Source organism: Drosophila miranda, chromosome XR (genome assembly GCF_003369915.1).
Source record: "Drosophila miranda strain MSH22 chromosome XR, D.miranda_PacBio2.1, whole genome shotgun sequence".
NCBI classification, from domain to species: domain Eukaryota; kingdom Metazoa; phylum Arthropoda; class Insecta; order Diptera; family Drosophilidae; genus Drosophila; species Drosophila miranda.
The window spans coordinates 17,424,002-17,496,090 of record NC_046674.1 but is presented as its reverse complement, the minus strand read 5'-3'; the positions used below and the strand labels follow the sequence as shown (position 1 = coordinate 17,496,090).

General features: G+C 43.6%; 1 protein-coding gene across 1 annotated transcript; it reads left to right on the top strand.

Annotated features, from left to right (window-relative positions):
• The first annotated feature begins 30,291 nt into the window (after positions 1–30,291).
• On the top strand, positions 30,292–49,794 carry LOC108165600 (lachesin). The gene is made up of 12 exons (XM_017301674.2): positions 30,292–30,664; positions 36,890–37,244; positions 39,169–39,275; positions 40,538–40,742; positions 40,807–40,968; positions 41,112–41,240; positions 43,292–43,382; positions 44,235–44,318; positions 44,611–44,720; positions 47,115–47,177; positions 48,289–48,585; positions 48,691–49,794. The coding sequence occupies exons 2-12, from the start codon at positions 37,130–37,132 to the stop codon at positions 48,765–48,767; spliced, it is 1,440 nt and encodes a 479-aa protein (XP_017157163.1). The 5' UTR covers positions 30,292–30,664; positions 36,890–37,129; the 3' UTR covers positions 48,768–49,794.
• Positions 49,795–72,089: the final 22,295 nt, after the last annotated feature.

Sequence of the window (72,089 nt, the reverse complement as noted above, 5' to 3'; positions counted from 1 at the left end):
TCCTGCGGGCAGGGCGAGAGGAAAGGGGCTACTGGTGGCAGCCTGCCATGCCACGTGGCTAATTTCGAGTGTCACCAAACAGATTCTCTTCTCTGCTTCTTTTATGAGGTGGGTAGTGTTTGGCTTCTGGGGGTGGTTCTACTTGAATTGAATTGATTGTTTTTATTCCCTTCAACAAGTAGAGAGAGAGAGAGAGAGTGCATGGAGGAGAATTGAATTCATTTTTTGAATATGAATTTTCTACAGGTACAACAAAGGATTCCCCCTGATTCTTACCTTTCTCCACTTAATCGCACATACACACAATGAGAACCCCCCAAGACCCACACACAGATAGTCGTGAACATAGTTTGGGATACCATAGTTCAGTCAACAGCAATTACGTGGCAGCTTAATTAATAGATGTATGTATGTGAATGTCCAATGGATAAATTATTCAGGCAGCTCAATGGCTCCTCCTATAATTGAGGTCTATTCATAGTTCGCTTGTTATTTAATGTTTCTGCAACTGTTCTTTTTGTGTTTTTTATTTATCCGCCAACCAATTCCCCGAACAAGTTGTAAACTTTAATGGCATTTGGTTTTGTTGTATGTTATATGTATTTTTTGTGCCCTCATAATAGTTGACAACTATAATTTATGATTATTTTTTTTGTTTTTTGTTTATTTTTGTGCTGTGCTGGCGGTTTGGCCAGTTGCCCAACTATCTTTTTATATATGTATCTTCACATTTTTTTTTTTCCGTATGCAGTTTATGTAAGTACGGTTGTTTTTGTTGCAGGTATACCTGCAAATACCTGCAATGGCAGGTGGAAAAAAGTTAGTTATGGAATTGTTAACTAATGTACAAATGCATTAGGATGAAAAACCATTGCACACAATTTAAGTGATAATAAATATAGTGCCATGGAGCGGGCATATTTTCAATGAAAATTGTATTTTAAATTTCATGGAAATTTAAGAGGGGAAACAGAACAAAATGTTTTAGTCAATGGTCAACTTTCAGACAGAAGTCAGAGAGGATGCTGCTCCCAGGGAATAGAGACAGAAACAGAGACAGGGACAGCAGGGAACATCATTAATACGCATTATTTGCATTTCCTCAGAACTTCTGAATCGATCAATTGTCGTTTATTCGCTTTCAAGTTGCGCTCTTTTCATCTGTGCAAAGTTTATCCGCCCCCTGCCTGCACCTCCCCTCCGTCGCCCATCCACGCCAAGTCGAATTTTCTTCTCTGTCTAGCCGATGGCACCGGAAGTTTCCCAAGGAGCAGCAGGAGCAGCAGAAGCGGCAGCAAACCGGCTGCTAAGAGAAAAAACTAAAAGAAAAGAAAATGGAAAGTTTTGATTTATAATCGTACAAGTTTATAGCTCCTCCAGTCGATGTCGATGTCGATGTCGATGTCCATTCAGTTCTGTGTTGCATTTTCTTGAGTTGTCTATCGACTCGGAAAGGGGGATTTGTCAGGCGCTCAAGAATGGAATTCGATTTACCTTCATAGAATATTTAATTTATTTGCCATATCCGCTCTCTCCTCCCTTCGGTTGTCAGGTGTTGAATGGACATTCCATTCCGAATGAATGCCCAACAATAAGCTGCTTTAAGACCAATAAATTTCAATTAAAATGTCAACGTTTAGGGATGGGGGGGCTTGAGAGCTACCACTTACAATGTAATCCATGAATATATTTCGTATCTATTTTGTCAAAGGAGGAGACCGAGAAGGAGGACGAGGTGGAGGAGGAGAGTAGGAGGATTTATCGCTGCCATTTGCTTATTGACAGCCAGGAAAGTGAGCGTGACATGATGGAAAGTAATCTAATGGAGACCGGATAGACCAGCTGACTCAGGTAATTCATCATAAATACGGAATATGGAGAGCACTCACACTTACACTCACACCTGTGGCTCGTCCTCCTCCTCCTCCTCCCTCCTCGCTCCTGGAAGTCATCAATCTTCTAAAAGGGAAGTTGACTTCCCCATATTCCTTCCCCTCGCCCCTTCATCCATTGCTGGGGGAAACTTAAATAAATTGTATGGCATATGGCATATGACTCGAAATTTACCATAAATATTTTAAAAATTTTGTTTCCTGAAAAACCATTGCCAAAAAATGGAGGTCAAGGCAATGGGAAAATTTAATGGAAAACTACTTTCAAAATATTAATCCCCTTCACCCTTATCAGGCAACAAAAAATCTTCGTCTCAAGCGGATAAATTTCGAGTTCTTTTTTCTGAGCCGCCGCCGTCGCCGCCGGGAAAACGTTTTAGGGCTTAAACGTTCTCTTTACTGGCTCAAAAAAAAGAAAAAAAGGAGAAAAAGAATTTGTGTGTTTTGGCCTTTTGCGCATAAAATAACAGCAAAAGAAGCTGCTGCTGCCTCTGCGAGTGACGACTGTGACGACCGAGCACTTTTGATAAGCCGCACAAAGGCAGAAAGGGGTTTACGAGCGTACTAGCTATGCGGGAAGGGGGGGTAACAAAAAAAAAAAAAAAATAAATAGAAACGGAGAAACCCCACTGCCGTAAAATGTTCGAAATTGAAAAGGGCTTTGGGGAAAGGGTTACTGGAGGACGGAGGGGCCAATGGAGTGGATAGTTTGCGTCCTTTGGCTGCTGATGAATGCGTTCACTTGATTGCCGGCTACCCATTTCCACATTTCTACATTTACCCATTCCCCCATTTTCGATATTCCCCTCTCCATCCTTCACGCAAAAAGGTTTCCAACTTGAAACGAGACTTAATGACACAAAGCGCACTAATTCAGTGCGCCACTCAATCCACACTCCACACTCAACATTGCTGGCTGCACTCAGACAGCGACTCCTACTCTCTGAATGGATTCCCCTCCTCCCCCACCACCTCCTCCTCCCCCTCAACCCATCATCCCACCATCCCACCATCGACAAGCGAATTATTGTAATCCACTTTGAAATTCAATTGCTACTGGAAAAAAATGAGACACAAATTGGTGCAAAAACGCACTGAGTGCAATTATCGGATATTTCCTGATTCCTGAAAAAGAGTGCTTCCTGGAGGATGGTGGTTGTAAGTCACAAAGGAGGCAAAAGCCTGCAAAAGGCCACAACTAGCGGTTACCTAGGGATAACTTTGGAAATATAAAAAAAAAGAGGTTTGGAAAAAGATGTGTGCTCCTCCACATTTGAAAAACAATCTTTGAATTTACTACCCTTTAGAGACAGTGATGCCTCAATGGGGCGGATGGGTTCTGTTCGCCATATTCCCATTTCTATTAATCGAATTAAATCAAGACTAGTGCCCATCGATGGTCCTCTTTTTAAGTAAATATATTTCTCACAGAATGCAGAATTTTGTAGACAAATTTCCGTTTTGTCGAAATTAGTTTGAAAATAAATATTTGTCGTTATTTCAAAAATTATTAATGTTGAAAAATTTATACCTTTTAATGTTTCGAGTGGAATTCAATAAAAAAAAAAAAAAAAAAATGCTGTTTAGCTCAATTTTTAGACCAAAATGCATTTTTTTGGTTGTCCTTTAAATCCCTAAAATTTCAACATCTAAAAATCTAGAAAAAATCGTATAAAATCCTGTAATAATATCTATCACAAACAAATCTACGATAACTGGCTATAATCTTTAAAAATCTGAATAATTTAAAGGTGTCTTTCGCTATTATTTTGGAATTTTTAGAAGGGAAAATCCCTAAAAATGTACATAAACGAACTGCAAAAGAGGATCAACATGTTTGCCCTTATCGCAAAGCACTCTCTAAGCTTTAAACTACTCTTTTTGGCGTATCGTGCTGACCAAGACAGGCACAGTTTTCTTGGTAAATGCCCAGAAAAAAAAGAGAAAAGGTTTATGTTTGCATTAAGTTATACAATATTCAAATGAACCGAAAGCAGGGCACAAACTTTTCCCAGCCCAACAACTCAAATGCGACTCGTGGGCATTAAAAAGATACAGATACACAGATACAAAGATACAGATGGGGCACGGCAGGGCACTCACAGCTCAGTTCGGCTTCTTGGATGACCACCAATGGGAATACGAAATGAAGGAACAAAAGCTGCAAATCTGTAATGATAATTCCACGATTATGTTTTTGTGCTGTGCCCCTGCCTCTGCCACTGCCACTGTATCTGCCACTGCCACTGCTTATGGCAAAGTTTTTTGCTGTGTCCCTGCTGCTGCTGTGCGTCGGCCATCGGAGATTGTTTGGGTGGGAGAGATGAGTGGCAGGCAGAGCAAATATTGTTGAAGGGAAAATATTTATCTTGTGCCTACGCTTAACACGTACCATACTCGTACGCCCCCATGGTAATTGCTGCATAATAAACAAGACTCTCTCTCTCTTTCAGAATCCTGCCTCCTGCCGCTTCTGGCAGTGCCATTCTTTTGTTATTTGCATTGTCATTTGTTGAACAAAAGCGCTTTGTACTTTGCCTGTGGGTTTAACTAATAAATACAACAGGAAACAAAGGATATTAGCGGGAACGAAGCATTTGATACCCTAGCAGATTGAAGACAGAAATGACATCTTTCTCTGCATGGCCAACATCTGTTCAAAATCATAATACCCTTCTACCCAGAGAGCCATTGAGAGAGAGAGAGAATGCTCATTGTCAGAGGACAGCAGGACAGGCGAATGGTCCATGTTAAGTCAACAATAAACCAAACGAAACCAAACGAAACCAGTCGCCGGGCCAAATGTAATTTCGATACCAGATTAAATGCATTTGGGTGCTATTTTTCCGAGGAAAAGAGGAGGAGAAGGAGCCTCATCCGAGCAGAGGTTTTCGTGCCATAATTAACTGCAGGGGTTTCCAGGCAAGTGGCGCCTCCTCCTCCTACACCTCCGCCCTGCCCTCGCATTGATTTGCAGCAGAACAACCTTTTCGGTGCAGTCTTTCAAAAATTGCACAAAATTACTCGCACGTAAAACAATAAATTTTCATAATATCCCTTTTGGAGAGCGAGAGAGAGAGAGTGGCTCTAACCCTGCACGGCTCTGCCCACACGTGATGGCCCGCAGAGCGACCTCCTGCCAGGCATTCGGGCCACGTGTAAAGTGCAAAACTGCAGCATCAGCGAAAAATGGACAAAGTCGGGACCTCGTCAGTGGCAGAGCCCAAAGCCCAGAGCCCAGTGGCAGGGAAAGAGAGATATAGGAGTAAGGATGAGCATGGATATGGTACTGGCACTGGCACTGGTACTGGCACTGGGTGTAGGGTGGAACCCAGTGACATGGCTAGCTAAAGATTACCGTTATTTGTATGCAAAGCAGCAGGCCAAAACCAAAAACCGACAACAACAATGTAACAGGGGGGAGGGGGGGGGGGGGGGGGGGCGTGCAGAACTGCCATTCAATGTCAGGCCAAGAGCAGGAGATGCAGCAGGAACAGCAGGATCCGCTGGCGCAGAATGAGGAAACGGGGAGGAACAGTACGAGGAACGTGTTTCAATTTTTATGACATTTCAATGCAGTTTATGTCAGCGAAATGGCCACTGGAAAGGGTTGCCGTTGCCGTTCCACCCGAGACTGAATGGGGCACTGGAAACGCTTCTACAGAAAAGCTCGTTACAATTTTGGACAATTCAAATTTGCCCGAGGCGGAGGGTGAAAAAAAATAGTTACATCTACCCCGAAACATGTTTCTGGACAGTTTGCCACAATTCAATTGAATTGTAAAAATGTTTCAAAAAATAAACAAACAAAAAACAGCAAAAAACAAATCGAGAAAAAGAACGAGAGAGCATGAGGGCAGGTTGGAAGATGGACAACAAATTGTGAACATATGTGGCACATTGCTCATACGCCATGTTCCCATTTCTCCATTTTCCCATCACATTTCTCCCCCTTGTGCTCCCACAGATAAGCATTATTTTTTGTTTTTGTTTTTTGGATTGTGGATTTGCATATGAAACGCATTAGACAGTGCCGTACCAGAGGTGGCCATTAGTCTGGTCCGGGGCTACCCACTGCCACCTGCATTGGCCCGCCACCCCCCCCTGCCAGAAATTACCTGAAGCTCATTTCGAAATGTTTGGCACGCAGCAGCCAGCCACTTGATGTTCATTTTATACAATTTTTATACATACATATATGCTTGAAGCCACTCGAAGGCATTATTTATGGCCAAAACGTTTCGCTTCTTGGTGGCAAGGTGGCACACGCATCCACCTCCTGCTCTCCATAATGATCGAAATATTACTGTGGTGTTCTCATTAGGCGAGTCTTAGACGAGATGTTTATGGGAATGTTTTTGAGAAATACTTTTCAATGGAAATATGAACCTTTTATGTCTTGTTCGATGTGTGGCATATATATACCTTTACTCCTACTCCTTTATGTTTTTTTACAGACGAGTGCCGACTGTTAACCTTTTTTTTTTCATTGGACGTGGGTTGGGGTAGAGAGAGAGAGAGAGAGAGATAGGAGAGGCATGCAACATCATCAACAGCAACTTAAGTAGCTCAATAAATCTTGAGCTTAACATTTGTTGAAGCTTTTGCCAGTTGGCAAACGTGACTTGAGTGCGACACAACCAACACACACTTCTGTCTGTCTGTAGTCCTATCTGGCGGCGGCTCTTCCACTCTTCCACTCTCCCACTCTCCCTCTCTGGCTCTATCTCGCTCTATCTCATGTGGAGGGGCCCCTCAAAGTATGCAGTAATATTTTACAAATGCTTTCATTGAAATGCAAAAGCTTCTTTCTGCCCTTGGTTACGTGGCCGCTCTGTCTCTGGCACCTGGATTTTCCACCCGAGCTGTGTTTTGAGTGCGTGTGCGTATGGGGGGGATGAGTGTGATAAATTAATGCATTAGCTGAAAGTGCTGCTGCTGAGGACTCTACTCAACTGTGGTAATCGCACATTGTACACCCTCCCCTCCTGCTCATAGAATTTCCACTTAAACTGCTTCCAACATATCAATTTGGGCGGAGGGGGGGTGGATGTTAGCCGCCTTCGAGTTGACTTGATCAAAAAAAAAAAAAAAAAAAAAAACTCTCGCAGTTTTTCCAACTTCTTTTGGGTTCTGGCATTTGGCAATTAAATTTAATTAAAAGGTTGGCGCTACGCTGCTCCTCATCTATACAGGTCCATCATTCCGACAGTTCACTTAACAATTCAGATATTCAAATTAAGATGAAAAGAGGTAGAGGAACGTACAGAACCAGCCGGCCAGAGAATGCGAGAGGCCACTGAGAAAGAGAGAGAAAGACAGAGAGAGAGAGAGTTGGTAAAAAATATTTTATCAAGACCAGTAGACGACGACGACGACTGGCCGCGGATTAAATTTAATTTTATTCATTGTGCACACAGAGATAAAAGGTGAAAAGTCTAAATGAATTTTAAATGCTCATTAAGCATACGACCCGTTGTATAATTTTTAGGTCCCAACCTTTTCCATTCCCCTTCTTTTTTTCTTCTTAATATTTGGAGTTTGGTTTTGAGGCTCAAAAAATAATGGTTTAAAATAATATTCCAAAAGGCAATTTCACTCAAAAGTTTAGACAAAGAATCAAGCAAAAAGTAAGGAAAAATATCTATGAAATCCTAATAAATACATGTATAAATAAATATAAATTAATAAATTCCACATTAAGTGGAAAAATGCACTCCAAAATTAAGGACAAAAATCAAGCAAAAGTAGGGTAAAATATCTATAAAATCTATACAAAATATAGCTATAAATTTATATAAACTAAACCGACTAAATACTTAATCTATTGGAGAAAGTTTTACATTAAGAAGTTTTCCAGCCATCCTCTTAGGTCTAGGCTTAATTTGATTACCCAATCCGCATACCAAATCCAGACCCAAATCTCCATCAGATACGAGTATATTCCAGTGAAAATTAATTGATAAAACATGGCCCAAAGTGTGGGCATGTGGGGGTGTGCGGGTGTGGGCCAGTGCCCGGAACAGGCCATGACTTATGGGCTAGTTAAATAAATTTATGCTCTGTGATTTTCGCATAAAATTGATTTATCACATTAACCACAGAATGAATTGGGCAAAGGGAGGGGGAATGGGGGAATGAGTGGCAAAGTGGAGTTGGACTTCATTTCATGCTTGTTGGCTTTGTGGCTCATCAATTGGCCAGAAGCTCTGCCAGATACATAGATGGGAGAGAGCAAGAGAGATAGACGGGCGGAGAAAGTAGTGGCAAATGTTGGCCATATATGAAAGTGGCATTAGATGACCCAAAGGGGGAAAGGCCATAAATCCCACTGGCTGACTGGAAAGGTCAAGCGGAAAAAAAATTGTACAACATTTCATGTCCACTGTACGAGCATGTCTCTATGTCTGCGTCGGTGTCCCTTTTTTAAGCCACCACAAAGAAGGGGTTAATGGTGCGGTTGTACCATTTCTTTTTTGTGTGTGTTTTTGTTAGTTCTCCTCTTGATGGAGAATATTTATCACATTTCTAATGGAAATCTTTTGGCCGAAAGGCGAAAGCAAGCCGTAAGCGCATTTATTTCAATTCATATTCCTTGGGAGATCCCCCGCCGCTTGGGATAATCAACATAATGAGTGAGCGCATTCTGTCCCGAGCTCTGTCCCAATGGACTCCCACCTACCCCCTGCAACCCTGCAGCCTTTGTAGGACATAAACTAACCTAGAGATGGAGCCACAACCAGTAAGAGATAGAGATAGAGAGGAGGAGGGAGAGGCCACAGGCGAAGACGAGTTGTGTCAGAAACAAATGCTTTTCATTTCAAATGCAGCTGTTGCTTGGTTACCATCTCAGTCTCTGCCCAAGGGACACCCCAAGTCCCAGGACCAAGCCCTAGCTCAAGCTCCAGCTTCAGCCGAAGCATATTCCTTATCCTGCTCAGAGCAATAGTTCGCTCCTTGAAGGACAACAGATGTTTACTGTATCTTTTTGTACCACTTACGTTTGGAGTCCATAGTTTTGTGTGTTCGTATGTCCACTACCCCAGGATGGACTCGGGATGTACTTAATTGTTTCTAAGTTTCAGACCATACCCATAAAAGAATATGTATATCTCCAATTGGCACCCTTTCCACTTAGTGGATATCCCCATAGTCGCCTATCATTCTCACTTGAATTTTTCATCCTTCTGTGCATAGATTCATCTTCGAGCTGTGCTTATAAGGAGGCTAAAATGGGAGCTGGCTAAAACATGTTGTGCGGTTGGGATTTCTTCTCCATCTCTCTCCCACTGAGCTTGTAATTGTGTCAGCTTGTGATTTTGGCCTGTAATTGGAATTGACATGAACACGGACATGGAAATCGTTTATTTGTAGGCTCGTTGGAGAGGTTTCTACCACTTTCAACCACTTTTAAATATATTTTCAGGACAGATTTGGGCAGCACAAGGTTCGAAGGTTTCCTTTTCCCTTTCCTGTGCTTTTTTTCTCCTTTTTTTTTTGTTATATTTTTGCGTAACACACTTTGGGGATAGGTTTCCTTTCCCAGTGTTTGATTTGTGCCTGGGAAAACGAAAGAAAAATGAGAATCGAATGCGTACGCATACGCATGGCGGCATTAGTAGGATTTTCCCGACACACAACACACACACCCACTCACGCACACATGAACCATAAAATGGCATCAATTGTATGTGGCATAAGGGCAGAATGAGAGAGACCCAGGAGTAGCAGCAGCAGCAGCAGCAGCAGCTTGCCTCAAGGCGTTTATCGTTTGTAAAATTCTAGATTTGCATGTATTTGCTTGTCATAAAAAAGAGCATCAACGACAGCAAGAACGAAAGAATGAAAGCTTGGGTGAAAGCAGGGCCAAGCAACAACAAAAAATATAACAAAATGTTTTTACATCTTTATGGGACAGAGAGAGCGGTTTCTAGGATCCCAGCAAGTGCAAGATTACGCATACGCAATGTGGCCCTCCCCCCACCCAGCCACTTTGTGCCACAATATGTGCCCTGGGAAAAAGTGTGTGTTTCCCTTGGACTCCATCCTCTACCCGCCGCATAAATCATTTCGATTTCAACGTTAAAGATACTTAAAGGTTTCCCGTTTGCCCTTTTGCGTGCTGGCAAACAATTAAGGCTGAACGCCACATAAAACTTGTTGACATTGGGGTCTTTCAAGGGGCGCCGCCAAACAACATCTAATAATCTTTTAAATAATTATATCCATAATGTGCACGAAACATGCCAACTTGAATGCCAGTTGAACTTTGCTTTTGGCATAGTTTTTTTTAGATAGACCAGAAGCTAAAGGCCAGATAAATATTTTAGAGCCAACAAAACAAAAACTTTCCATCGAAAAGAAAAACTTTGTCACACAAAACATTATTCATGCGCAAATGTTTTGGTGTTTTGAGAGTTTTCCCAAAGATATTCAGCATTGGACTTCATTCAACTGCAATTGCGATTATCTACGAGTTATTTTCTACTCCTTTTTCTCTTTAACTCATGTTTCTCTTTGTGTTGTTTTTTTATTCTTTGAAGAAGTTGTCGCGGAAATGCCAGTTAATTGAGTCGTCCTGTTTAATGTTACTGACAGGACTAGACGGAGTTTATTGTACCCTGAGTCGCATGGGGTATGATGAGCTATGAGACGTTGTTCCTACATTGGGAGAGAGCTGTCCCGCCCCGTTCTGTATTAAAACCTTGAATATTTTCGTACACAATATCTTTTGAAGGGCATCAAACGTTTCGGCCTCGCAGTCGCACTTTCTTTTTTTGTTCCGAGTCTGCTTTCTGTTTCTGTTTGGCTCTATCTTTTCGCCTTTTTGGTTTGTTGTTATTTTAGCCTTAGCATTTGCATGCTTATCTCATTAGCCACCAAACAAGTTCATTTGCCAGGCCATGGGCACGTAGCAGTCCGTTGGCTGCCGTTTGACATTCGGCTGGGCGCCCTTCCGCAGCATCCTTTTCCGCCCACTGGATCGCCCATTTGCATGCAAATGTTGTTGTCCCTTTTAACTCTTGACTGCTCACAAAGGCGTGGTCCTGCTCGCTCTGGACCACTTTGCCAGGTCCCTGCTGCTGCACTTGACACAATTTTTTGTTTTTTTTTGTTTTTGCAGTCTGCTGCCTTCTGGCATTGCGTACACACGCCAGGCATCTTTCAATTTCTAAGCAATTATAGTTTTAGTTTGCTGATTGTTTTCAATAGCCAACAGCTGTTCTGCTCTGCTCTGCTCTGTTTCTATATAAATATATATGTCTGTTTGTAGATAGCAAACAACTGCAGCCACTTTCACTTGAATGAACCGCCCAAACGAAAAGGGCCAAAAGCTAGGTGGAAATCCGCCCCAGGCTCCTTCATCGCCAGTGATGTGGACTGGAAATTATGTAAATTTAAGTGTTTTTTTCTTCCACTGCATTTTTCTGCATTTTCCTATCCAATCCGCTGGTTGTTTGTTCATGGCACTGGAAAACATGATGAGCACAGCAGCCACCACCCTCGAGGGTAATGATGGGTCGGATCGGGTCCGGGTCCGTGTCCGGGTCCGGGTCCGTGTCCGGGTCCGTGTCCGGTTCGGTTCCGTTCTGGCTAAAGTAAAGACTTGAACAAATAAGCCATAACTTTGGCCTTCCCTTCTCTGGGTAATTGTTTTTTTTTTTTGTGTGTGTAAAAAATGTCTATTATATATTTTTAAAATAGAGAATTTCAAGTGGCCCTAAGCTGTGCCATAAAGGGTGCAGGCGAAAACCGATTGAGCTTATCCCCAAAACGACCTGAACGTGACCCAAAATGCAATGGCGAGGAGCAGCTTCGAGCAGCCTCCAAATAACGGCTATTATCATCTGGTCTTGGCCAGAATGTAATTTCTAGAACTTACAATTCATCCCAGCAATCCTGCCAAATGCCATCGCAGTAAATAAATGTTTGGAAATTTCTCAAAAATATAGAAATTAAACTGCAATTTGTATGTGGAAAAGGTTGCCTTCGGTTGGCATTGGCCACACCCACAGAAGGTGGTTTTTGGGGGTAAATTGAAATTCCATTCATATTGATGAAGATTCCATTTTTCCTTTCTTCGTTCTTTGCTCTTACTTATTTCATTTGTGGTTTGTATGTTTGCCTTGGGGTTACCTTTTGATCGGTCTTCTTTTCTCTGTTTTTTGCATTGTTTTTCTAAACGGAATTTCATTTGGGATGATTCTCTGGGTTCTGCTTTAAGTTGCAAGAAAAATGCTTGAAAAATGCATTCCACTTACAGGCTGGATGCTGGCTGGCTGGCTGCCTTCTTCAATCTTTCTGCTACTTTGCACCTGAAAGAGGCAGCAAAGTGAAGAGCATTTTGTCAGCTCCGATGACACACGAGTGTCGGAGGCAAAAGTAAACTAATGATGACAGCCAGCCAGCCAGGACACACAGCAGAGCAGAGCACACTGCACAGCACGCACTCGTAGTATGCATAAATGTCACACTTTCAGTTGAGTTATGTCTAAGAGATCGGTTGACATAATAACCCCATCCAAGATTCCCCAACATCAAACACATCTTTAAATGCCATAAATATCATTTGTCAAATGTGTTTGTGTTTGTGTTTGCGTCTTGTGCCTTGGGTTTGTGTTCAGGTTTAAGCTCCACATGCTCGTTTATTTATTCATCCCTTAGGCGCAGGTCTTTCCTGGAGGACTCAACCAGATACTCATCTCTGACTGTGAAAACTCAATTTGGTTACGCAAATAAACAGCACAGGCGATGGGATGTGTGGGCCATGACTGCTTGACTTCTTCAAGAGTTATTCAATAAAAAGTTAAGGTAATTGTGAAATAACCCCAGGCCATAAATGTATTTGAAATTGTTTTTTCTTTGCATTCTGTTGGATTTTGTTATAATTTCGAATACATTCCCAATACATTTCTGACGAAATGCAATAACACCGATACCATTCTGCACTTCGCATTATCATTTATGCACATTGTTATAAACTTTGAACTCTCATATGGTCTGGCACTCACGGAACACTCCTCCTCACCGCCTTTTCGGACCAAAAACCATTGTCAAAATTGTCACTCATAAAAGTTTGATTCTGACAATTACGTATACGCTGCGTGGACGCTGATTGTCATTTATTTTGCTTTCCCATTTTATCTTTTTGTCGCTCGCCGTCACTGTCGCTGTCTCTCTCCAAATATTGTTGCATTGTCCATTTGTGAGTGCCATCGAGGAAAGTTTTTGTTGCCGTGGCAGCTCTCATAACAACTGACAACTGTGGAAATTCATTTTGCCACGAATCACCCTGCCCCTCCCACCTCCCACTCAACCCCCCCCCCCCCCACTCGTACTCCACCCTTAAGTTTTGTGCTTGAACTTATTTGCTGGCTTTTACCTGCAATTAGACGCAATTAAAATCGCAAAATGTAATTTATTTTAATTGCTGTTTCGAAACAACTTTTTGGCCAAAAGCCTCAAAATTGTAGAACGGGTTGCAGAAGGGGTGCAGAAGGGGTGTTCCTGCATGTTTAGATAAAGTTCGTTGGAGTGCTTTCAAAATAATAAAATTATGCACGCAATTTTGGTTGTGAATTTGATGAAATTAGAAAGTTTCCGCCCAGAGAGTGTCCAGAGATAGAGAGAGAGTGCGAGCAAGAGACTTTGGAATTTGAAGTGCGAACAAAAACTTATGCGCAAAACCCCTCTGAAAATCGAAATCTTCGAGGAGCCCTATGCTGGATATTCGCGAGAGAACAAATGCCCCCGAAAGACCAGCTAATTGATTCAGTTGAGGGCTAAGTAGTCGGCTTTTGGGGCTCAACGCTGGGGCTAGCTATACAAATTAACGCCCTTATTGCCGCTGGCTTTGGTCGGGATATCGTGTGAAAAGGTCCTTGTCAGCAGGATCTTATCTTGAGGCCAACTTGTTGCGTAATTAAAGCTTGAGGGATTGAGGGGACTCAGCACTCAATTCGAGTGCTATCTTGTGCCGCCCTTTTGCGTCTTTCCCGCCTTTCCCCAGCGTAAATTTAACATTATTGGCAAACAATTTGAGTCAATTGCTGGAAGGGAAATGATTTGCTTCCTCACACACATAACTCACATCCGTTTCGCATTTCTTTTCACACTTTCTCCCCTTCTCGCATTCTCCACTGAAAGGAAGCGGCTGGCTGGCATCTAAGGGACGGGTGGAGGGTGGTGGCTGTTATATGATGCCAACGAAAATCCGTTTAGCTGACACGGCACCAAGTGTTTGTGTGTGTGTGTGTGTGTTTGTGAATCAGAGAGATAGAGAGAGGAAGACTCCAGGCAAATTGCTTTACTTTGCCGCAGATTTGTCGAGGGATCCATCCCAAGACCCAAATTCACATTAGACCCCTCCTCGCACACCCACAGCAGCTCCACAAAATCTTGTCAACATTTAAGCGATGGAAATCATCAAGCCATCATTTGGGGGAACATCAAGTTGATTGCTTTGGTTTTGGTTATCGCCAGCAATTAAAATTTCCCCCCCGCCGCCCGCCCTCCCACGGAGCTGAACAATTGATAAATGATTTACAATTTATCAATTTCAGAGCAACACAAAAGTTTCGCTGTGGATACCACATCAATTACCTTAATGTTCCAATACATATGTTTACCCCAAAGGCAAATAAAAAAAAAAAAATATCTAAAAATGAGAACATAATTGATGGGGATAGAAAAAATATCAAACATTTCTGGGAGTAGATCTATTTAATTTTAAAAAGCGCTTACCCATGTACCTTCTTTTGTTATTTAAGCAAAAATAATTTAAATACAATTTTGTGTTCGCCCACTTTTGGCCCGAATTTATGTGTTTGTGGGTCAGTGCAGCGAAGATAAACCCCGAAAGTTAAGGCGGCTCGGGCACAACAAACCTTAGAACAACAGCATGGAAACCCCCCGCCCCCCATTCCTGTAAGCCAGATAACCGGCAAACAACAGCAAGAACAACGATATACAAATACCCTGCTCAGTGTTCCAACTTTTTAGCAGGAAGACAAAACACCTTCGGGGTGAAAAGTTCAACGGGCGGGCAGGACAGGACAGACCAGGCAAAAATAACAATAAAAATCAGAACCCAATGGCTTTGGGTTGAGGTTGAGTCGAAAAACAACAGCCAAAAACAAACAAAAAACATTTTTGGGGGTAAGCCAAAAAGTGAGAATTTAATGTTTTCAATTAGCTGCCAGACGATTCGCTTCGGTTTTTGTTGTGTTTTGTGGCTTCGGGCGTTTATCACAGGATCCGAATTTTATTTGCAGCCTTAACTGTTTTTTCTACCAAAGATATTTCGGATCAATCTTCTATATCTGGATCTGGTTGTGCTTAAGGACATTCCACTGTGCCCATTCCTGCCGGCCACCTCCCAGTACAATTGTCTATTGGTTGATTTAATGGGTTTCGCTTGAAAATTATGTGCAACATTTTGTGGCGGCCAGAACATAACTTCCAGTGCGGAAGTGCCTGGCATGCCACGCCTATTTATGTGCTTTTAACATGGGCGTGAATATTAATGCTTCATATTTCTAGCGCTTTCACGTTGCTGCTGCTGTTGTTGGTGTTTTTTTTTTGGGGGGGTGGGTAGGGGAGGGGAGGGGCGTTCTGCTTGTTGATTTAATTTGTGGCCGCTGCTGCTGTTTCCTCCACCCCCCCAGCCATCCGGTATTTGGTCTTTGGTCTTAGGCGTATAATTATTTTGCAAATGGGCGTGTTCTAGAATGTTTCTTTGGCAATTTATGTCCCACGCGACTCGCGTGCTCGCCCGGCATAGCTCTCCTTCTATCAACAGTTCCCTAAACATACGATAGATACATACAGCTCTCTCTCTCTCTCTCTCTCTCCTGTGCCTCCCGTGCCTCTCCCAGTCTTTTTCTTGTCCGTACCACTCCCTGTCTTCGACCCCCCTCCCACTTCCTGTTTTGGGGTTTTTATGTCCTTTCTGGTTTGTTTTATTTTTCAATTGGCAAGTTTTTGCCGTTCTCAAAAACTGTTTAGCATGCAGCGCACAAAAGTCCGTGAGTGTTTCGGTCGGAGGATATTATATAAGTTTGCTATCTTTATGACCAAACCCACACACACAAACAGCAGGAGAAAAAGAGCAATAGAGACAGAGACAGAGGGAGAGAGAGAGGGAGAGGTAGGGAGAGGGAGGGAGACGGATACACACACACACCCATCGAGTAGATTAAATTGTTAATATTTAATGCGCGCGTCGCTTTGAATTATTTCTTCCGTCTCTCTCTCTCTCTCTTTCTCTCTATATTTATCTCCTTTGCTCTTTTTGTCCATTATTCGATTTTCTTTTTAAAGCCGCCCCGTGTTAAATGCCTGTCAAATATTGATCTGCCCTTAGGCAGGCCACAGCCTAACAAGGAACTTTTGGCAGCGTCGGCCAAGGTCGGCTAGCGGTGGTGGCGGGTAAACCGCGGAATGCCATGATGGCTTTAACACTTTAAACTTAGTTTTCTGAGAGCAGCAGGTTCGATGCAGAAGCTCCAGCTAAATGGTTGCTTACAAATGCTTAGAGCCCACCAGAAGGCACTGTAGCTGTTGCACATTTTCTCTACACATAGCTTGTGGAGCAGTCAAGCTGCAACATCAACTTATGTTCGATCTTTGACTACAGCCAACTTATCCGCATCGAACTTAATGCTTGAGCGGACACAAAAAACAAAGCTCTAGCCTGTTCGATCAGACAAGGCTCTGCTCTCGCAGACTGCTTCATTGCCCTAACTTCTTGGCTGATGTTTCCAAAGCCATTCGCTTGGTTAGGGTATTACCACTTCCCAAAAACAGCTCCAATCTGTTGGCCGTTGCTTACAGCTTGTTTCGTGTAGAGCTCCCCCTCTTGTTGCAGCTGTTGCTCAAAACTTTTATCCGCCTGTTTCGCCCCCTCTCTCTCGTTGCAGTTGCAGACAGTGCTCCTCAAACATTAACAAGTGCATCAAGCAGATAAAGTTTTCGCCCAACCGAACCGAAAGTTTTCTGTTGGCCGCATAAAAAGAGCCTAACTGCCGCTATTTGGAAAATCAATTACCGCACAAATAGCACGGGATATATATTCTGCCCCACAACTTCCTGTCTGTCTGTCCGTCTGTCCTCCTGTCCGTCTGTTTGTCTGTCTGGAGTGCAGGCACACATCTTGTCTGACGACAATTGACCGACATTTTATTTAATGTCGCCGTTCATTAGGCAGCCGCAGGCAGGCAGGCAGGCAGGCAGGCAGGCATCGGAGAGTGCTTCAAACCGCACAAGCATTTAGTTCGAACCAATCCACGTAAACATCCCAAGGAGTTGGAGCAGGAGCAGGAGCCGGAGCACCAGCCAGAAGCAGGAGCGTCGCGGTCAGACCCCAGTTTGAGTTGCAACCGCAGCATTAGAAGCTACTCTCCTGCTAGTCTGCTGCGTCTGCCGTCCCCCCTGCCCCTTCCGCTCACTCGATCATGTGTTTGTATCTTAATCTGATAAATACGTGGCCTGCCTTCTCGCCCCCCCTGCAGTGGGTTATTGATGTTCTCTGACCCCCTTGCTGTTGCTGTTGTTGGGGATTTCCGTTGGCAGTCAAGTGCAGGGATTTTCCGCTTTAGAGCAAGTGAGGGAGATACGAGCTTCCAACACGAACTAGATGCTTTTCCTGCGCTTTAAGCAACAACAAATTGCATCTACTTTGCTTTGCCGCTTTGTTTATAGTGGAATCGAGACTCCACAATCGATTTTGGGGGTTTAAAACAATTAAATTTACAAATTGTCCAATTTTCCAGCTCAATATTTGTTCAATAAACATCATCTAGTGGTGCTGCGTTACATAAATCCCTTTAATTGTTCGCTAAGTGCACTGCTCACTGTAGAAATTGTCGTTTCGTTTGGTTTCATTTCTACAAGGTGATCCGCTAACTCTCTTTCGGGTCTTATTTTACGCTCATCACCAGTGAGAGCGCTCTGACGCCATGTTTGATGCGAGAGAGAAGAACGAAGTTAGCCGTTGTACTGAGAAAAATAAGACCCGAAAAGAGAGTGCGTTGCGGAAGCGGACCACCTCTCCAAAAAGAACGAACGCTAAAGTTTATGGCCGATATGCACTGGTAACCGTCTTGTGCCGATCGTAATACAACCAACATGTGTAAACACTTTCGCTTTCGCTTACTAATAAATGTATAAGTATGTATGCTCGACTTTTTGTTCAATCTCAAGAGCTATTTAAAGAGCTCAATAGCTTTACCCAAATATTATATTAATACTCTGCAAAGCCCACAGGTCATGGAGATAGTTTCTATCTACCAAATATCATCCTGATAATTCTCGATAATTATTAGTTTAATGTTTTTAGTTTCCCGTTCCATTAGAGTTAATCATTATATTATAATTAAAAGAAAAAATCCCTTCAAAGCGTCAACAAACAACAGCCAAAAAAAACCATAATTTTCATATAATTACACATCAATCGATAAATATCAATCGACTTGGGACATAGCTTTGAGTGCACTTTAAATCATATCAACAAAAGGGAAAAGGCCTCGGCATCAATAATATTAAATTAAAATATTTTGCGGTGACAGAAGGGAAATGAAACCGCAGCTCGTTAAAAAATATCCATATACAAAAAAGAAAAAAAAAAGCAAAAAAAAAGGGAGGAAAACAAACAGGAAATATTTATACCGCTATTGGAATTAAACATTTAAATAACCTTTTTTTATTGTATTCAATCATTAAAGGGTTAAATAAGGCGCAGCTGATCTGCCGGTCTGTGTGTGTGTGTGTGTGTGTGTGTGTGTGCAGAATCAGTGACATTATCTGCCAGCGAACAATTTATTCAGCCCCAAAAATGCACACACGAGACATGAGAAACTGTGTTGACTTGACCCACAAAAAAGAGATTTTCATTTAATTAACTTTCACATATATAAATACATACACTATCGTACATGTATATGGCATGTGTGTGTGTGTGGGAAAAATTTCCAAAGCTTTTCCAACAGTGATTTATGAGCTGCAGTCCAGTCCACCCCACACACAGAGAGATCTCAGATGTCCTGCGGCACCCAAAAGTCTGTCCAAGAATATGCGGAGACAGTTTTTCGGTTTCTGGTTTCACATTTGAATGTCACTTACATTTTGCTGGCGAATCCAACCAAAAACTTAATTTAATATTTGCCTGCAGGATTTAAATTTCAGAAATTGATTTATTATCTTCCATCTACACATATACTTATGTGTGTGTGTGTGTGTGTGTGTTTTTTTTTGGGGGGTTTATTTGTTTTGAACCCCTTTATAAAGTTGATTGCCCTTTGGCAGTGTTGATTGTGAGTACTCCGTCACCTTGTCAGTTTTAATGGTAAAACTTTTTCACTTAACCTTCACTCATGAATTGATTTCTTTTGCTGCTTCTAACGACTTTTCACACGTCGTCCCCTCTCCTTGAGCAATCACTTTACATGCGTATCCAAGATGTGTGTAAGGATGGATACCCTTCCCTGACAGGCTAAGCTCTGGGTGTCACAAACTTCTCATAAGTTTGTCTGTCTCCACCCTTCGAGAAACGAGTCTCTGCTGATGCTGCTCTCTCCTCGCAAATTATGTAATATGTTTGTCGCATTAAAGTTAAACAAAGTTTGCTCGTAAAACGGAAATTAAGTAAACTATAAAGTTGCCACAGAATTTCTGGTTTGGGGGCGGGGGAGTGTGTGTATAATACTTTTGAAGTTATTGCTGTGTTAATCTGATTTATGTGTGTTATTTATCATTTTTTTTACCACCGCTCAAGCAAGTATTTACAGAGTTACATGAGGTTCGATGACATTTATCGATAACAAAATATCATTTGAGCAATGTTTTACATTATTTGTGTATAGAATATAGAATAAATGCTGACCATTCGCTCTGCTCTGGGTTCTTTCCACTTGCATATACAATCGATTAAAGGCCATTAAGCTCGTAAATCATGAGAAAATTCCATGAAAAGCTGCGAGAATATCAAGTTGCCAGCGCAGTAATCGATATCTATGTACCCATCGGGCAATTAATTATCAGCTCTTTGCCAAATGCAGAATATCCCCGGGCTCCGGGCGTAAGCCGCCCGTCTTCATCTCAAACCGAAAGAGATTGAAAAATGAAAATTTCCCGCCATCACGATGGGGGGGTTGGCAGGCAGGTGAGTAAATGGTACGGTGCGGTACGCGAAAGTGTAAGGAAGTGTAAGCTTGTGCTGTATTCTGATCCTGTTCCTGCTTTTGCTCCTGCTCCTGCTCCTGTTGTTCCTTGAGTACTTCTTTCGTAGCTGCCGCTGCTCCTGCCTCCTTTGCATACATCAATAAACAATAACAGCAAGAACATCAATTTACATGTGCATGTCAGTACAATACAGGGAGCAGCAGAGGGTGGGGCATGCCCGGTGCTTCGGCAATCATTCATTTTGTTAATGAATTGCCTCAACTCCAGCCCAAGAAAAGCGAGGAAGAAGCAGTGAATGGTGGGGGGGGCGGGAGAGTATTGGAAAGTTCAGGGGTTCAAAGTAAGCAGAACGTTCAAGGCGAACACAATATTTCACTGCAAAATGCATGCCATAATAATAATAATAATACAGGATAAAAGCATAGCGAAGAACAGGTTAACTTTGGTGGCCGAAGCATTGGATACACTTGCAGATTGCTCTGCAAGCCAAAAGATAAAAGATACACATGTGCATTGCGCCAAAAAAAAACAGCTATGGAGAATCATCATTCCCTCTGAAAACACACAAAACATGAGAGAGAAAGGGGAAGGAAGAAACGACAGTGGAATTCATAATTAATATTGCTCATACGCAGTGTATGACCCACGGCTATGGCCCCATGACACACACACACACACACACACACACACACACTACGAATAACTTAAGCTGTTCGTTTCCTTTGTTTGTATTTTTTTTTGGAGGGGGAGTGGACATCTGTTCTATATGGCCGGACGTGCGATAAATCTTCCGCGCGCTGATTTCACATGTGCGAACCTTTTGGGCAAATTTAGATTTATTTGAAATGCGAATGTGAATGCAAATACATTCGAACCGTGAATGCCGCCCGCCGCTCGTCGCCCGTCGCCATTGCCGCAAAACTTTTGACATATTTCACTCTCGGCCGCAAGACAAATGCCTTTTTAATGTCCATAAATTATGCATTCGATGTTATCGATGCCGCCCCCCCCCTAACCTTCCATCCGCCACCGACCATCCGATATGAGAGCTCTAAAAATTAACCCCAAAACTCCAGCATAAAGTACAAGTTTCAATGGTTTTCCTTGTGGGCGGGCTATGGAAATAGTTTTCCACACAGCACTTTATGTGTGGGAATAGCTGCAGCCTGCACTCTGCCACATTTGTCCGGCATTTTCATGTGGCTCATCAGAGAGGGATACACAGGACACACGGAGAGTCGCCCGCGCCCCTCGTGCCGTCATAAATCTCATTCTTTAGCTTCAGTCTGATTCCAGACAAACAATGAAATTAAAAACATATTTCCTGCTCATCCTTGTCGGGCACCACGCTCAGGATTTAGATTCAATTAAAGTGTCAACGGGATTGGGACCAGGACTCCGACTTGGACTCGGGTTGCAGGGGGGGGCAGGGACTGGTGAGCCACAGACATGCCCATGCCCATGCCCATGCCCCACCCTGCCTCACTTGTCCTTGGCCTGTCGCCACTCACCTGCCAGCAGCCTGCCACAGGAGAGACAGACAGGAACAGGACACTTGCAATGTTTTTCATGTCGAGCGGCGGGCATTAAATTCGAATTAGCAGGTGGAACAGAGAGCAATCTTTCGCTCCCTGCCAGACCGCAGCCACGATTATGCTAAACACTTGATGAAAAATTCGATTTTAACACCGCACAGGATTTATTGATGCCCAAAGGAGGAGCAAGGACAGGGTAAACTGAGGGCGAACTGTCGGCCGAAAACCGCAAAGGCCATCGACTTTGGGCCATCGAAAGGCAACAAAGTGAAAATTAGGCCGCGAGGAAGTGGCAGATGGCGACCGCAATGTCTGTCAAGGGGAAGGACAGCCAAGGACAGCCGCGGACAGCGTTGGGACATGGAACAAGGACACCTGTGGCTTTTCGCCTGGCAATAAATCAATTTACCCTGACGTCTTGACACCGTGTCTAATGGCAGGGGAGGAGCAGGACTACTCCTCGTCCGTGATGTTTGTCGAGGGACTTGGCTCTTGTTTGACTCTTCTGTGTGTTTGCTCGACATTTGCATTGTTCCGAGTGGCATTTCCCCTGGAAAAACATCGAGCTCCAGGCAGGGAGAGGAAATGGTGCCAAAACTGGTTTCATTTGCACCATCAGATGGGGCAATCTTCAAGTGAACAAATCCTTAAAGTTTCCCCCAGCCAAAGGGGTGTCTCCCACTCATCCTCTGCTGCTGCCACATCCCTTTAAGGTCAGCGGATGGTGACCCACAACAGAGCCACTGAAGTGGAGACCTCTCCCTGCGAAAACCTGTCAATTTCAATGAACTTTCACCCTCTCACACTCCTCTGTCTGTCTGTCGGTCGCTGTATCGGATTCTGGCTGCTGTGGCCCGAAAATCTTTAGCTTGAATCAGGGCCAACAGAGCGAATCGTTTGCTCCGCTCAAAGTCAGACAAAGTGCGAAAAAGATTCGTGGGGAGAGTGGAATGAGACACCTTTCTCTCTCACTCTCTCTCTGGCTCTCCAATTGGCCCCTGTCTGACCCTTTCCCGCCGATTAAAAACGGAGTTTAAAGCCGTCCCCCACTCTCCCGCTCTGAACGATTTGCAATTTGAATTTGAATTTGGAATTCGGATGCCTCCACTCCCGCGGGACAGATACTGGACACAGGATCCACTGCCAATGAATGCCAGCAGCAGGCGGCAGGCGGAATGAAGCACTCGCCTCGGCATTAGCCAGCCTCGATTTATGGCCCCCACTTGGCCATCCTAAACATCCTGCATACCCACTGCCCAGTCCCCACTCCCCTGAAATCCCTCGAATTGTCCGAGTTTCCAACGCATCCTTTGTCCGGGAATCCCCCGCTGAATCATCCTCCACGCGTACTCCTGGCGGGTAGGAGTGCTTTTTGGGGCAAGTAATGAGCCGCTGAGAGTCTTGAGCTTTGAATAGCCCCCACTCCGCCCCGTCCCATTCCAATCTCTCATCGCAGTCCATCCTGCAGCCGTCCGTCCGCCTGCCGTTCCGCAGTCAATGCAGATTCATGGCGAGGCTCTGCTCTTCTGCAATTGACATTTATCGCCGTTGCCTGAGCAGCAGACAATGCTCTGAAGGGTTGGATAATGCCACATGCCTCATGCCCCATGCCACAGGGGTGGGCACGTGGGGCAGGGGTGGGAACGGACTCTTTCGGGGAACTTAACAACTCATTAACACACTCCCCGACAACAATTGCTGTCACGGCCATCGGCCAATGGATCGGCCCTTAAAATGCGGTAATTCACGTGTATCGCACAATTATTCGCTCATTTATCGAATAACAAATAACGAATAACGAATAAAGCCACGACCCATGTCAAGTCTAATTGAATCGGAGATAGAACATCCATTAGAAGGGGGAGGCATTCAATGCCCTGGAAGGAGATCCGACGGAGGAGTACAGCACCAGGGATAATCTCTCCATTGTCTTGGCCATTCAATTGATTGTGGGAATGTGTGAGAGAGAGAGAGAGAGAGAGGAGTAAGATTCATTAGAGAGCCACAATCTACACTAAGTCTCCTCAATCTTCCTCCTGCTGCTGCTGGAACTCTTTAAATTCTCCCATTATGGTCGCAAATTATGCAAAATGAGAACAGAATCCCCCACTGAAGGTGTGCCTCTCCATCAGTCGTCAAGCCTGACCCTCTGGGCCGCACATGTGGCCTGCCGCCTGGCCGAAGACAACCCAATCCGTTCTGACACGATTCCAGTGGTGCTCCATCTCAGAATCATTCCCTGAATTCTCCTCTGTCCCTGCCCTGTGCCTGACTCGACCTCGACAATTTTTGAATAACTAATGAAGGTGCCTGTTAAACGGGAAAACAGCACTAACAGCAACATCAGCAGCATCAGAATCAGCATCAGCATCCTCCGAGAGGCGGCAGCAACAATAAAACAATAACTGGGGAAACATGAGGAATGGAATGCTTCTGTCTCTCTGTCCCTCCGTCCCTCCGTCCGTCCGTCCGTCCGTCCGTCCCGTGTGCTGCTGGCTGGACGGGATGGCCTGCCTGAGTGCCTCGGAGGGAGTCCTGGCCTGAATATGAAATTCGGATTCAACGCAACATCCAACTGTCGACATTCATCTTGCCAACTGTCTGTCTGGCATTAGAAGGAGTCGGCTCTGTCCCTCAGTCCGTCTTTCCGTCTGGCCCTCTGCCCGGAGTCCTCTCCGTCCGGGACTTATGCATCATTGTCAAAATATTAACAGCTGGCACATTCCAAGTCCGATCTCCCCCCAGTCCCCCTGCTTCCCTCCTCGTGCTCACATGAGCACTTAAGCCCCATCCGAAGCGAAGGCCGAGTCCAAGGCTGGTGCTGATTCGGATTCAGATTCCGATGAAAAATAGAAATAGAAATTTAAGTATTTTGAGATACATTTTGTTTGGCCAACAGATGGATTTGCGACTGGCCGGGAGATGGACAAACGGGTCAAATCCTTTCTGATTCGGACTCGCTTTCGTCTGAGCACTGAAAAGTGTCAAGAAGTTGGCCTCCCTCTGACCAATGACCACTGACCACTTACCCCTGACCCGATCTTGGAGTACATAAATCCTTGGGGAGGATGGACTCTGACTGGACTCTGACGGGAGAGGATGTTTACGCAGTTGCAGAGATCCAGAGATGGCATAAATAATGCCAGAAACTTATAAATCCACACGAATGCGAGGGGTGGTGGGAGGAGGGCCTTGCCATTCTCCGGGGAAACTCATTAGAGCGGGAGAGCAGGAGGCAGGAGGCAGGGCAAAGACAATGCAACGATGTCCCTCCTGGAGAGTGCAGTGTCATGGAATATCGATTTCCGTCGATGCTGCAACAGACAGAAGTCGGCGGGGGGATATGGAAAGGGGAGGAGGGGAGAGGAGGGAGGCTACTGTGAATGACTTTTGTCTGGTGTTTGGTGTTTTTCGGAGGGTGCATGCATCAGAGGGGGAATATCTGGATAAATTTGCCTTCGGAGTAGATTAAAATCAAATATTAATACTCTTCGACGTGATTCAATCGGATCGGATCGGATCGGGGGTATATATGTATGCATATACAGGCTAAATGGATGGGAAGGGGACTCTGTTGACTTTTCCGAGAGCAAATAGGGAAATTTAGACAGGGAAAATCATTCAGTTTGTCCTCCGTCTCAGTCTGTGAGTGAGACGGGGTGGAGGGGGGAATCACAGCGAAAAAAAGTGTCAGTTAGTCGCTCGCAAATGAAGATACATTCCCCCTCCATCGTTCCACTACCCTCCCCAGTGGACAGCATGCCCCAAATAGCTGCCTGCCTCCAAATAGAGTCGTCTCCGTTGCCACTTCCATTCCATTCCATCCCATCCTTCAGCCTCTCCCCTGCCGTGCCATGCCATTCCCCTCCGCTTCCTCGTTAGTCTGCGTCGAGGCGGGAAATAAAAACCTTTTTTGGTATTCAAATGTTATTTTTGGCGCAACATTTGTGGAATGCCGGCACCCCCCGTCCCACCGTCCCCGCCAGCGGGGGTAAGGAAGAAAAACGTGTGAAAGGCGGAAGTGTTTTCCTCGTTGTCACTGAGTTTGGGAATGGAAAACGCTTTGAGCGGCGACCGCAGGAATGAACTTTTGTTTCCTTCTGCAGGAAGGGGATTCCTTTGCGGAAAGCACTTGGGTTGATTTTCCCCCAGGATATTGTATGTCCGTGTATACGTGTGTATCCTGGCAGGCCAGTTGAGTGCCTCTCTGATTGATGGAAATCCCTCGGAGGAAGAGGAAGTGGGGAATGGGGAACGGGGACTGCTCCCTCGGTTGCAGCTCCTAATTTCATTGTTCATTGATGACCCAACGTGCACCTGCGGATCCCCACTCTGCCTCCTTCCTGTCCGCCCACACACACACACACATCCTGGAGGATACATGTGTGTGTGGCATCCAGCATTATGCGACGATTCCTGGCACTGGGGCGAGCCCCAACAATAATTTCGATTACAGAATTCGAGAGCCGAAATTCGAGGCGGCCGCAGATGCAATTCAATATTAATCGATTGTGTTTGGGTAATCGGCGAGGCCTGTGTGCTGCCACGCCCACACACCTGCATGCGAGAGTGAGATAATCAACAGCGTGGGAAGCAGGGTGAAGCAGGGGGAAGCAGGGGGGCCGCGTCTCAAATGCGCCCCCCAGGAGGGGGAGGAGCAGCAGGGGACGGGTGTTGTTTTCGTGTCACTTGCGTAATTAATTGTAAATAATTGTGCAAATGTCACTCGCCATTTATTTATTTGCCAAAGTCATCTCGGATGACCCCCCAGCGATGAGGAAGGATCTCCACTCCCACTCCCAGTCCCACTCCCTGTCCAACCCTTAAGTTTCCAACTCATTTGTATGCGGCACAGCCTCGGGAATGGTCAATATTGGAGATACTATCTAGGGGATATCGGACCCTCCGCTACGCTGGGGCTACTCCCGGGCAGAAAGAAGAGCTATTAGGATGCCTTCCGTTGGCCGCTTCCGTTGCAGCATTCCGCATACGCCGCGTGGTCCGTCTCCGTCTCCGACTCCGTCTCCGTCCCATCTATAATTGCTGCGGTTCGACAGCCAGGAGCTGTGTGTCTCAGCGTCTTTTCCCCGATATTTGCATGTCAAACGCGTGCTAATTTCAAATTACTGCGACACTCCGGCACTGTCGCGCACCTTCCCTCCTATGTATCTGCTCCCTGCTCCCTTCTCCCTCTGCTCCACCTCCCTCCCCTCCCTGAACGCATTATTTATGACTTGTACGCTTTCTGCGTCATTTTATAAACATTTTCGAAACATGTTGGCCAGAAGGAAAGTTCCCTCTCGCTCTCCCTCGCGCTCTCCCTCTCGCTGGAGAAGGCGGAGCAGGAGGCTGCTGCATAAAGTGTATAAAAATAAAGAAGGGACTTTATGTTTTATTTATGAGAGCCACGCACACAAAAAGTTTACATGGGACTCTACAATGCGTGTCGCCTTTTAATGTGACCAAAGCGAAGGCGGAAGGCATCTTCAGAGAGAAAGAGTGCGGCTGCCGCTGCGGAAGAGTGTGGCAAGATGATGATTACCTCTGGAGGGGAGCACTATTAGGGCTGATCGAATCGATACTCTGGCATGCAGATACGCCTGAAATGCCTCATTATACCCGCAGGCGGATGCCATGAGTCCGTGAAAGGGTCAAGGGTCGAGTGCAGGCGCCTCCAGTCAAGTCAAGATCCCCGAGCAGCTTAAGCAAACCACAAGCCGCAAATCGCCGTTTAAATATTAATACATCAATCCACTTAATATGCGAGTTTCAACCATCGAATGATGTAATAAATATAAAAAGGAAAGGAAAGCGGCCAAGAGGCCAGACACTGGGGGAACAGGCAGCAGGGAAAAGGATATAAAGATGATGCCCATATGCTGATGTTATAAATCCTTCCTTGACTCCTGAGCTGCTCCATCGCTGCAGCTGCCAATACTCGTATCCGTATCTGTGTCCTGGGGGGGAACGGATGCCAGAGCGAGTCCTCTCTCATCCACTCTTCAGTTTATGATGAGTTTTCTGTTGATGGATGCACGGGGGCGCACACACACAAACACACCATAAAGGGACCACAAAGAGCAGGCTCCATTAAAGTTACAGCCGAACTTCAATGGATATTCATATTTTTTTGGTTTTTGGTGGGGCAGGGGGCAGCTTCTACCTCCTGTCTCTTCCGCCTTCGCCTCCTCCCACTTGCCCTCTGTTGGCCTCTGTCTGGCTGGCAAAAGTCAACCGCAATATGCCAGAAAGGCAAACAAGATTGTAATACTCGAAAGACAAAACAAATTCTTGGCATAAGCGCGCACTTCCTGGAATCGCAGTGGCGGGAGGGGTCCTGGGCACAAAGGAAGTGCGCTCCTTGTTTACTTGAGCAACTTATAAAGAAAACATCAACTTAGATTTCCGACATGAAGGCAATGGGCATGCTCTCTCCGGACTGGCTCTCCCACAAGGAGCAACAGCAGCCACAGCAACAGGATCCAAAACCAAACCAGAACAAGCCTTGATATCAAAGTACAATTTTGCATTAAAACTTAGAAAATCATCGGACGCTGGTGCTGTTTTTGGGTTTGGCGTTGGGTTTGGGGGAAATAGAATATTTCCCTGGGCCAAAGATTGTGTAACGATTTTCCCCAAGTGTCTGTCTATCTGTCTGTCTGTCTGTCTGGCTTTGTGTGTGGGACTGTGTGCGTATGCGTGTGTGTGAGTGTGCGCTTGTGCGTTATGATTGCACAAGCATAGCCAAAAAGATCCGACTATGACAGGCAGTCAGAGGGCGTGCCAGCGCCCACAGCTTCTGCAAATGACATTCTTACGCAAGCCGAATTTAAGGATATGAAAAACTAAAGCGAAAAAAGATTTATGTTTGAAAGTATGGAGTTAAGCTGGAAAAATATTCAACAATATATTTTATTCTTAAAAAAAAATTGTCAAGGTTTTCTTATGTTTTCTGTTAACTACATAATTTATATAATATAGTGATTCAATCTTCTGATAGTCAAAAGATGGATGGATAATAGGCCATTCCTGTTGGTCTTCTTACTGGAGCTCCTTCAGAAAGGTAGTGTCCGATATATATACTTAGTAAAGGTCGGTAATTGTTAGAGAAGAGATTGAAGAGATAGCGAAAGGTTCGAGTTTGGTGCAAGACGAGGGCACGACGAATCAATTTAAGAGTCAACTCGATTCATGACGGTGCTGGTTTGAAGACGGGGCTCGATTCAAGACTCGATTCGGATGGAAGAACTATTCCAAGTCGGGTCCTAAAACAAACGAAGCTTCGACCGAAGCTCGACAGATCGAGAGAGCGAAAGCGAATGGAAGAAAGAAAGCAAGCCGAGAGATGAAGACGCGAACGAGCGGTTGAATAGACTGCTGACGAGCGTGAGAACATATCTCGGGGGTATGGGGGTGTAGGAAGCCACAGAGAGCAATAGAGTCTGTAGAGATAACAGAGCAAGTAACAGAGAGAGGGACTAGTAGGGACGGCCGTCGCATAAAGAGCGGAGAGAACCCAGCCTCAACGATCGATGCCAAAGTCTCACTCAAGCCATAATCATAACGAATCTTACATAATATTCATAAATACAGACTGATTGTAATAAAACCTGGCGTCCTGGAAAACCTTGGGCCGCATTAATGCGTGTAAAGTTGTATTAAAAGTGATTAAATCCAATCCAAAATTGATCGTCGTTCGAAGTCGTTGGAGGCTCTTCTGGCGTTTCTCTCGCCGATCTGCTTTTGTAAGCTCGCTCTTCTGTGGAGATTGGGAATTCACCCTAGCTCGTTTTTTCTTTGTCTAGGGATCGGATCGCAATTGGAGATGACAATATGGTACAGTGGACAATGGGGACTTGCTCTACAGCTGCACCACTGGCTATAATCTAGAGATTAATGGCCAATATCGGACTTTCGATAGGCGAATAGCTTAAGCTAATTTTCTTTGAGTACTACTGTAGATGCTAAGCACCAGAGAAGGCAGTAACTATAGTTTTCTTGACTATAAGAACCTGCCCGAAAATGCACTTTAAGTTCCCTTCGGATATATCCCTAAAATGCAACCAGTTTCGTGCCATCCATCCCCCCACATTCTAGTTCAAGTCAACCCTTAATGTTGTAGGCCCCAAAAGCGAAACCGCAGCCCCCGAGCCACAGCCAGAGCCAGAGCCAAGCAGGAACAGCATTTGCCGGTCGCCAGATGGAATTAATTTTGGCTTACACTCATTCTTGGCCAATGAGATTTATGCGTTGCGTATAAGTTGTTGTTGTTGTTCCTCGTTTGTTTTTTTTCTCTCATTTTTGTCGCGAGGAAGTTCGAAAAAAGAAAACGGCAGAGAGACAGAGAGAGAGAGAGAGAAAAGGCGCAAAACAAAATGTTGTTTTGATTTGAATTCCTTTTCCGCCGACAAATTCCATTTCGCAGCGACCGAGCACGTGTTTCGTTCGAAAAGTGGAGACAGACGACTGCGCCACCCACCGCCAACGAGTTCGAAAGTTGGAGAAAGCCGAACCGGCAGCCGAATGTTGGATGCCGAAAACGAGCAGCCAAAAGGCGAAAGCCGAAACGAAGCGGTGCGAACGAATCCGAAGTTCTGAGACACGAACACACTCCGAGAGCCACGAAGCTTCAGGCTTTTTGCCAGTGAAGCGAGGATGGCTCGGAACTCAGTTTCACTCGAACCTGCACCGGAAGTGGTTGTCAGTACCGCGAGACTTTCCACTGAAAAGGAAGACCCTAGGCATAAATAAATCAAGTAACCGAAGAGCTCTGTGGCCACGCTGCTACTCTCAAATAAACGTTGGTCTGGTGCTGTTGACAGCCTCAGCTGTCGCTCGAATAAATCAAAAGCAATTAAAATGATATTTCAATTACCGACAAAAGTGTGCAACAATTAACAATATTTTATTTGAATTTTTTTTTCTGTGTGTTCCGTGCTGTGTGTGGCGGTCATGAAAATTATTTAAACCGCAAACAGCAGGCGACAATAAATTCTGCGGTCGGATCGTTAAATAATTCGCTCACCTGCAGCGAGCCACCGTAGGAGAAAGAAATGAGTATGGAAAAGGACCAAAGAAACAGTGGAGTTTTTCCCTATTTTTTTTGTGTTGTTTCTGTATTTTTATATGCAATTTGCATTCCACCGAAAGGGGGTTTGGAGGGAAAATTCATTAAAAATACAGTTGAAACTGAGAAGCGGAGAAGACGGTAGACGGCAGAGCAGAACCGAGCCGAACCGGTTGCTCACTCATCCCTGTGCCACATAAATTTCACGGCAATCAGCCAGCAGTGCTGCAAGTCATCCAAACTTCATTTGTTGCTACTTGGGCTGCTGCTGCCCGCCCCTGATGCTGATGGTGCACTCCGCCAGAGTGTGCTGCTGCTAGACTCCTGCAACTGAAATATTGCTTCCATTATTTATGTTAAGTTTATGCAACATTCTCTCCTGCTTCCTGCTGAAACATCAGCAGCAGCACTACGAGTAGCAGCAGCTTCGGTGGCTCCTCTGCTCTTGTTTTTAATATCCTTCAGCTTGTAAAGGAATTACTCCTCAAGCCATGGGACTAAAAGCAAACCCCAGACTCGCGGCATTTTGCTCCATCTTGATCTTCATCTCCATCTCCATTTCAATCTATACGCTCTCGTCCTTCCATCATTTGCCTCGTTATGCCAGGACAAACATCATCATCTTTCTGGTTCATTGCTCTTGGCGCATGCATGCGAGCAGCTATAGATAGATGGGGTGCCAGGGCGAGTGTTATTCCTATCGAGTGCATTAATAAATCAATTGTTTTTGCATCGACAAGACCCTGTTTAGCTTCAGGGATTGACAGTTTTGTGAGGGCGCATAAATCTGAAATGTAATCGCTGCCAGACGATCCAATTTGCTTAGGGTTGGAAAATGAACTCTAATTGGGTCTGAACGGAAAGAATACAATAAAGTAGATATCGGTTAGGGGCTAGAGGCTAGAGCAGCGATGGTTGGCAGATATACGAGTAAATTTATAAAGAGATTGATGTTTAAAAAATAAGAGAGATGGATACGGAAATTTATGGCCAGGTTGCAGAGAGATTTATAGATGAAAAGGATAGAAAACAAAGAGAGGGAGAGAGTGGAGACATGTAGTAAAAGATGTGGATGTGCTGAAAGATTTATCAAGCTATAAAAAAATTAAGAGATAGCCAACGGATATCTGTAATTGGACTAAAAGGTTGATGAAAATATGTAGATAGTTCTTTCGGAAAGATAATGGAACTTTTTAAGTAAAAGTGTTTCAAAACAGTGATTTGTCGCAAAAGGTTTTAAAATATAAATGTAGGAATCTTTAGTGACACACATCGTTGTATTATTCAATGGGGGTACCTATAATACATATTCTTCAAGTCAAACTTTTACTGCCCAACAGATAGATCTATTAGCCTACCCTGGACTGCGTAAGGATCGGTAATAATCTTCTGTTTAAAGGGTGCCACGATTCGAAAGGATTTTTATGGGTTTGTTGCATCTTTCATTCTATTCTTACTTTATTTAATTCTTAATTAATTACTCGAACAACAAAATGCCCTCAACGTGTAGAGAAGCTTCATTATTATTACCACATATTCCATATTCTACTTTACCAAGAAAGGCCATCTACAAAGCAAATAGAAAAGCACTTGGTTACCAAAAAATGGACCACAAGAGAATACCACTTCTTAGGGGCGGTGGTGGGAGGTGGGTGTGCTCTTAGCCCTCAAGCTCATTAAGTGCTATTTCCCCTTAGAATTGGTTCCATTCCGAAGCAGCCAACTGCTTGGGGGCACCTTCTCTCCTCTCCACTCCTCTCCCCACCCCTCTTCTCTTCTATATGTATATTTTTTTGTCGGTGGAACAAAGGATAATAAGTAGAGAGGAAACAAAAACATTTACTAATTAGCTCTTCAAGGATGCTGCTGCTGCTGCTGTGGCAGCTGCTGCTGCTCCACAATGAATGTAAAATTATCAAATCCTTTTCTCCCTATTATTTTTGTGGTTTATTAATGCAAAGTGTGTGGGTGTGTGTGTGTGTGTGGGAAAAAAAGATTCGTTTGTTTTGTGCGGGGCAAAAGAATCTGGGAATGGAAAACCGAAAGCGAAAATTTAATGCATTTTCTTGCCGCATTTCATGTCATGACGCTGAAATGTCTCCTGCCACGCTTCCCTCTTCTCGCCCCGCCCTGCCAGACCCGCGCAGACATCTGCAAACAATTCCATTTGCGCTGGCTGTCAGATCTCATGGCATTGCTCAGCTGACTGGCAGACACTGGGCTTGCTGTTGGCTCCTACTTGCGCCAGCCCCCCCTTCCCGTTCCCGATGAAAATGCCACAGACACAGAGAGAGATGGAGATGGCGATGGAGACAAGAGGAGATGACAGCCCCAACAGCAGTCTTTCCAGCACCATGAATGCCATTTCTTTTGCTACCTCCAAGCATAATTTACATTGTATTCCATCTCCTCTTCCCCGCTTGAGTATGCAATTGAGGCTGTCTTTTATGGTTTTGTCTTCTTGGGTGCTTGGTTCAGTCTTCAGCTTTTTCCGGCGATTCCATTGCAATTCGCGCTGCCATTGCCACAAAATTTCACTTGTCACAGCGTCGCAGCTTGAACAGACCGGAGAATCGGCCAGCCACCTCTTTGTGTGAGTATTTCAAGCGGAAACGAGACTTAACTTCTATTTATACATGTCAGGCTGGTTAAGTTGTGATTTCTCTGGACTCTCGAGTCGACTGATTGCATCATAATTACCCCCCAACCCCACATATGCCGCCCCTTCCCTTCCACCACCCAAAACAACAACTGCCACCGACCTTTTCTCTGTTTCCCCCCCTTGATTTTTGTGTGCCCCTAAGTGCTTTTTAACGAGCTCTTGCTCTCGCTTCTGGTCCTCGTGCTGGTCCTGGTGCTGGTCCTGGCTGCCGTTTGTTACGTTCTTGTCCAAAATAGAAAATTTGTTTCCCAATTTTCGACCGTAATTTGCCCCCGAATTGTACTCCCAGCCATGGCCATAGCCAAAGCATGGACGCATTTCTCTCTCTGATTTCTGTCGTAATAATCTGGTACATGAACCCCATAATTTGTAATTTCAACCTAATTACTTCGAGCCCTGAACTGAACTGATCTGAGAGGCAGGATGACCTCCCCTCCCCTCCCCTCCCCTCCCCTACCCACCCATCCACCCAGATACCCTGTTGGAAAACTGTTGTCCTGTTGTCCGCAATAAAATGTCAAAAGCAAGGCAACAAAACGCCCATTTTTGTGTGCGTGGCACAGACGTACGCAGGACAAGAGACACGCCCCCACTGCCACATGTGTGTCGGGGATTTGTATATCCTTTTTCTGATTGGGGGCCACATGTTAATGTTCTGATATCCATTTCGAGGTAATTTTAATTGATTTTGTTATCCCTCTCTGGTGTTATTTATAAACAGAAATTAATATATAATGACATCGAAAGTCATATTGTAATTAAAACAGGGGAAAAAAACTGAACAAAATTTAAAACTAAATGCATTTTTAATTAATTTCTTTAATTATTGAATGTTAGGTGATTACCATAGAAAAAAGATATAATTAAGGACAAAATGTAGGATGCTTTAACCACAGTTCAGGAATAAAAAACGTTCCATTTTAAGATTCAGATTTCGAATAATTTATATTGATTCAATTTTTTGTGGTAGCACATCAAAATGGGCAATTATATATTAAATACTGGCTATTTTGAAGCCATCTGGCACTTTACGAACTTTACACTGGAAAATAAATATAACGAAAATAATAAAGACTGAAAAGTCGAACATCAAATACTCTTTCACAAGAAAATGGGAATAGAAAATAGCACCCAACCCAACAACATACACATGTAATAATATCTCGCAATACCTCTTCCGAAGAGTGTATGGAAATCCTTTTTTATAAATGGGATTGGGATATATCACGAAAATGGTTGGGTTTTTTGTCCAGCATTTGATTGAACGGGAAAATGTTACGACATTCATTCCGACAACCGACAGTTTTAACTACTTTCAAAAACGACTAAAACAAGAAGAAATACGTATGTATGTATGTATATAAAAACCATCTGAATAAATGCATACACATTAATATTTATGCCTTCAGTCAGATTGTGCGAGTATTTGGCAACGCAATAAAAGCAGGTAGAGCCTTCCCAAGCGAATCAAATATTAATACCAATATCGAAGCGTCAACTGAGTTGTGAGTTTTGAGTGAGTGAGCGGTGGCAGAGCAGAGTTGAGAGTTGTAAAGAGAGCCCTGGCAAGCGCAGGAAGCTGATATGGAATGTTCATTCATAAATTATTTCACAAAATTGCCATTGGCCCAGCGACCAAGTGCAGTAAGAGCTGCCAGAGTCTAACCGATGCGATGCACTGAATGCTAGGGGAAATCCAAAGGAGACACAGGATACTCTGGCATGTTGAGGGGTATTCTGAGAGATTTGCTTACTGGTTTTTCATACCTGAATGTTGCTGGGGCGCTCCTTGGGCAAAATCTGTAAGAATCAATGATAAATAGTTGAGGTTCTGTTGAATATTCGTTCAAAAATAGAGGGCGAGTCCTGCCAACCTCCGGCTCACTCGCTTTTTTTTATAATATATGATAGAGCATTCAAACTTGTCCTTAATGAGTTAGATGGATTTGTATAATTATTTATTAGACTAGTGGAATTTTTTGATAAAAAAATATAAATATCATGGAGTTGTTTCGAATTTAAACATTTTAGATATCATTAATTAGAATATTTCAATAGATTCACAACACATTCTCTACCTCCTTCTAATGATTTCCTACTGATTTCTGAGGGTATTTCTTGGGTCATGTCAAACAAAAACCAAATAAAAACGCATCCAGAAATTAAAATGCAATGGAATGATGTCATATATATGCCATATAGTACACCGCTAAAAAGAGTAATAATAAAAGTAATGGTCACGGTGACGGTGACGGTGACCATAACAGTAACAGTTACAATGACACTGCCTTTACTGGCGGCCATAGGCCATCCACCATCCGTCCTGCAGCTACAACAACAACGCATTTCCAGGGGCCATAAAATAGTAACATCAATGAAACGCATTCATACATATGTGGGGGCAGTGGCAGTGGCAGTGGCAATGGCTATATATCCATAAATACATATAGACGACGACAACTGACCGGAATAAAGTGCTATTAATAATAAATGTTGCAGGGAGCCCAGCCAAATGAACTTGGCAAACCGAGAGCCGAGAACCGAGAACCGAAAACAACCAACAGCCAAATACACACAAACGACGGTACAGCCAGACAGGCAACAGCCAACAGGAACCCAAATGTCCAGTCATGGACCCCAGTCATGGACCCCTTTAGGCTCCTCTATAGACACTACTGCAATGCGTATTCCCATTGTTTGTACAGGTTGAAGGTGGATATGATGATTTTTAGTAGATGTTTGCTATGCAGAAAGGTAGGGGTAAGAAGATACATATATACGTATAGATATGTGGTCTGAATGAGCTTAAAAATTAGGTTTGAACCGCTAAGATTTGGATCGCTGTAACATAAAGTTGTCAGAGGTCAAAGATCTGTAGAAAAAAAGTCTTAATTGAAGGTTTATTTACGGGTTTTGTATCTCCCTAGAAAATACTGATTGAAAAGTAATGCTAAACTTTCGTCTTTTCAAAGAAATTTGCCAACATTCATTGGTGAGTGACATTTTCAGATGCGAATGTTTGCAGGTCTACTCAAGGGTATCGAACGATTCGACTCTAGAAAGGTAGCCTTTATTGCTGTTGTTTCTGTTGTTGCAAGTCGTAGTCAACATACAACATTGCAAAGCCCTGGCAACAACAATCGCAACGCGAAATTCCAGTCCGAGTGCCATAATAATAATAAATGCCATAATCCCTGGAAATCGGCGTTCCTCTGCTGCCTGGCCCCATCCCGCCCCGTCACGCCCTTCACCGCCCCGCCCCGCCCCGCCCACACATGTGTGTTGGCTGCATTTTTATATTCAATTTCATTGTTTCGTCTGCAGCAAAAAAACAACAGCAACGGCAACGGCAACAGCAACAAATGCAATCCGACGCGTCAAGTGAATTAAGCGATTTTTAAAGCTTTACGCTAAATGAAATTTGAATTGCCGGAGTGTCCGTATATTCGTGCTGGTGTTGGTGTTGGTGTTGGTGTGGGTGTTGGTGTTGGTGTTCACTTGTGTGTGCAAATTAAATTACGCAAATCAAATAAATGTTTTAAATCCAAAAAAGGAAAAAAACACACGAGAAGCCAAAGAGCAAAAAAAACCAAATAAAAATTAAATACAACCAAACGGCAAAAGCAACGAAATAGTTAAAAAAAAAACGACAACAAAAACCCATTTAATGAAATTTAACCAAAAAATACCAACTGCAAATTGTGTAAAAAATTCCACCAATTCTATTTACATCATTTAAACAATAATCTAAAGGAAACACTCTATAAAAAACGAATCAAAAGAGAGAGACGAAATGTTCATTTTAACAGTAATTAAATTGCTGCTTATAGCCTTAAATATATTCCCCAGTCGATTCACGAATCGACGGATTATGTTTGTCATCTACATGACAAATCTGGTGACGCACGGTAAGTCGTAATTGATGATATTATTTTTGAATTAATATGTTTGCTTGTTTCAGTATTTCAGTGTTGGTAATAGCCTTATGACATTAGACTTTGCTAACTTTTCTACAGAAAAAGAGATACAATGACAGATAAAACGCAAAACTACTGCTCGTTGTCACCTCTAGACTCGTCTCCCGATTATTAGTCGAAGAACTAAGGCACTATATGTGACAGACAGCCAGCAAAATTGGATCTGAAAGGTGTAACAATCGATCTTTGCTGCCGCAGTGCTGCTCCCAGCTTCACTGGAATTCTCAGCTATATCTCTCTCCTTTTCACTGCATGCTTTTCCCATAAAGCAAAGTCGAATGTCTTAGATATTTCAGTATTGCTAAAAGGTAGTCAGTATTGGTCAAGCTTGTGGTACCACAGCTTAGTGTTGACTAGGGAATGTCTCAGTGTTTCTGATGGAATTTTAGAGCACTGCGTAGGTTGATTAATGCACTGTTTAGTTTTGTGTCCGAAAACATTTCGTTTTCAGCCTATGTCCACATCTTTAGGTAACGCAATATCCTCCGATAGTCAGTTCTTTTAATGAACATGTCCAAATCCAGTTGCGATTCATCTGCCATGTAGCGTTGTATCATAATTTCCTCTCGAAATTCCCACGAAAATGTGTCCATATGGCTTTTTTCGGTGTTCATGCCACCGACTACGTGTTTTTTCGCAGTGTTAAGCCTGTCAGATCTGGTCATAATTTAATTAAGAAAATGAGACCTCAAAACGATGGCAACGCACCAAACACACGGCCTGGCCAGGACTGTTCTCTGTTTTCCTCTGGCCTGGCCAAAGCCGTGAACCATGAGACAGGTGCAATGCTGGTGCCTACTGGAGCGGTAGCGAGATGCAAGGAGGTGGAGGGGCGGAGGGGTGCATGGGGACACACGGTGCTCCGGCTGCATGACGCAGATAACAGGCAACAGCAGCCAGGAGGTAGACCGTGTTTTTTTTTTTTTGCTTTTGCTTTTGTGCGCCACTTCCGCGGCAAAAGCAGAAGCACGAACACGAAATGAATGCATAGAAAAAGAAAAAAACAAGGAAAAGGAAAAACAGAGTGAAACAAAAGTTTCATATTCCAACAGGAGGACGCGACAGGAGGTGCACCACCATCAGCATTCGCACCGAGGACGCCTCAACAGGCGTGCTACGTGCTGCCATAGTCGTTGCCACTGCCACTGCTAGTGCCAGTGCCAGTGCCATTGCCCCCGCTCTTTGGCCAGATAAAAAATTGCTTTGTTTAATTATTTCATAATGACGCTGCGGTTGCCTCTGTTGCTCCTCCGTCTGGTACTCCTGGTGCTCCTTCTGCTCCTGGTGCTCCTTCTGTCCATGGTGCTCCTGCTGTTGATTATATTTGGCCTGTGGGTCAGGGATTTCCGGCAACAGCTGCTATTGCTCCTCCATCAACATTTGCACTCCTTTATTTTTATTACCCTGCACACACTCCGTTGGGCTTTAATGACTTTGTTATGGTCTACAGAAACACCGCTATCGGTGTCGTAGGAAAATGGTTCATTTATATTTTTGGATATATTAAGGTATTATTTGTAGAGAAACTTACAGGATTACGGATGATTTGAGAGCAAAGGGAAATGGTCCAAAGTTTTTGTAAGGAATACGTATATTCAAGATTTAAACCGATTAAAGATTTCACAAAGATAAGAGATTTATTTCCAAAAAGTTTACTTAATTTACTGCCCAATAAATCTTTCTAATTATAATCTTTATCCACAAAAAACTTTCAAAACAATCTCAAAGCTCATCTAAGCTTCGTCGTAGCCCAATGAATGCATCCTTTTAATGAGACTATCTATCTATCTAACACTCATTAACTAACAGACTTTTCCGGCCTGTGGCTTCTCGCCTCGCCTCTTTTTATTCGCAGTCATGATGGATGAGCCACGCTTCGCACAGCCGATACCAAACGTCACCGTGGCCGTGGGCCGTGATGCCAATCTGCCCTGTGTCGTCGAGCATTTGGGTGGCTATAAGGTGAGTACAGACGGCTGATATGGACCGTGGTGAAGTTGCCATAAATTGTGCGTAAAATGAGTGCCCTGGTTGGCCATTTGATGAAGCAGTTTTCGAGCCAACGACGGACACTGTCAGAAATCAATTTCATAAATGGCCCAAAGACCAAAACGAAACGAAACGAAGGCGAGTGTCGGAGCAGACAGACAGCGAGAAAGCCCAAAGGGCAGGCATTCACCAGGGTCCATTGACAGACGGGCCTGCATGGGGGCGGGGGAAATCTTACTCGTATCTTTAATTCAAGGGCTATTTTACACTCACATTCGATGGAGGATTGCACTCAAATTAGAGATATGTTTCCAAACAGTTTCCATGGAAAATTACAGCCATATTTACTGGTAGTTTACAGAGAGATTTAGACATCTCTAATTAATAACTACGAGTATATTCGATGGCAATTGAACCCACACTAACTTTTCGATGCAAGTCTGACTGTCTGACTGTCGGGTGCCCAAGGCAACAATCTGTGGGATTGGAATGTGATCCCATATAAGCTAAAGATACACTTCAGTCAGGCCTTTGACTTTGAATTCAATCTCCATTTTCCATTCTTCTGGCCTCTCGAACCCCAAGGAAAATGACTAGAAAATCACTTATCATTTATCTCCCTCAGCTGCTGCTGCTGGCACAGCGAGAGCTCATAACAAATCACAAATATTTACTCGCCATATCAACTTCATATAAAACACTGTCCCCAGGACCAGGGGTCCTTTCTGCTGCCTGGCTCTTATTGGACTTTTGTCAACATTGGCCAGGACATGCGAGGGCCAAGAAAGAGCGAGAGAAATGAGAAACTCATTCCTGTCACTGATGGCTGGAGAAGAGGCAGAGAGAGTAAATTTGAAAAGTTTGCAGCTGGGCAAAAATCCTTGCAGCATGAGGAATCCCTTTCTCTTTCTCTCCCTCTTGTGTGTGTGTGTGTGTGTATGTGTGAAAGAGGTCCAAGGAAAGTGCCGAGAAAGACCAAGACCAAAAGCTGAAAGAAAAGTGTATTAAAAATGCGGAAACAGCTGTCAAGTTGGCTTTATCCCCGGGTCGGTCCCTGCGTCACACGACATGACGTTCATTTATAATGACAGCGTCCTCAAGCGTCCCACTCCTTAGATCTTCCTCGAAGAAGGAGCACAGCCTCTGTGTGTGTGTGTGTGTGTGTGTGTGTGCTCATGACATTATTTGGAGGGAAATTGACCAAAAATCGATTATGGATTTGAATCGTTTTGTAGGTGGCCTGGATACACATCGACAGGCAAATGATATTGACCATCCATCGGCATGTGATATCGCGTATACCACGCTACAGCATCACCTACACGGACAACACGTGGCTGTTGCACGTGAATCAGGCCCACCAGGATGATCGCGGCTACTACATGTGCCAGGTCAACACGAATCCAATGATCAGCCAAGTGGGCTATCTACAGGTGGTGGGTAAGTAGTGCTCCCCCCCTCCCACCATTGTTGAGCTGTGTCTGTAACTGTATCTTTTTTGCAGTGCCACCCAACATACTGGACATTGAGAGCACACCGTCATCGGTGGCAGTGCGCGAGAATCAAAATATCAACATGACATGTCGTGCCGATGGCTTTCCAACGCCCAAAATCATTTGGCGTCGCGAAGATGGCGAAGAAATAGCCGTCGAAAAGAAGAAAAAAGGTAAATCGAAAGCTTGGAGACTGTCAGAAGAGACTGGAAGATTGCAGGAAGTGGCAATCAACTCTAAGACTCATTCATCTTCCCTCTGCTATCTTTTGGTTTATGAAACATATATTCTCTAATTCCAATTTTCTCTAAAATAGTGCTCGTCTATGATGGCGATATCCTGCCGCTGACCAAAGTGAGTCGCAATGAGATGGGGGCCTATCTCTGTATTGCCACAAATGGTGTACCGCCATCGGTGTCCAAGCGCATTATCCTGGATGTGGAGTGTAAGTATTCTCAAAGACAGAGACAGACAGACAGACAGACACAGTCCAAAAACTATCCGTGTGCTCGTACTCGTACTCGTGTATTATATTTGTCCGCAGTTTGCTGCTGCCTTTGTCAGTTTAGTTGAAACACGCGCGCGCACTTACCGGAGCGTACGCGGCCATTCATCCAGGCCAGGTATCCCATTCCGTACCTATCCTTCTAGCCGTACACTCATCCCATGCCATCCATCCTGGAGCCACATCCCATCTCATCCATCCATCCATCCATCCATCCAGCCAGCCAGCCAGGCATCGTCTGCTGTTGTACCCGGCTGCTCATCAATTTAACTGCACGCTCGTTGCTCCGTTGCTCCGCGCAATGAGTGACAAACGCAGCAGCTAAGCTGCCGCCATCTAATGCAGCTGATATATACCTATATTCTCTGTATATATACACCAGATATACAGCAGTTATATGTATATATCTGTCATGTATGTGTGTGTGTGTGTATATCTGGGAGACCTGCGATGGGCGTAAAAGTTACGCTGCTTCTGCCGCTGCTCCTGCTGCTGCCATTGCACGCCGTGCGCCAGTAAACGCTTGTTAATCCTAACGAGTTTCAGCCGGTGTGCTTCTGCTCCTTGTGCTCCTCCTGCTCCTCCTGCACTGACAATAATTCACGTCACGTACCTGCAATAAAGTCACTTGCCGGCGTTGCACGTATGACTTTCACGGCGTTTTTCTGTCCCTGTGTATGTATGTGTGTGTGTGTGTGTTTGTGAGTGTGCTTTTTTCTCTCTATTTTATTATGAACGGTTTTGTGCGTGAGCACCCCCTCCCCCATCCCCATCCCCCTACTGCTTTCGGGTGGCAGAAGGAGAGGTAGGCGCAGGTAGGCGTATTGTTAGAAGCGTTTAAAATTTCCAACAATCTCGTTTGGAAAGAACACACACACAGCACAGGACACAGCATAACACAGGGGAAGGACGGGAGTGGTTAAAGAGGAATTCTGGAGTTTGGTTTCAGTCGCAGGAATCGGAGGCTTTGGTTGTTTGAAAATGAGCAACCTAATATATAATTTCGTTGAGGTTGTTTCTAGTGGGCGTCTGGTGGTGGTGGTTGAGAAAAGGTAGCTACTCGTATACGCGAGTATGTATTTTGTGTTAAGTGAGATGAAATGCCAGATATATTGAGACAGAGCAGAAGGGACTGGGGATCAGTGCCAGAATGGAGAATAAATGGATTTCCCACGGGGCGGATTGAAGGGGCAAATCTGGCTTAAGTTTCCTGTGAATTATTGCGAAATAGTGGAAATTTCAGTGGCTTTAAAACCTCAAGGATATTTTTGGCGTTTCAGTAGATGAAAAAACCTTTGAAACATCAGGGATTTGAACTATGAATATTCGTATCTAAGGATCTATAGATGCTTTAAGAAAAGAGCAGTCTTCAACTAAGAAAAAATTCCATTTACCATTCAGGAAACCCCCGTTCTAGCCCCTTCCAATCATCCATCCAATACAAATTTTCAGTGACAAACCCGTCCAGAGCACGTACTTCCTGCGAAACTTCATTTTTTTTTTGTTTCTCTCTCTTCCGAGCCTTTAACCCCCTCTCATCGCTCAATTCTGCTGACGTGTTGTCTTAGCCACATTGTATATTGCTCCACTTGTACGGCTGTGTGTGTGTGTGTTTAACCACGTTGCGTTGCCTCTTTCTAGACTCAATTTTTTCAGCTTTGTCATTGCACTTTCATTTTAAGCTGGCAGACAGATGGACCAAAAGACAGAGAGACGGACAGACGGACAGACAGACAGAGAGACAGAAAGAACGATGGAGACAAACATTGAACAGGCGTAATGCTGCTGCTTATGCGTGTGGCATAAGCTTTGCAACGACACCTGTATCCTGTGGCACACCCAATCATCTGCAAACCAACCCCCCTCCATGCCCCACCCCAATGATCTACTGCCATTTACATTTCGCCCCCAACTTTTCCCCCACACACACACAGTCTCTGCATCTCTACCTGTATCTCAATTTGTATTTTTATCTGTATCTGTATCTGCAGTTTCGCCTATGATTTGGGTGCCGAATCAACTTGTTGGCGCTCCATCCGGCACAGATGTAACCATCGATTGCCACACGGAGGCGCATCCCAAGTGAGTTTCCTCTATCTCTCCCTCAATCCCTTTCTCTCTTTGCATTTCGATTTTCTTTGACGTATTTTTTGTTTCTTTTATTTTTGAGATTTTTTCCTGGATTTTTTTCCTGTATTTTTTCCTGTTAAATGTTGTTTAGAAATTTGTGACTGCGTCTCTTTCGCTCTCTCTGGATTTTCCAGGTTTATTTTGTGTTTTTTACTTCTGTTATACTCTATTTTTTGGGGTACATTTTTATTTTGTGCAGGAACTTTATTAGTTTGTATTATTTGAATATTTTTAGAATATAATATAAGGCCCTTTATTTTCCATATATTTTTTTTTACATATATCTATTTATTTAAAGTATGATTTTCTTTATAAAATATTAATTTCTCAAAAAAAAATTCACGGCTAATTCAAATATGAGTCCTTCTCTCTTTATATTCAAGGTCAAATGTTCTATAAATAAACTCAATTTTTGAAGGATAATTTACCATTTTTGTATATAACAATTCATGTAAAAACTTAATTCAAAATTTATTTTAGGGTACTTGAGCCTTCGTTCTATGAAAACTTTATTTTCCCTGCCATTTTCATTTGATTTTACATTGCACCTGATTGCAGTTTCTTGTGCATTCGTGTGTGTCGTGTGTGTGTGTGTGTGTGTGCGTGTGTGTCATGGGTGTCTGTGTCTCTATTGAGTTTTGATCACTCGATTTCTCTTTTGATTTTGTTAAAATATTTACTTTAATTTGAGAATTTGATTAGTTTTTTCCATTTTGTTTTTGTCATGTGCTAAGTGAATTTTTTAATTTAAACCGCACCGAAACGAACCAAAATATTGAAAACGTTCACGTTTACCACCGACAGGGCCATCATCTATTGGGTGTACAATTCGGTGATGGTATTGCCCAGCAAGAAGTATAAAACCGACTATACGGAGAACTCCTATCGGTAAGTGGTAACAGTGCCAAGGCACAAGGTACAGTGCAGTGCCAGTACAGTGCACCTCTAATATAAATAAAACATCTAAGATTGTGTGGTTAAATATTTATCAGGCATTTGCACTTGCGCTTGCACACAAGTTGCACACTGCTCAAAAAGTTTCGGGTAAAAGTCAAAGACGGATCGGGGGGCGTATGGGGGGGGATGGGGAAGTGGAAGTCTCTAACCTTATGGCTAACGTATCCGTTTCACTCTGTTCTGTTCTGTTCTGGTCTGTGTGTGTTTTCGGACCTTTTTGCAGCGCCCACATGAAACTGACGATAAGGAACCTACAATATGGTGACTTTGGCAACTATCGATGCATCTCGAAGAACTCACTGGGGGAAACGGAAGGCTCCATACGTGTTTACGGTAAGTGCATCTGTATTGGTAGCTTAAGTGCACTAGTTACAGCAAACACACGGCACACACACACACACACACACAGATACACTCACACAGGTAGAGAGGTTAAGATAGCTAGAGAGAGAGAGAGAAAGAGAGCAACACTCACCCACAGAGCAATGCAATATCGTGCGCCCTTTGTGGCACAATTTTGCCAAAAGCTTTTACCTATAGACCCGGAATATCCCACATATCCCTCTCCCACGCTCCCTCTCTCTCTCTCTATCTCTTTCTGTCTCTCTCTATGTTGTCCTCTGGAGCGTAAAACTAAACGAGCGGTGGCTGGTGTCTGGCCCTATCTGCCCCTCTGTCCTTGACTCCACCTACTGCTCCTTCCTGCCTTTCTTGCACCTATCATCATTCCCCCACCCCCACCCTCCCCATGAAGCTTATTGCTCGGTAACATGGCCCCCACAACAACATGGAGACACATTCACCATAAACGTAAACGGAAAATAAAGGTGAATTTCGGAATTGTTTGACTTTGTATCGCCCAAGGAGCTCTGGTGCTGCCATCCTCATGTGGGAGTGTTGGATAGCTGCATTTATACTATATTTATTTTTTATGCAGTTTCATGTTTTCGGGTGGTTTTTTCCAACTTCTACTTCTTCTGCTTTTACTGTTTACAATTTTGTGCTTTGGCAAATGGCGAAAAGATGTGGGGGCAAAAGGTTATCGAAGCACAAGTTTAACTTGGTTTTGATGGGGTTCTCTCTATCGGGATGTATAAAGTTTAGGTTTAATTTTATTCAATTTTGTTCTCCGTCTTCCACATTGGAAACCTTATAGATGTGCTCTTTGCTGAACGAGTAGGTTTTCCCGTAAAACAAAGCAACAATTTCATTTTGTACTTTATACTGTACACTGTTTTTACACTCGGAGAAAAATGGAATAGTAAAAAGAAAAACAAAACACACCCATATTTAAATTAAATATTCGGTTTTTAATACAAATTAAATTTAGTTGACTTTTACTTAAACATAAATGTAAAATTTATATTCATTATAGCACATAAACACTTAAAAAAAAAACATATATATATGTATGTATATATTTACATATATGTATGTATATATATAATATGCCCGCATATATTAAATATTTAATTTTTAGCAAAAAAAAAATACAATTCAAATTTATTATATTCATATTTTTGTTGATATTAATTTATTTAAAATATTAAAAATTTATTTAAATCAAATATTTGTATAATAATGATAAAATTTGAGTGAATAAAATTTATTTTTAATTCTTATTAAAATATATTTATTTTTTTAAATAAGAAATATATATTTTTCAACATGAATAATTTTTTACACAAAATATATTTATTTTAAATCAGATATCTATTTACAATGTGAAAACTTTCCTTTTTAGAATTTGCACTTTTGGATACTATCTTCTTTTGCTTAAAATTTAAAAAAAAACTAAGTGTAAAAATTACCATCTTACGTATTTCTTCCCCAGTTGTAGTATGCACTTCTCTCAATTATTTTCATAAAAAAACCTTAAGAGTAGACCACAGCTTTTTTTTTTAAGTTTAACTAAAACTTCATTCATTCCAAAAGAAAATAAATTACTTCAGTTTCCTTTTCAGTCAAACAGCTATGCTCCGGTTTTCGCAACTTTTTGCTATAGATGGTGTTTAATTCAAAAATTTGTCCAATAATACTTTTAATAAGAAGCGGGTTTTCTTTTGGAAATTGAAATATTTTGGTTAGATCTAAAGCCCATTGGCAACCGACTGAATATCGTAAGAATCTTACAGTCAATTAGCAATATTTTTGCGCTTTTCGATAGGCGATTTCCGCTTTATTTCAATGCCACATAAGTATGCTATGGTTAACACTCACGCCCCCTCATGGGTATGTAAGTTGAACCACTATTATCCAAAGAAAACGGTCGACAAATGGAGGCTTCGGCTGATAGAGATGGATTTAATGCGCCCCCTAAACTCTGTTGGCACCCGTTTTAGCTCGAAACTTAGCAAATCCAGTTGCAGACGTTCGAGTTATGGAAGTTCAACCGTATTTGTATGGCTGACCCTCAAAAGTAGGCACCACTTTTCGTTGCGTTTATACAAACTTTGAACCAACATCGAGTTCAGTTAAAACTCTGAGCGAGCCGAGCCTTAGTGTGGTTGACCTTACCACTAGAGAGCCACCACCCCCCTCCCCCACCACCACAGCACCGCCTCTTGACACAGAAAACCAGCCACAAGCAACCACACACACAGCCACAACGTGTAATGAAAAACCATTTGCTATAAGTATTTTTTTTTTGCTCCTGCAATTTTTTGTTTGTAGAAAAGGCACTACTCTAATTATTAATTATGCAATGTTATTCAATTCCATTTGCAGAAATACCTTTGCCATCCACACCATCCAAGCAGGTGACCCACACCACCGTCGAGTCCAGGGAGAGTAAGTATAGTATCTGTCAAGATGGGGGGGCAGGGGGAGACCGGAGGGATCCCGTTCTCTATGTGGGGGGCGATGTGCTGCTCCGTATTTGGTGCTTAACACATTCAGTGTTGAGCGTGAAAGTCACACCAGCCCGCACACACACACACACACACACACACAGGGGATACACACAGAGATACACAAATAGATACGTAAGGGGAAGGATACAGGATACAGGATACGGCGAGCCACAAACAAAACTGCGAAAGTAGCAGCTAAGCCAGACAGATCCACAAGCAGGAGCTGGGGACTGCGACTGTGATCTGGGGACTGGGGGGTCTGGGGGGCTGGGACACGCCCACAGAAAAGATAAAGTAAAGCACTTTTGACTATTTCAGCGATAGGGTGGGGTTTTTTCTCGCTCACTCGCCCAGACCCACATCCCCACCCCCTCCTCTTGTTGAAATTCAAGTCGAGCAGAAAAGTACACACACTTTCAAGTCTCCTGTCCTCCGGATCCCGGAGTCCGTGTCGCTGCTGCTGCCTCTGTGTGCTCCTGGCTCCGACTCCGACTCCATTCACTGGCAAAGCAATATGCCGGGGATTATGCTGAGGAGTAGGTGGAGGGCGGGCGAAAGGATTTTCGGGGGCATTAGGTTGGAAACACATTTGAAACACTGCCGCAGACGCTGAAGCTAAAGCTGGAACCAGAGCTGGATGCTGGATGCTGGATGCCGAAGCCGAAGCCGGGGGCAGAGCAAAAGACCAAACATATTTTATTTAAAGTGACTGGCGGGCAGAGAGCAGAGCAGAGCAGACCATACCAGAGTAGAGCAGAGCAAAGCGCGAGAGCAATGCAACGGAACCTAATCCCGGAGTCAGGACAACAAAGGATGCCATTGTTTGTGGCCTCGTGTGTGTGTGTGTTTTTTTTTTGTTTTTTTGTATCGCAGCCAAGATTTCCACGCAATTTAACTTGAAAAGCATGTCAGGTTAGGGTTAAGTTTTGTTTAAGAGACCGCAAAAGACTTGTACGATTCGACGATAGTGACCCACAAATAGTAGCACACTCTATACACACATGCACACATATACATATGCAGTATATAATTCTATTCATTATATACAGACAATATCATACCCTCATCACGCAACGATACAACGAAATCCCTACAAACGGATGTTGGATATGCCATGAAGAACGATTTATATCCTGGCTCTGCCTCCTCCTCATCGGGCTCGGGTGGCAGTGCCTCGGCGGCCTCGTCATCATCATCGACCTCCATGCAGACCTCAGCCCTGCCCGGCGGCGGTGCATCGGGCAATAGCCTCTCCGCATTGGGGGGCAGCGCCAAGGGCTCACTGGCGATAGGCAAGAGCATGTTCTACACGGAGCGACCACCGAATGAGTATTCATCATCAGTGGGTAAGTAGCTTTTTGTTCAGCTCTTTGATCTTCCCATCTCCTTCAGAATGATGATGTTATTTATCCCCCTCCCCCCACAATCTACCCCTCCACTAACGACCTTAGCTGGACTGATGCCTCCACAAAGCTGCTGGCTAACAACGTTGGGCACAGCCATCTATCTGGCAATCATCGTGCTCTGAAATCAATAAATCCTTTCAGTTACCCAATAAGCATTTACAAAATGCAGCCAAAGGGGTGGGGTCTATAGTCTGTCTATCTATCAATCTATCTACGGGGGAGAAGGGGTTAAGCCTAGGTCTATAAACATATTTCATAGCTGGAAAAGTATATCAAAATTGGAAAAAAATATCAATAAGAAATAATGCTTCAAAAACTTGGCTCACTTCAAAGCTATAAGAATTTGTAAAATAATCAAAAAAAAAAAAAAACAAAAAAACGAAAAGCAAAAAAAAAAAACAGAAAACAAAAAACAAAAAAACGAAAAGAAAAACGTATGAAATTTTTTTGCAAAAACAATAAAATGCTCATTGTATGTAAAATACTTATAAAACGATGGGGGATTCTAAAGCTTAAGATATCCCGAAAAAAGAAACGAAAAACAAAAAACTGAGATGAAAATCTACTTGTATAATATAAAACCTATATAGTATATATATATAAACTGAAAAGCTGATGCCGAGAAAGCAGAATTAAATATAGAAATCGTAAATGTTTAGCAGCAAATTGTTGAGATAAAGTCTCTGTATTTTGTTCTGGATTTTGGGGCTTAAATCTGATTTTCTTTTTGTGTGCCACAAAAGCAAAAAGCTCCTCCCCTTAGAGCCGAATTATGTTTATTAAAAATGCATTTTTGGCCAAAACCAAAACACATCTGGTCTCTATTTGGCCAATTTCCAAAAGGAATTTGTTGCTTTTAATTGAGAGTTTCTATTTTGTTTGTTTCTTTTTTGGCAACACACACACACACACACACACACCTACGACCATACACACACATATCACAGACACTGAACAAACACAAAAATACTCGTACCAAACGCTGTACAAAATTTTCATATCAGACACAGACGAACAACAGTCTGGTTTTCGTTTTTTTGGAATTAAACATATCTGAAATTTATACAACTCTCACATGAATAGTTTTATAGAGTGGTCTTGTTTATATTTATCAAATTTTTGCGATATATATATTTTTTGGCAGATATTTCTCTGTTAAATGCATTTTGATAGATTTTTGCTCTAATTTTTTATCATATTTTATATTTATATAGTTCTGCTCTTAATTTCTCAAATCTATTTTAAATCAAAGTATCAGTTTTTCTCTTTCAATTTTTTTTGCTGCATTTTCAAAGTTTCTTCAAGCCAAACTCCTCCGTAAATCTCCAACATTTAACTGAATTTTTGTTTTGCCAATTCCTCGGTATCCCTCCCGAATATTCCAGCATCTAATCCAAATGGCTTTTCTTGCTTTTCCGAAAAACTCTGCTGGAAATTCGTGTCGCAACTTTTCAACTTCTTCTCGGAAAAAAATCCAATTTATTTAATGAAAGAAAAAGAGTCGCACACTGGACACGCCTCCAGTCCAGGCCAGCGCCCATCGGAAGCAAACCCAATATGTATGTATGTATGTGTGTGTGTGTGTGTGTGTGTCCCCATGAAATGGTCCATTGGTGGTCATGGTGCCAGAAGAAGGGAAGGGCTTAAAATTTTGTAGCCATGTGTTCGGTCGGTGGGCATTAAAACGCCTTGAAAATGTCATTAATTTTTACGATCTACCTTCTGTGATTCGCTTGCACGCGTGATGCATGGCTGCCTGGCTGCCGGACTGCCTGACTGCACCCCGGATCTCCTGTTCTATGGTTAAAATTTGCAATAATAATTTTGCATTGCATCGTGATTTCGTTTCCTGCCTTTCCTGGCTTCTGGGTTTCCTGGTTTCGGCCTCGTCAGCGTCATCGGCCCCATCGGCCCCATCACCCGCATCGGCCCCATCGCACGTCAACGTTCGTCGCTTGCTTTTGTGCACTTTCATCATTTTTTAATAAATGTGCATGCTAATTATATTATTACTCATACGACCCGTTGCCATGTGTCTCCTGTCTGTCTCTCGCCAGTCCTTTTCCCCTTGTTTTTTGCTTTCTTCTTCGTTTCTCACTTCTTCTTCTCTCTCTCTCTCGCTCTGTCTGTCTGTCTTTCTCTGCGCTTCATCTGTGCGAAATACTTGCAATTAATTTCAGCATAAAATTGCATGGCCTGTGGTCTCCTGGCCCCGCACAATGACACACAGTTAACATGTCCAATTTATTGGCCATAACTCATGCCAGGGAGTGCCCAAGGAGTGAGTGAGTGAGTGAGCCATGGCCAAGCGAGTGAAAGAGTGAGAGAGATGGGCAGGAAGACAAACAGACAGACAGAAGCGCTATCGACGGCAAAGAAAAATGACATTAAGGCCAGAAGATATATGGCACATTTGCATATAGGTTCATGCACGGAAAAGGCGGATGGCGGGATGGCGGGATGGGGGGTGTGGAGGGTGTGGGGGGTAACAGTCAGGGGTGTGGGCCAGGTTAAAGGCCTGCCAATTTACTGTATTTATGCCATGTTGTTGCCACTGCTACTGCCACTGCCACTGCCACTGCTGCTGCTTGTGCCTCTTGCCTTGCCGTTGCACGATTTTAATATTTCAACGCGTGTTGCATCAAGTTTGCATTGACATAAACATAATGAACGATGGCGAAAACCGCATGGAAAATTGGCCTTCTCCACATTCAGGACTGGAAAAACTCTCTCCCTTCGTTTTATTAACAAAGTTAATGCCGAAAAGAAGCAAAAGCGCATTCAGTGTTTAAAATATTGATAATCAACATTCTGTGTATGTGTGTGTCTGTGTCTGTGTGTGTGTGTGTGTGTGTGCTGTTGACGGGACGCGGCTCACAACAATAACGAAATTAATGTATTTTATTTAATTTCCCCTCCCCCCACCCTCTTTTATTAAGGTCAAATGGAGGAGAGGGTAAAGTGTGAAGCTGTGGATATGAAAAATAAGGTCACTTGTGCAGTTTACGCGAACAATGCAGCTAATTAAGTATTATAAATGCAGGCTGAAAAGATTGCAGGCCAAGGATACGTTAGCAGTTCCTCCAGGGAGTCGTCGATTTTCCAAGAGTTGTAAATATTTCAATATTTGCAGAGAATTTTCCCATCATTTCCCACCCCATTTTCCCTAATAAAATGGAGGAGGGAGGACCCAGTCCCTTATTCAAATGTTTCATTATTTCGCTTTTGTTTTTCTGGCTAATTTTGCTAATTAATATTTCATATATTTTTTTTTACTGTTTTATTTGTAAATAACACCTAATATTTTTTTGATATAGGATATATGTATGCCCTCACCGACTAATTGATGTATATAAATGTTGACCCTTTTTTTTTTTTGTTGTGTGTAAATATGTTAAAAAGTACTTAAATAATAAATCAGGCAGTAAATAATTCAAAAGAAATTAGCAACAAAAAAAAAGGGAAAAAGAAAAAACGAGTTCTAAAAATAGAAAAATAATCGTAAATACTTAATTTAATTAAAAAACAATAATTATGAATAAAAGAAAAATTTATAAAGATATATAGTATACATATATAAATATATATATATATGCGCCTATACAGAGTAATTAAACTAAATTGTTCGTTGCCTGTATTTGAAAGAGTAAATCCAATCCGAATTCGAATTCGAATCCGGTATAGCATTCGAATATGTATGTTTAAGCTTTTTTTTTGCAAAGAAACAGAGAACGAAACAAGTACGGATGTGTTTTCCTATGAAGCATAGTGTAAAATATGTAAGTCCGAGAGTGGAGAAAAAACCAACCATCTATTAGGGGGAAATGGAAATAGATTTGAAAAAATTTACAAATATCTGGCTAAAACAAAGTCCTGGACTTTAAGATTTGTTTCCAAGAAATGGTTAATTAATTTTCTAGCTAATTTTGAGGAAATTTCTCCTACGAAATAAGAGCGGACCAGTTCCTCCAAAAAAAAAAATAAATAAAAGTATTCCTTGAATTTTCAGTTCCCCCTGAGGTAAACGAACGCTAAACTATTGTAAAATAAAACGCAGCTCGAATGAAAATAACCTAAAATTAAACCAAGTTATATATAAGATTGATAAACTAATGTTTGTTTATAAGCAGTTACATATATGATTATGCGATAATAATTAAACAATAAAACTTTGGGTTGATTGATACCACAGCAACAACAAAAGCAAAGCCCAGCAGAAGGGGAGAGGGGGATGGGGAGCGAGGCAGTAAATGAACATAAATTACAGTTGTTTCATTTAATCATTTGCATTTAATCCTGGCCTCTCAATTAGACGGAAAAATGTCCTGGTTTGGGCTTTTGGTTTTTGGCATTCGGTTGCGGCATTTGGCATTTGGCTTTGCATTTATGCAAATTTTCCTGTTTTTCGGGGTTTGACATTCGGCGGTTGGACGAGGACGCGGACGCGGATGCGGACGTAGGCAATGGCAAATCCTCGACCATTTTGGCCAAAAGCCGAAATAAAAAGCACGTTAATGAGCGCGTTTATTTACAGCAATAGCAAAAACACATACACCGAAGCGTTAGCCACACATGTACACTGGAAGAAATCAAATGATAGTTGGAAACCATCAACAAATGGATAGGTTTCCTTGGAAATCGTTAATTCCAATGACAAAGATATGATATACATACATATAAATGGTTAAAATAAATGATTATTTTGAAAGTCAAGCATGTTTTTTCCTTAGATGGGGATGAGTCTCTTTTCTTGATCGTATGAAAGCTCTTTGGGTTATTCCTTCGTTGTAGTTCCGTTTCAGATATGGTGTGAGGCAAAAGGTAAGATCTCTGGCCACTGTTGGAATCGTTTTCAAGACTAACACACATCGAAACTTATTTTTCCTTAAGGATAAATGTCTCCCATATATTTCTTTCAGTGCCTTGGCGGCAGACCGCCGCCGAAAACCTCGATGTGCGTCTGCTAATTGTTTGAGTCACGCAAACAAATTTAACATAAAATATGCTAAACACTTTCGCTGGGGGCTGGCTGGCTGGCCGGCTGCCTGTGGCAAGAAAAATGTTTAATAATTTAATGTTATTTGCATAGATTTCAGCAGAGGCTGAACGTTGACGTTTAGCAATTAACCTCGACACGCACACCGCCTCCCTCTATCTCCCTCTCCCTCTCTACCCTCTATCCCCCGCCCCCCTCCACTGCCTCCTGCCTTCACCAACAAACAGAATGACAAAACGTTTCACTGTCGTACGCCATGCGTATACGTAATATTTTATTTTGTGCTCAAGTCAAAAGTTTCGCCTCACACATCTGAAGGGGGGGGGGGAAACCACTTGGGCGCACTAACATTATCATAATTATGGCTTACAGAGGCAACGAGACACCTTGCACTCTTATCTGAAATGCCTGCTTTGCGCCCACTTGAGGAAAGTTTTCAAAAGTCATTTAAATTATGCGCACAAAAGCGCGAAAATTATGCCACGGCGAGACGAAGATTCAGACGCCACTTACAGCCACATACATTCCGCGAAGCGATAAAGAGAGAGAGAGAGAGAGCGACAGAGAGAGTGAGAGAGAGAGAGACAAATAGAACAGGAAACCACATTTGTCGGCAAAGTTTTTGCCTACAGCTTCAACCTCTCATTTCATCTCTCATCCTTTTGGCGCCAGGCCACAGCGGGAGAGCGGCAGAGTCAAGATTACGACTAAAGGGATGCCCTTTAAAAGGAATCTATCTTGGAATAAATATAAAAAAAAATGTTGCTTAACATTTCTAGTGCTGTCTGTTGGAATCATCTAATAGAAACGACTATAAACATTGCTAGATCTTCATTTGTTGGAATGTAGGTGGAAAATGCCTCCATCTGCCTGACATTAGTATATACCCTTGCACATAATCTCCTATTACAGGGTATAAATAGTTGAGTGGCAAAGCGTGGCGCACACTTAAGATAAGCTTCAAGCACAAAACTTTCATCTTACAAATACGCGACGAGCCGAACCCTTTCCCTTGCCTTCCCTTTGGCTGGGGCGCCGTTTGAGAACGCATTCAACAAATTAATTCTGTGCCCGCTTCTATCTGTCTTTCTGTCTGGGGTTCTGTCTCTGGTTTTGTTGCTGCAGGAAATATGTTTAATTTCATTTAAATGTAATAAGTGCAACACTTTGGTTAGCATTCAATGGCGTCTGAGGAGGATGTGGCTTGGGTTTGGGTTTGGGGCAGCAGATGAAAGTTGCCAGGATATTCGGCTGTGTTCATGGGAAATATTTTGCTGCTTCGAAGCGGTTTTTACATTCTGTGTGTCTCCCTGCAACTTTAATTGAGGCAGCAGCCAGGTTAAGAGAGCCTTAATGATGATGGGCGGGCGAAAGTGCTTTAATTAAATCTTGGCTTATAGCAGAAAATCTGCAGATTACAGGACTACTTTTTGTAAGGTTTAAATACGATTGATATCTGACCAATATCTAGTTTTAGAGACGACTCTGTCTAGAACTTATTTATCAAAATTAACTGATAAAATCTTTGGCATATAACACTATTTTCCTGCTATTTCAAACTCAAAATCTCTCCTTGGAACTCTTTGAATTTATATATATATTTTTGTACCCCAACGATTCATCTCAATTTAAGCGATTTCCGCCCCATCAACGTATCCATCATTTTGGCTGTAAATTTGTGCCTTTTATTCAGTTGCCGGATCTATTCAAAGTTGTCAAAGTTTATCAACTACGAAAATCATTACAAAATCGAAACTTTTGTGCCCTCCAGGCCAGTGCCAGTGCCAGTTCCCGAGTTCGAGTTTGAGTTTGAGTTCAACTTTTCAAAGTTAGTTTTTGGGTCCGTTCTCTCTCTCTCTCTCTCTCTATACATATATAAATTTTTGTTTTTTTTCGTGCCCCTCCAATAAACAGTTTTTCTCCCGCAAATTGATGCTTAAAATTATTCCATTTAGTACAGACTCTTATAAGGAGTGATTTACATACCATCCCTCTCTCCCTCTCCCTCTTTTTGTTTTCTATATATTTATCTTCCCATGTTTGGTGTGTGTGTGTGTGTGGGGAGGGGGGAGCTCTGTCATCTGTCAGTTTTCCATAGTGCACCCCAGAGAAATTTGTGTTTGTTGCATAAAAATTACATCGTACATTGTTTCGCGAACGGACTTTGATGGCCGTATGACACTGACGGTTCGGTTCGGATCGCTCCGCTCCACTCCGCTCGACGAGTGACTTCAAGTGTGCACTGTACACAGTGCAGGGCGGGGGATCTGTTTTTGGCATTTCTAAAAATGTGTGGCATTGTGTGGGGACACGACACTCATTGATGTGGCCGCTGCAGCGCGCTGTTGGATGTTTTTTGGGTTTCCCCCGTTGTGTACGGGACGGGGGCATTGACATCATTGCAGTTTTTATGAGAACATTGCGGTCATCTGAAATGTCAGCACCATACAATCAAAGGAGAGCAAAAGCTGATGGTTCTCCACAACTTCACTCCATCCTGTACAACGGAGTAGTGACATCAATGGAAGGGACGACATAGTTGACATAAATGTAGGTTTTTTTTTTGCTGAAACAAACTCTATTCATCCCTTGAGAATTATTAACTTTTCATCGTGAAATGAATGGTAACTATTTATTTTCATGTGGAACCACATTTTCGTCCCTATATTCTGGTTAATAAATTCAATATTTCCCGACTTTACGCTGCCACAAAGTACTCCGTAACAGAGACATTCCTTTCGGCTGTGGCGAAAGAGCCCTCCTTCTTCTTCGTTTTCTTTGGCGCATATTTGTTTGAGTTTATTTTTTAATTTTCACAACTTTTGACAGCTTTGCAGTTGGTCACGTACGCGGCAACGCTCTACTGTGTGTCTGGACTGCCATATATTGGCTGTCCTCGCAGTCCTGGTTGGGGTGATTGGGGGGGCCAGGGATGACCACAGTGTGCAACAGCTGCCTCTGGCGCACGTGACGTGGCCTGTGACCCATCCCTGGCTCTGTTACCCCGTTGCCTTGGTAAATTTTAATCAAGTTTTTCGACTCCCATTCTCACACACATTTTTCTCTCTCTATTTAATTGTCAATTTGTTGCGGCGTGTGGCGTGCGGCGTGTCTGACTGCTACTGCCTGATAAATTATGTCCAGCCGAACAACTAAAGCCGCAATTAAGGAGACGAAAAATGAAACGACAAACTGAAATGCACTGCACTGCACTGCACTGTACGGCAATCAGTGGTCCCTGGGATATGTGTGTCTTTAAGTTGTGTCTTAAATCCAACAGGAAGAAGGTCCTGCTGTTCAGTCAGGCATGCTTATCTATACTGCTCCGGACACCAGACTCCGGGACTGTCTGTCCAGGAATTTCCAGTGCAGTATCTTGAGCTTAATGATTCCATTGTCAAAGCCATTGGCTACGGAAATTGTGTCCACAAATTTAAATATTCAACAGGATATTGCATGAAATATACATGAGGAAAAGATGCACAAACAGACCATGGGATAGAAGATAGGTCACGGGCGATGGAGAGTTGCAGAGTTGGAGAGATGGTATATGGTGCATGGTATATGGTCCTGGAGGCGACAAAATCCTGTGTTGTTCGTAAATAACTTTTAGTTTGATGTTCTTCACAAATTATTTTGACAGCATTTCCTTGCTCTACTAATCTGTGATTTCTTCTCCCAGATTTCCCCCTCTCTCTCTCTCCTTTTCTTGTTTGAAATTTTTTGCATTTCTCTGAATAAGTTGGCCAAAGATCCTTGGGGAATGGGAATGGAAATTAAGTGTTTAGGGTATTTGGGAGTAATCAAGTTTTGATTAAGGGTCTCCCAAGCATTTCTTTAGTCATAATCAGACATTTTTCGTACATTTCTATTCATTAAAGTTGGGTTTTTCTCTGTGCTTTATTCCCCAGCAAGCAAATATGTACATTTTGAAGCGCTTCTCGAGCATTTATTTTAATCCTGTTTGGAATGGAGTGAAGTGTTGTCTGTTGTGGCATTGATTAGACGAGTAAATGGTATTCCTTTTAAGCAGGATTCCCTTCTTTTGGTGGCAGGATTCCCTTCTTTTGGTGGCAGGATTCCCTTCTATTGGCAGCGAAGCTGGATTCCCTTTTATTGGAGGCAGAATTCCTTCCTCTTGGAGGCAGATGGACCTTCTCCCTGGAGGTTTTTGTCGTGGGCGGCAAACAAATGCCAATCATTTCCTATGCCATGCTGCAACCCACGCAATCGTCCTGGGAAGAGTCCATTACTTATTGTATTATTTAAGGCCATCTTCGCCACTAGAGAACTGGCATTGACTTTGACAAGTTGGCCGCCGTTTTGGCCGTCCAGCATTCCGTTTTGTTTTAATCTTTTTACTTGGCTTTTTTCGTCGGGGTCACCAGGGAACTGGTCTCAATCCAGGGCGATGGGCGATGGGCGATGGGACTCTGTTTTTCAAGTTGTGCTCTAATGCAAGTTGAAAACTTTTTGATAGCCAAACAATAGCAAATCACTTGATGCTCTTTGCCAGCCAGCTCCTCTGCCATACAGGATGATGATGATGATGATGATGCCGGCTCATAAACTTTTACGCGCTCATTTTCCCAGGGAAAAGACTCCCCTTCCCCGTCTTCTGATTGACGCTGAAACTCTCTTTCTCTCTCTCTCTGTCTGTCTGTCTGTGTAGAGGACTTTGTCAGGTTGGTTTTGGTGTCGCCGAAAAACAGAGAATAGCTTTTCATTGTCTGTTCGGTACGGAGGCAGACTGCAAAAGGAGGGCGGAGGAGTGGAATAGGATGCTTGGCATACAAATGTCAATAAAATAAATACTGTTGACGCAGCGCGGTTATTTCCCAAACACAATCTCCATTACGACATTTACATTTGTATCTGTATTTGTGTGTGTGTGTGTGTGTGTGTGTGTGCGGCGGCTGCACGCTACCCACTACCCCATGTCCTGACGTCTCTTCTATATATATCTTTGGTTGTTGGTGTTTGCTAAACACGTTTGTTGACTCTTCTCTCTGTCTCTCTCCCTCTATCACTCTCTTTTTCTCTGTGCCCCCACCTCCGGCCCCCCGTTCGACTTCTGTGGCTCGGCTGTGGCCCTGAGTGGCTGTATTTGACTTTAAGCGGCGTTAACGGCCACGCAAAAGATAAAGACATTTGATGCCAGACAGACAGTGTATAACTAAGGGGGTTGTCCCGGGCGGTTGTCCTGGGCGTAGTCCTGGCACTCCAAGATTGTCGCACAACAACAATTGTCGGTCATTGTCATTAAGTTGCACGGAATGAAAATGAGATTCTGTTCCTTTTCCCGAGATTTTTGTTTGCTGTCTGGTTTGATAAGGTTTTCGGGAATGTTTAGACAGTATAATGGTAAGCATATAGGAAAAGGAAGGTATTCAGAGTGATTGGCATCAGTGTAGGAGAGGAGCAGCTTCTAAGGAAAGGAACTACACATTGGGTACGATATAGAAATTCGTTTATTTGCGCGACCAATGAGAACTTGAGCAAAGTAAGTACTGTAGACGATCTCGAAAAGGATATCAAACAGCAAAGGAACTAGGGAAAGGAATTACAATGGTTTCTTTAGATCTACAAAAACAGAAGCTTTGTAGAAATATTTATAAACATATATATCATTTTCGGTAGAATTTATTGTTAATTTTTTCACTCACTTTTTGCCAATATCGCCTGGTATTCTTTGCCGCCTTCTACTGCTTGCCACGTGGCACTCCTGATGACCATCCTGCACTCACACTCACATAATGAAAAGCACTCTAATGATGCTGCCTAAAAGTAGGCGGCTCTAATGCGAAGGGGAGGCTTAAAATCAGTCAGCCATAGTCAAGGGCCAGTCTGCATGATAACAGTTTTAGCTGTCTTGCGCCGCCGATCGGTCCACCTGAGGTGCGGGATCAATGACCGGTAATGGGCCAAGGGAGGTATCGGCCACAGTGTCTAGGGTGTCAAGGCGCCACCGTGCGGCAAGCGGGGTGGACAGCTGTCAAGCGCGAATGTCAGGCTACTGAGTGGCAAAGAGAAGAGAAAGTTGACACCACGTCTCCCGAGAGTTTCCGGCTCTGGATCTTTCTTTCTTCTGTTGGCCAGCAAGGCATTAGGTCGTGTGGCACGTCGTTCCCCGTATCCACAGAACAGGAATCGGTAAATTGGTTGTGGGGAGTACTTAGCTGATCATCTCTGGCCATTACAGGCGGTGGTGCAGTGAAAAGAAGAAAGAGGAATCAAGTCTCCATATAGTGTCCAAGTACAGTGATCCCAACGGCAGCAAAGGGTTCGACCCGACTCTCTCCGGTTTTTATTTTTCTTATGTGTGTTATTTTCTTCTTTCGCAGCAGCAGCGAAAGATCTTTCCGCGTTGGGCCCAGACACCGAAGAGCATGTAAGTCCAGACCTGAGTAAGTGGCTGGAGCGAGTGAGAGGGGGTTTGAGGGCAGATCACTGCTTCGATAGATAGGACTGTGCAGCTTTTTACATGCAGCCCAAGGCCGAGCATCTCCTGGTACCCACACCCATCTCTCGCTTTATCTATCTTCTTTTTTCGCTTTACAGAGGTGCCCCTCACCCCCTCATTAGTGATCTAAAAGTGTAAAAATTCTAAAAATAAAAAGGAAGTATCGACTAAATATCGTTAGGTTCCTTTCGAATCATCTCCACCGGAGGACTCTCCCATTCCACTTCTTCCGCCACAAAAGCCCCAAGAACAGTCGGGAACTTCTCCTCCCTCCACCATTAACAACTCATTTCGGACTTAGTGAACCCTGAACTGAATTTCCATTTGCCCAGGGACCCCAAGACGTCCCCCCCCCCACCACCCTTCGCGCTGGGCTCTGTGCTGCTCGGTTTGGTTTATCTACTACTTTATTACTGTAAATCCTCAGATAATTTATTTGATTTGTACGCGCGAATCCTCCGCCTCGAAGGCCCCCCCGCCCCGCATTCCCGCCGCACACAGAGAACCCAAAGACCAACAACAATGGAAGCAACAGCTGCGTTGATGGAGAAGGTTGGTAGGAGACGTGCGGGGTGCGGGTTGCGGGGTGCGGATTGTGCGACTGTGTCTGTCTCGTCTCAATGGCGCGATGGGGCAGAGCGTGTGGTGCGGAGCGGAGTGGAGTGGAGTGGAGATGATGTGGGTGCTGATTTTTATCAGTGGAAACTGTAAAGTGTATCGTATTACAATCAGATTAAGTTAAAGCCCCTGCCATATGCATGCAGCCGAACCGCCCCCACCCCCCCACCGCCACCTCCCTGTTGGGGGCCTAAATTGAATTTAAAACTTGAATTGAAATAAAATTGATGAAGAATTTGCATGCCCAGCATGTGGTGTACTCGTACGTTCTGTGTGTTCCACTTCTATTTTAAGCAAATTAGTAAAACGTCTGCGCCCACAAATCTATGTACAGACCAAAGTCCCACACAAATCGCAATTTAAAAGGCCTATAAATATTTATTTACAAAAAGGGAAAACAATAGCAGGCTACAGACACAGAACTGAGACACAGGGCTTGGCAAGGTCCTTGAGCCACGGTTAGACAACGGTCGAGACATGTCCACTTGTTTATATTAATTGTTAGACGATACAGGGCATATACATTTTGATATTATCTGGCTTAGATTTTGATTGGTTTTTGCTCAAAACAGCGGCAGGAAGAGCTCCATAAATATTGTATATCCTTAAAAAACAATAATGGGTTAGCGAATTTAATGAGTATTTTTTTTCAATGGTATAATTGTGTTCCCAAAGGAAAGAAAATCTAATAAAAGTCCTCTACAAAAATTCAATGAAATAAATTAAATTTTAAAATTATACATAAAAAAGCCTTTCGATTGATCTATTTCTTGCTTTCGAGTGCAAAACATGTACTATTTGTGTGTTCCCAAAGGACAAGTCCCACTATAGACTGCAAAAAAAAACCCCCTACACCACTTTCAGTGTAAATACTCGTAACCAGTGCTTCCAATAGTTCAATCAGCGTTCTATGTTTTCCTGACATCCAAACCGTTACCAATTATTCTATTAAACGCTTCCCAAAAACCGCAGCAGCTATCAAAATGACAACTCCAGAATGGAACAAAAAAGAACAAAGAAAACTGATGAAATGTAGGGAAAGAAAGTGGTGGGTGGGGGAGAACGTTTGTGTGGTTTCAGAGGGGGTGGGGGGGAGGAAAAAGTATTGGGGGAAATCAAATCCAGCAACAATGGACATGGACATGGTCTGTTCTGTTCTGTTCTGGTCGTAACTGTTATTTGATTCCGTATATGGCCAATGGCTAAAGTCTCGCAATCAGTGACCACAAAATGTCAGGCTACCTTTTTCTGGACCAATTGTTCATCTATCTCCATGTCCAATACGAACCAGTCAATTTTATTTTCTTTTTGTTGCAGTTAGCGGCAGGCGGTAGGCACCAGGCGGCATGCGGCAGGCAGTGGCAACATCAACTAATGCCAATGGCTGACAGCCGCCTGTTGTTCTCTGTTTGTATTGGCGACGGCTGTTGACCAATTTGTGGACCATCATCAAGTGTGAAATTTCCAATTTCCGTCATGGATCGGAACCCCCCACCCCCCACCTCTAACTAACACCATCTAACCCACTCTCAGTCTCAGTGCCACTCCCACTAGCCCCTGCGGCCATTCTCTCACATTTCGATTGGGTTGCAGCATTTGCATCATCGTTTCGTTTGATGTTTGTCCAAGGACTTTTCTCTCCCACTGTTTGAGTGTGTGCGTGTGTGTGTGTGTGTTTATTCTGTTCACAGTGAGCCCCGTATAAGCTCGTACGTATTGGCAATAACGATCTATTTGTAAAGCCAGTGAAGTGATTTGCTTCGAAAATAGTCGTTAAATAGTTATTTATTGTAAATAAATTGTTGGATACTCGTTGGCGTTTCGACCGGACCTCTGCCGATGCCTAATGTTTAGATTGGGCATTTTGTGTATGGATGTGAATTATGCATTCAAGCCAACACCAAATATGGTATTTGTTTGCCTAAAGCTGTGGAAGAGTAGTTTTAAACGCATGAATAATATTTGAGGAGAGATTTAATTTGTATTTTATCGACGAGAAATCAGTTTTATGGCTGACACTAGATTTAATATATCAATTTTCATCCGCAATATGGTAAATCAATAAGAATTCTCTGAAAATTTATGATGTAGTACATTAAGCATCACTGAACGATGACTTTTTGAATAATATCTAATTGAGGATCAAAAATATCGATATTTCATTATACAATGGTATTCCTTAAGGGTATTTTTTTTGTTTGAAAAAGTAGAAAAATCTTTTGGAAGCTTCTCAGACGAGGCCCATGGAGAGAGGTCCTGGGAGAGAGAGAGAGAGAGAGGGAGGTGTTGTGCTCTGTTTGAGCCTCCTTACTACTGAGTCACACTGGGAGAGAGAAAAGGAAGTGGTTCGCTTACTTTTGAGTAACTCTTCGCTGCTAAGCCGCATTGTAAGAGAGAAAAAGAACGAGAAGGAGAGATAGTATCGATATTTTATTGAACAAGTGATCGCCTAAGAGCTGCACTAACATGTTTCCATTGCTAGGGTCTATTGTATAAGCATCTATATATCCAACACCTCCATTGACAGCGCTCGTCTTCCGTCTTGGCCGCACTTCATCAATGTCTGTGCCCCCCCACTAATCTATTCAAATATCATGCATTCCCATCACACAAAATCCCCTTCGACTCACCTCAGAGATGATTTGAATTTAATTAAAAGCGTACAAATTGATTTAGTCAGAGCCAGGGGTTCAGGAATCTGTGAAGAGGTCATTAGGTGAAAGGTCAGCAACAGAAATTTAAAGCTTCCGCCCGCCAAAGATGTTAAAGCGATTTACCTGTCAAGCCTTCGACTCCTCGAGTCTGGGGCCACCTCCTTGGCTCTTGCTATTCCAAATTAATTATGCTGAAGGGAAAGTTTAATTGAAGATATTGACGGAGAGCCTGACCGTACTGTGTAGAGTGTACTGTGCTCTCTGTGCCTGTGCTCTGTGGGAGCTTGCGATGGGCCATAATTACACCTGTCCAAGTTGTTGCCACTTTGTTTCGGCCGCTTTCAATTTCACGAATGATAAAACACAAATTAAGATTACCCCCCCACACCCGAAGATAGCGATATACAGAGAGCGGGTGTATTGGTATTGGATGATTTAAGCGCATTTCGCCAGTCTATCTTTAAGTGGTGGTAAGAACGAGTCGCTCCTTTGAACTTGAGTCAATTATGGTCTCTGGCCACATTATCAATTGCTGATTATGCGACCCCTTTAAAGCCGCAAAAAGGTCTGCCGATGGGAATACAATAAACACGGCCCCAAGAGCCCCCCCCCCCCCCCACCCAATCCTCTGGAACTTCCAGACGTTCAATATATTCTCCGCTATGCTGTGTGTGTTTTTTTTTTTTGGCTGCCTTTCGCAGGCATTCAACTAAAATAAAAACCATAAGTGGCTGAGGGAAAATGCCCGACTGCGGAACGGGGCAATCAAACAGAAAGGCTGCTTGCTGCCTGCCACAGTGTCTGTGTCTCAGCGTCTCGTCTGCGCGTGCTATGTGTGTGTGTGTGTGTGTGTGTGTGTTGGCGACTGCAAATGGCTGTCGGTTAAATTGGCAACACTTTATCAAAAAATATAAAAAGCACTAAAAGTCAAAACGCATGGCAAACTGTTGAAAAAAGGAACGAAAGCGAAAGAGTAAAAGAATCAAAAGGGACAGGGTCCGAGACCAGCGAGACCATCGTCATGATGATGAAGATGAGGGGCTTGCATATAGATTGGCAATAAGGACAAGTCGTACACATCGTCATAGAGCGGCAACAAGGACCCATCAAAGCAGACAGCAAGAAAGAAAGAGATACAGATAAAGGATAGAACGAGAGAGAGAGAGAGACATACATATAGTGAACAAAAGTAAAATGCAAATTTCTCGCATAATTCATATGATATTTTTCTATTTATTAAATGTGTCAAAGAACCAATTTAAAGCCAGCCTTCTTTCCATACATCGCCGTGGATCTTTAAAGGTTGGCAAGCGGTACAGTGCGAGACAGGGCTATAAAACAGCTTGGAAATACCATAAGACAAGCCTTAAATGATTTCTCTCCAAGTCGCCGAGTCTCTGAAAATCTATTATATTCCCGTTTGCACATCTTTTGTATTCCACCATTATAATGGAATTTTATACTTTAAGCCTACTATTATGATTATTTTTTTTTAATACATAAAATACTTGTTTTATTATTTAATTCTCCTTTGAGCTGTGGTGTCGTGATGGATATCTTTCACTCAATTTATTTTTTGTCTTTTTTTCAGAGTTAATTCTTTTTTTTTTTGTATTTATTTCCGAATTAATTGATTTAAAAGTATGAGCACAATATTTCGGTTGCTGTTTCATTAACGAAAATAATTCATTCGACCAATTTTTTGTCAACATGTGTGTATTTTTTTCTTTTGATGCAATTTTTGTCCTTTGGCCAAAAGATTGATGAAAGAGGAGTGCACTCTTTTTCAGCTGTTGATGGCGTTATTTAGCTGTGTGTGTGCGTGTGGCTGATTGAACAGCATTGATGGAGTTTTTTTCAAATTGATGGATGAACATTTAAAAAACGGAACTTCAACTTTAATTTTTAAGAGAAGTTCTTGAATGGAAATTTTCCTCTTATTTATGCACATTTATCTGTTAATTATATTCCTAATCATACTGTTAAATCGTATTACAGTAAATTGATTCTGTCTATATTCCACAAAATCCAAAAAGCGAATATTCATGCAAAATCTCTTCCTTTGGATTCCTGTAGATCAATTTGTAGAACTTAAGAGGATTATCATACCGGAAAGTACTTGAATTATAATTAACTATTATTTACACTACAGTTAACCTTCTCCCCCCTCTCCCCCATCCGCCCCCTTCAACCACAAGAAGCACTGGATGGATAGATATAGATGGTGATGCCGCGGCAAGAGAAATTTCCAGACAATGCCCGGAGAAGCACAAAATGTAAATTATTCAAAAGGTAGCTGAAAGAAGAATATTCCCGGCGCGATGGATGTCATTTCCTTCAGTAAAGAATGGAAATTCTTCGTCCAAGTCCCACACCAAAACGCATTGCATTGCATTGCATTGCATTGCAGAGTGGAAAAGTGGAAAAAACGGCGACTACAGATTGGGAGTGGGGTAAACGGTAGAGTAGAGGGGGGGAAAACGCTTGAGTAGAGGGGGGGAAAACGGCAGTGTAGAGGGGGGAAAACGGCAGAGTAGAGGGTGGAGGAAAAGCCTGTGGAGTGGGAAAATATGGTTTCAGCAAAGAAGACGATGGCGATGGCGGTGGCGATGGCGGTGGCGATGGCGGTGGCGATGGCGGTGGCGATGGCGGTGGCGTTGGCAGACTTAAAAAGTGCCTAGGAAAATGCATTAAATTCAGTTTTCATCCGACTGAGACAACAGTTGAGTAAATTATGGCAACGAGCTGTGCCGCCAACTATACAAAATGGTGGAGCATCTGCAGCAGGAGGATCTGTGTGACAGGCAGGCTCCAGTCTGGTTGAAATTTCCATTAAAATCGTGTTGAGTTTTTAACTTAAATTTGAAGCATTTCTTAGCCCTAAAACAGAGTCAAAGTTGCTTATTTATAAAATGTAAATTTAATTCAACTACTGTTCATTGCTGTTCATTCAATCACACCTTTTTCACACACTCAAGTGCCCGACTGTGCACAGGTCTCTGGGGTGCCTGGGGAAAATGCAATGTCAGCAGGGAAAATGTTGCATAAATCTAACATAAATAATGGTCAGCAGCTTTCAGCCACAGAGTCGAGTCGAGTCGTGTCGAAAGGAGCCCCAAAAGCAGCCAGAAACAGGAGACAGGAGCCAGAGGCAGAAGTAAAGTAGGCACTGAGGAGTGGTAGAGTCTGGGGCATCTCAAGGAGAGAAATATTGAAGCAAATTGCAACTTAAAGTGAAAACTTTCGTTACATCAAAATCCCCCAAAAGATTTGCCCCTCTATAAATTACGAAAATTCCTATACAAAAATGTTGAGTTTTTTGAAAAAATAAAAATAATAGTTTCTGGTGGCCCCACCAATACCGTTCGTGGTCCGAAACCAACTGAAACCAACTCCATTCGGCAGAGATTCGTCTTTCGGCTTCGGCTTCGTTGGGTTCTCGCTTTTCCATCGTTTAAGAGAGGGCCTTGGGCAGCGCCTGCGTGGGAGGTTTCTCTCAGTTTTGTAGACTTCTGAACTCTCAAAGAACCAAAACAATAATTCTGTTGATGATTTAGGCCGAAAACACACATTTGTGAGCGGCGAAAAAAGTACCATAACAAAGGAGGAGGGCAGGCAGTTAAGGGACAAAAAAGACTACAATTTCATTGGCTAAGCAAATGTCACCGAATTAGAAAGCAACAAGCAGTTGAAAAGAGAGAGAAGCATGGAGAAAACATAACAGAGAAAGGTCAATAATTGAGGTAGGACTGGAGAAAGTCAGTCACAGGGCATCTCCGGATTCAAATATTTTCTGGTAGATAAGCCACGACAATATGAATATCCATTGAAGTCCGGCTGTAACTTTAATGGAGCCTTCTCTTTGTGGTCCCTTTATGGTGTGTTGGGGGTGTAGGGCCGCCGTGCATCCATCACACTGACTCCCGCAAAAAAGAACTCATCATAAACTGAAGAGTGGCTGAGAGAGGACTCGCTCTGGCATCCGTTCCCCCCCAGGACACAGATACGGATACGAGTATTGGCAGCTGCAGCGATGGAGCAGCTCAGGAGTCAAGGAAGGATTTATAACATCAGCATATGGGCATCATCTTTATATCCTTTTCCCTGCTGCCTGTTCCCCCAGTGTCTGGCCCCTTGGCCGCTTTCCTTTCCTTTTTATATTTATTACATCATTCGATGGTTGAAACTCGCATATTAAGTGGATTGATGTATTAATATTTAAACGGCGATTTGCGGCTTGTGGTTTGCTTAAGCTGCTCGGGGATCTTGACTTGACTGGAGGCGCCTGCACTCGACCCTTGACCCTTTTACGGACACATGGCATCCGCCCGCGGGTATAATGAGGCATTTCAGGCGTATCTGCATGCCAGAGTATCGATTCGATCAGCCCTAATAGTGCTCCCCTCCAGAGGTAATCATCATCTTGCCACACTCTTCCGCAGCGGCAGCCGCACTCCTTCTCTCTGAAGATGCCTTCCTCCTTCGCTTTGGTCACATTAAAAGGCGACACGCATTGTAGAGTCCCATGTAAACTTTTTGTGTGCGTGGCTCTCATAAATAAAACATAAAGTCCCTTCTTTATTTTTATACACTTTATGCAGCAGCCTCCTGCTCCACCTTCTCCAGCGAGAGGGAGAGCGCGAGGGAGATCGAGAGGGAACTTTCCTTCTGGCCAACATGTTTCGAAAATGTTTATAAAATGACGCAGAAAGCGTACAAGTCATAAATAATGCGTTCAGGGAGAGGGGGAGGTGGAGCAGGGAGCAGATACACAAGAGGGAAGGTGCGCGACAGTGCCGGAGTGTCGCAGTAATTTGAAATTAGCACGCGTTTGACATGCAAATATCGGGGAAAAGACGCTGAGACACACAGCTCCTGGCTGTCGAACCGCAGCAATTATAGATGGGACGGAGACGGAGTCGGGGACGGAGACGGACCACGCGGCGTATGCGGAATGCTGCAACGGAAGCGGCCAACGGAAGGCATCCTAATAGCTCTTCTTTCTGCCCGGGAGTAGCCCCAGCGTAGCGGAGGGTCCGATATCCCCTAGATAGTATCTCCAATATTGACCATTCCCGAGGCTGTGCCGCATACAAATGAGTTGGAAACTCAAGGGTTGGACAGGGAGTGGGACAGGGAGTGGGAGTGGAGATCCTTCCTCATCGCTGGGGGGTCATCCGCGATGACTTTGGCAAATAAATAAATGGCGAGTGACATTTGCACAATTATTTACAATTAATTACGCAAGTGACACGAAAACAACACCCGTCCCCTGCTGCTCCTCCCCCTCCAGGGGGGCACATTTGAGACGCGGCCCCCCTGCTTTCCCCCGCTGTTGATTATCTCACTCTCGCATGCAGGTGTGTGGGCGTGGCAGCACACAGGCCTCGCCGATTACCCAAACACAATCGATTAATATTGAATTGCATCTGCGGCCGCCTCGAATTTCGGCTCTCGAATTCTGTAATCGAAATTATTGTTGGGGCTCGCCCCAGTGCCAGGAATCGTCGCATAATGCTGGATGCCACATACACACATGTATCCTCCAGGATGTGTGTGTGTGTGGGCGGACAGGAAGGAGGCAGAGTGGGGATCCGCAGGTGCACGTTGGGTCATCAATGAACAATGAAATTAGGAGCTGCAACCGAGGGAGCAGTCCCCATTCCCCACTTCCTCTTCCTCCGAGGGATTTCCATCAATCAGAGAGGCACTCAACTGGCCTGCCAGGATACACACGTATACACGGACATACAATATCCTGGGGGAAAATCAACCCAAGTGTTTTCCGCAAAGGAATCCCCTTCCTGCAGAAGGAAACAAAAGTTCATTCCTGCGGTCGCCGCTCAAAGCGTTTTCCATTCCCAAACTCAGTGACAACGAGGAAAACACTTCCGCCTTTCACACGTTTTTCTTCCTTACCCCCGCTGGCGGGGACGGTGGGAAGGGGGGTGCCGGCATTCCAAAAATGTTGCGCCAAAAATAACATTTGAATACCAAAAAAGGTTTTTATTTCCCGCCTCGACGCAGACTAACGAGGAAGCGGGGGGAATGGCATGGCACGGCAGGGGAGAGGCTGAAGGATGGGATGGAATGGAATGGAAGTGGCAACGGAGACGACTCTATTTGGAGGCAGGCAGCTATTTGGGGCATGCTGTCCACTGGGGAGGGTAGTGGAACGATGGAGGGGGAATGTATCTTCATTTGCGAGCGACTAACTGACACTTTTTTTCGCTGTGATTCCCCCCTCCACCCCGTCTCACTCACAGACTGAGACGGAGGACAAACTGAATGATTTTCCCTGTCTAAATTTCCCTATTTGCTCTCGGAAAAGTCAACAGAGTCCCCTTCCCATCCATTTAGCGTGTATATGCATACATATATACCCCCGATCCGATCCGATCCGATTGAATCACGTCGAAGAGTATTAATATTTGATTTTAATTTACTCCGAAGGCAAATTTATCCAGATATTCCCCCTCTGATGCATGCACCCTCCGAAAAACACCAAACACCAGACAAAAGTCATTCACAATAGCCTCCCTCCTCTCCCCTCCCCTCCTCAACTTTCCATATCCCCCCGCCGACTTCTGTCTGTTGCAGCATCGACGGAAATCGATATTCCATGACACTGCACTCTCCAGGAGGGACATCGTTGCATTGTCTTTGCCCTGCCTCCTGTCTCCTGCTCTCCCGCTCTAATGAGTTTCCCCGGAGAATGGCAAGGCCCTCCTCCCACCACCCCTCGCATTCGTGTGGATTTATAAGTTTCTGGCATTATTTATGCCATCTCTGGATCTCTGCAACTGCGTAAACATCCTCTCCCGTCAGAGTCCAGTCAGAGTCCATCCTCCCCAAGGATTTATGTACTCCAAGATCGGGTCAGGGGTCAGTGGTCAGTGGTCATTGGTCATTGGTCAGAGGGAGGCCAACTTCTTGACACTTTTCAGTGCTCAGACGAAAGCGAGTCCGAATCAGAAAGGATTTGACCCGTTTGTCCATCTCCCGGCCAGTCGCAAATCCATTTGTTGGCCAAACAAAATGTATCTCAAAATACTTAAATTTCCATTTCTATTTTTCATCGGAATCTGAATCCGAATCAGCATCAGCACCAGCCTTGGACTCGGCCTTCGCTTCGGATGGGGCTTAAGTGCTCATGTGAGCACGAGGAGGGAAGCAGGGGGACTGGGGGGAGATCGGACTTGGAATGTGCCAGCTGTTAATATTTTGACAATGATGCATAAGTCCCGGACGGAGAGGACTCCGGGCAGAGGGCCAGACGGAAAGACGGACTGAGGGACAGAGCCGACTCCTTCTAATGCCAGACAGACAGTTGGCAAGATGAATGTCGACAGTTGGATGTTGCGTTGAATCCGAATTTCATATTCAGGCCAGGACTCCCTCCGAGGCACTCAGGCAGGCCATCCCGTCCAGCCAGCAGCACACGGGACGGACGGACAGACGGAGGGACGGAGGGACGGAGGGACAGAGAGACAGAAGCATTCCATTCCTCATGTTTCCCCAGTTATTGTTTTATTGTTGCTGCCGCCTCTCGGAGGATGCTGATGCTGATTCTGATGCTGCTGATGTTGCTGTTAGTGCTGTTTTCCCGTTTAACAGGCACCTTCATTAGTTATTCAAAAATTGTCGAGGTCGAGTCAGGCACAGGGCAGGGACAGAGGAGAATTCAGGGAATGATTCTGAGATGGAGCACCACTGGAATCGTGTCAGAACGGATTGGGTTGTCTTCGGCCAGGCGGCAGGCCACATGTGCGGCCCAGAGGGTCAGGCTTGACGACTGATGGAGAGGTACACCTTCAGTGGGGGATTCTGTTCTCATTTTGCATAATTTGCGACCATAATGGGAGCATTTAAAGAGTTCCCAGCAGGAGCAGGAGGAGGAAGATTGAGGAGACTTAGTGTGGATTGTGGTTCTCTAATGAATCTTACTCCTCTCTCTCTCTCTCTCTCACACATTCCCACAATTAATTGAATGGCCAAGACAATGGAGAGATTATCCCTGGTGCTGTACTCCTCCGTCGGATCTCCTTCCACGGCATTGAATGCCTCCCCCCTCTAATGGATGTTCCATCTCCGATTCAATTAGACTTGACATGGGTCGTGGCTTTATTCGTTATTCGTTATTCGATAAATGAGCGAATAATTGTGCGATACACGTGAATTACCGCATTTTAAGGGCCGATCCAATGGCCGATGGCCGTGACAGCAATTGTTGTCGGGGAGCGTGTTAATGAGTTGTTAAGTTCCCCGAAAGAGTCCGTTCCCACCCCTGCCCCACGTGCCCACCCCTGTGGCATGGGGCATGAGGCATGTGGCATTATCCAACCCTTCAGAGCATTGTCTGCTGCTCAGGCAACGGCGATAAATGTCAATTGCAGAAGAGCAGAGCCTCGCCATGAATCTGCATTGACTGCGGAACGGCAGGCGGACGGACGGCTTCAGGATGGACTGCGATGAGAGATTGGAATGGGACGGGGCGGAGTGGGGGCTATTCAAAGCTCAAGACTCTCAGCGGCTCATTACTTGCCCCAAAATGCACTCCGACCCGCCAGGAGTACGCGTGGAGGATGATTCAGCGGGGGATTCCCGGACAAAGGATGCGTTGGAAACTCGGACAATTCGAGGGATTTCAGGGGAGTGGGGACTGGGCAGTGGGTATGCAGGATGTTTAGGATGGCCAAGTGGGGGCCATAAA

Coding starts and splice junctions, on each gene's coding strand:
- LOC108165600 (XM_017301674.2), top strand. CDS start 37,130: ATGTTCATTTTAACAGTAATTAAATTGCTGCTTATAGCCTTAAATATA. Junction 37,245..39,168: donor GACAAATCTGGTGACGCACG/GTAAGTCGTAAT, acceptor TTTTATTCGCAG/TCATGATGGATGAGCCACGC. Junction 47,178..48,288: donor CACCGTCGAGTCCAGGGAGA/GTAAGTATAGTA, acceptor CATTATATACAG/ACAATATCATACCCTCATCA.